This window comes from Ochlerotatus camptorhynchus, unplaced genomic scaffold (assembly GCF_037179485.1).
Source record: "Ochlerotatus camptorhynchus isolate MF236.1 unplaced genomic scaffold, CSIRO-AGI_Acam_v1.1 ptg000307l, whole genome shotgun sequence".
NCBI lineage: Eukaryota > Metazoa > Arthropoda > Insecta > Diptera > Culicidae > Ochlerotatus > Ochlerotatus camptorhynchus.
In genome coordinates, this window is record NW_027040795.1 from 1111180 (window position 1) to 1183268 (window position 72089).

General features: G+C 38.5%; 3 protein-coding genes across 3 annotated transcripts; 2 read left to right on the forward strand and 1 right to left on the reverse strand.

Moving 5' to 3' along the window:
• Positions 1-1337: 1337 nt before the first annotated feature.
• LOC135707313 (protein I'm not dead yet-like) lies at positions 1338-3423 on the forward strand. Its single transcript, XM_065229115.1, has 6 exons — positions 1338-1862; positions 1919-1986; positions 2049-2504; positions 2562-2659; positions 2723-3003; positions 3069-3423. The coding sequence occupies exons 1-6, from the start codon at positions 1347-1349 to the stop codon at positions 3384-3386; spliced, it is 1737 nt and encodes a 578-aa protein (XP_065085187.1). The 5' UTR covers positions 1338-1346; the 3' UTR covers positions 3387-3423.
• A 345-nt stretch (positions 3424-3768) lies between these two features.
• On the forward strand, positions 3769-57539 carry LOC135707277 (protein I'm not dead yet-like). Its single transcript, XM_065229072.1, has 9 exons — positions 3769-3929; positions 43064-43372; positions 43434-43947; positions 44012-44094; positions 44153-44220; positions 44289-44676; positions 44742-44839; positions 56863-57143; positions 57207-57539. Exons 2-9 carry the CDS (start codon positions 43329-43331, stop codon positions 57486-57488), a joined length of 1758 nt encoding a protein of 585 aa, XP_065085144.1. The 5' UTR covers positions 3769-3929; positions 43064-43328; the 3' UTR covers positions 57489-57539.
• Positions 57540-60021: 2482 nt separating this feature from the next.
• LOC135707314 (uncharacterized) lies at positions 60022-63662 on the reverse strand. Its single transcript, XM_065229116.1, has 3 exons — positions 61282-63662; positions 60680-61055; positions 60022-60618 (listed from the first exon to the last, which is right to left on the reverse strand). Exons 1-3 carry the CDS (start codon positions 61378-61380, stop codon positions 60137-60139), a joined length of 957 nt encoding a protein of 318 aa, XP_065085188.1. The 5' UTR covers positions 61381-63662; the 3' UTR covers positions 60022-60136.
• Positions 63663-72089: the final 8427 nt, after the last annotated feature.

The following is a 72089-nucleotide window of genomic DNA, read 5'->3' on the forward strand; positions in this document are numbered from 1 at the left end:
TCTTATAGTTATGTACCATTATTTGTGATATTGAAATATTATTGAAAGCATTCAGTGTGGCCTACAATTCAGCAAGTTGTAAATTCAGTACAGAATGTTTTCCATTATATGCTACTTTTTCTTGTTTAGAAAGCAATAGGGTTAACTACCCCATTCCCGGCCTATTAAGCACAACCCGTACCTAGTTTTTCTTAATCTAGCGCAGTTTAGCATCAAACGGAATGTTATTATTACTGATGGTTTCCTAATTTATTTACCTTTTCGTACGTACCGTAAGATTTGATAAAGAGAAACCAATCGTTGACATATTGTCAAAAGTCTAACACTGCTTCTTGACGCCAACCACGGTCTACGGATTCTAATCTCGGCCTAACGCATTGAAACGCCATTGAAACATCAATGTATTCACTTCGGCCTATCGGATGAAGATAAAAATTGATTCGGTCGAGTGTTTCTTTTGATTTTGGGAATTATGGGTGCAAACCTTCATATCACGCGTTCTCATTGACTTCGTTCGGTAGCTTATTAATTAAAGTATCGTACCAAACGCATAATTAACTTGTTAACTCTGGAATCATGGATTTATTCTTCTGTTTTTCTGCTCGATAGGCCCAAAATGAGCGAATAGGCCGAAGTAGTTCTCTACCATACTGAAAAGGCAAACAAATCCATTGCCTATCATACCGGAGGAAATCGAACCCTCACCTTCCAGTACGCTATTTTTAGTGGCAACTCTTCCGTGTTCATAGCCAGTTCCGAATTGTTTCCTGAAGTAGATTCCTTCAATCATGATTTTTATGCTTGAATAACACCTGGCATAAGAAATTCAAATTAGGGCCACACATATAAAAATGCAATCCATAATACTTCGGCAACTTCAATAGGCATCGAACTGAGATTGATTGTTACTAATGATCAGTTCTATTGTATATAATAAAACCTAGCAAGTCCGGAGTTATTTGAGATTTGGGCTAGGATTTGGGCGTAATTTCTTATGTAATCAAACACTTCAATCGTGGATTTTTCGCGAATAAAAGCTCAATCTCGTAAATCATTCCTCTACTTGATTGTGATATTAGTTTCCGAGTTTGAGCATTTATTCGCGTGAAATTGGCGATTGAAGTGTTTGTTTACAAAAGCAATTACGCCCAAATCACAAATCACTCCGGCACTGGCTCTGGCCTCAATCCAATCGGGGCACAAAATGTCATGTGAAGTAAATTCTATCATTAAATCTAGTAAGTGACTAGCAGGCGTAGGCGTTGATCGCATATGCACGTGGGAGCTCAATACCGATTGTGACAGATTGCCATTCATCTCGAAACAAACCAGATCAGTTTTGAACAATGGAAGATCCAACATCGGAAAGAATTAGCTGCAGCGGCCGCATTGGACGATTTTTCACCCTTTACTGGCGCGTGCTAGTGCTCATCATTACCCCTTGCCTGGCAGCCCTAGTGTTTCTTCTGGACACCACCCCCTCTCATCGATGCATGTTCGTTGTGTTGATCATGGCCGCGTACTGGATCTTCGAAGCACTTCCACTGCCCATAACGTCCATGCTTCCGGTGGTGCTCTTTCCACTTTTGGGCATTTTGGAAACCGATCGCACCTGCATGATGTACATGAGGGAGACGTTGCTGATGTTTATGGGTGGACTCTTTCTGGCCCTGGCGATCGAGCACTGTAATTTGCACAAACGGATTGCACTGAAAGTGATCTGCTCGATTGGCTGCAGTCAGCGAAAGTTGAATTTCGGATTGTTGACGGTGACGATGTTTGTGTCGATGTGGATCTCCAACACTGCTACGGTTGCGATGATGTGCCCGATCATGAAAGCTGTCCTGGAGGAATTGGAATCGGTATTCGGTGATGAAGTTCGTGAGTTTGTGTTTTTCATTGATTAGGATTATTTCAGCAAAGTTTATGTCAAATGTATCTCAAGCCCATATCTGACAGCAAGGAGGAAGATAAGCAAAGCCACGAGTAATTTATAATTCAGCGCAAGGAAAACCTTTTTCAAACAAATCTTATCATTCTACTAATAGGTTGCCGATTCCAAGTAGAATAACAATTTGCTACTTCACGGGAGCGGCCTATGCGGCCAGTATCGGAGGTTGTGGCACATTGCTTGGTTCGGGAACTAACCTCACCTTCAAAGGAATCTACGAGAGTCGCTTCCCGGAAGGGAATCCGATCGACTTTTTCCGATTCACAATCTACAACATACCGGGAATGCTACTGGGAACCTTCTTCGTTTGGTTTTACCTGCAGGTGGTTTACATGGGAATGTTCAGACCTACTAGCACAGCCGCCCGGGAATCATCCATCAGCAAGGAAGGACAGGCTATCGCACATGGCGTCATTATGAATCGTTACGGCGAGCTGGGACCGATAACGTCTCATGAGATAAGTGTAGCCGCACTGTTCCTCGTATCGATTGTACTGTTCTTTTCCAGACAGCCTGGCTTCACAACCGGGTGGGCCGATTTGCTACCAGAGAAGTAAGATTAATGTGGTTTCATTGATACTTTTAAATTTCATAACTGAACTTTCTTAAGGAAAATTCAAGATGCAACTCCTGCCATACTCACAGTGTTGGCCCTTTTTGTTTTCCCGGAAAATTGGAATTGGTTGAATTTCTTCAAAATCAATCCATGTAAGTATCACGGTTATTATTGAATCATATAACTTAAAATGCTTGACTGTTTATTAATTTTAGCGTCCTTACCCACGGCACCATCACCAAGCCTCATATCTTGGAAATTCATCAACGATAAGACGCCGTGGAGTTTGATTTTCCTACTTGGTGGTGGGTTTGCTCTGGCTGAAGGTGGTCGCGTTTCCGGAATGTCTGCAATGATCGGTCAGGCTCTGTCAGGGCTCAAGAATTTGCCACTGCTCCTACTGCTATTCATCGTTTGTTTGACCGTTCACGTATTGACGGAGTTTGCCTCGAACGTTGCCATTTGCAACATTGTTCTACCCGTTTTGGCAGAGATGGTAATGTTCCTATGATGTCAATCGAATAACAATACCCCATTAAACTTTTCAATCATTCGATACAGTCCCTAGCGATGGAACTTCACCCCTTGTATCTGATGCTTCCGGTAGCCTTATCGTGCAGTTATTCCTTCATGATGCCTGTTGGAACTCCTCCGTTGGCTCTCGTAGCTGGATTGAGCCACATTCGTACCAAGGATCTGATAAAGGCTGGTGTCGGTGTCAAGATTATAATGTTGCTAATTATCTGTGGTATATTCCCAATCTACGGACCCATCGTTTACCCTGAAATCAAGAGCTTCCCAGGTTGGGCTAGACCAATGATGAACACCAGCGAGTCGCCTTCCCACAATGCTTCAATTCTCAGGCTGTTGACCGAATGATTGAGTGAGCAGTGTCATGTTTTCATACAGTTGTATACACTATCAGTAGAGTAAACTATTAATTTACAAAAGATTACGTCCATGAATAGACTAGTTGGACTTGATCTAATTCCAAGTCCATTGAAGAGTGTAATACAAATATGTATCGCCCTTCTAATCGGTCCCATCCCTGATAACCAGAGAAAGTGCGACCAAGCGTATCATATCCAATAGAACCGGCTGCCTGCCTCTCCGACCGCACCTAACCAGACGGTCATAATCGTGTGTTGTTACCTAGAATACGTTAATGGCGGTAGGCCGCAGTGACGACGGTGGCGGTGGCGCGGTTACCCTTTCGCGTAATTTGAAGAATTGCTCTGACACTTATGCTCGCTTTGTTGAGTTTGCGATGAATGAGCTGGGCTGAGACCTGACTGACTGACTGACTGACTGCAGAGCGGGTTGCTGTTCGATTCTGTCGAATTAGTACCGACCGAGCGGTGGAGAAGCAAGAACGTTGAACGGGCGCGAAAACCGGATTCGGAAAGTGCAGTATCGAAAAAGGTGCTAATTTGGAAGTGATAAGTTAGCAATGAAGTGGTTAGCATTCTTAGGCACGAATATTTTGAACATTCTTTGAAATGGATTGAAATCTTTTGATCATGATTCAGAAACGAGTTGGACAGAGCTCATTCTTAGGAGTGTTCAAATCGCGGCAATTTGGCTGAAGGCAGCAAGTTTTGTTTGTGACGCTTTTATGTAAAATTGACGTGAAACACGAAAAACATTTAAAACTACCATTCCAAAGTGATAAAACAACGTGAGGATTCATTTGGATTGCAAACAGGTGCCAAAACTTACTGCAGATTGAGAGTTTGAATGGTGCACAGTTAATTGAGGCAAAGTGATCTTCGGATACATTGAATTGAATTTCAACGGATCAAACACACTTGACATCAAAATCTGTTCTTGGTTAAATATAAATACATTGCAGTAACAATTCAGAAAACTGAAAATACGAAATAGTTCACCGAGATTCAGATCTTTCCTTCAGATAAATTTCGATAAAAGAAATTATTTACCAAGCTTCGACAACAGTAATCACTGGTCTAATTGAAGAAACCTGTAACTGCCGAAATCTGCAAAACAAATTTACGAACTTAACTTTGCCGAAAATATTAAAATATCTGTTCAAACGAAAATGGACATATTAATTTGCCTAGACTACGTAAAATAACTATCAGAACGAATGCATGTCAAGTGAAAGTGGTAGTCAAGCTACAAAGTGTTAAGAATGTTGAAATAGAGGACGTTTATCAACCAAACCGGGAGAAATTTTTGCGTGCTCTGGTTTCAGTTAGTAGTGGTCTGCAGCAGTGCATCGTTGTTCAGAGAAATCCCGTTGCATGAGTTTTTTTCAGAGGAAAATTACATTCACTACGACAAGTTCTGAATATGATTGAAAGCCATTTTTAGAGCCTAATTCTTCGTAGCTTGATAAAAAAGAGAAAGTAAACTAATAAAAAAAACGGCCGTGATTAAAAAAAAAACCCCCGGCAAATGGTGAAGACTATTCATACAGTGGGGAAAATTTAGCTTTGCCGATCTCACGGTATTACCAAGATGTTTGCCGAAGGCTCGGTTGTTGGATTTTCAGCACTTTTTGTTTTGCCGCGCTCATCGAAAAAATTCATTGAAATCAGCCCATTTAAAGAAAATCGAAAAAAAAACCCACCAAGTAGTTGATTTCCTCATTGAGCCGACTCTTTCCCGATGAATTGAAATATCAAATTTTACAATGATGATTTCGAGGGATACTGCTCAACCTTTCATACAGCTGCATTTCTCCAGAGATTAATCTTGTCAATGAGCGTATCTGAATACATGGATCTTGAATCTAACCATAAATGAGTCGCGAAGGCCAAAACAATAAAATCTGTTTACTGCAGGATAAAGGCATTCAGAATTGTTTGGTTAACTGATTTGAATTAAAGTTGTTGGCAATCATAACCAGCTAATAAAAATAAATTTACATCAGCTGGATGAAAATTGACGTTTTTTGCTTGCTCTTGATTATTTAGAAATTTTATAATTTTCCATTACCTAGAAACCTTTGTAAAGTCCAAGACCTGGACAAATCTCGAAACCTCTGTCCCAGCATAAAGGTCATGTTTGTGAGTCAGCGATCTTATTTTTTTTTTGAGACCGAAGTCTACAATATTTTGAAGTGCGTGATCTAACACATTTTTCAAGTATTCAGAAATTTTCCAAAAGATATATAAAAAACATGAAAATTAGTTTTATCATTATATGACACATTCTACGTCACAGCAAAAGTATAGTAAATAGGAAATTTATTTCTTAACTCGTTATCAGCGAAAAAGGTCGATAGGTAGAAATTCGGAAGCAATTTGAGAGTTCTGTTTGTGAGGTGCTCTGTCGATGTCCATGTAGTACAAGCAAATCCTTATCCTGGACACAAGCTCTTACTCTTTAGTTAACTCTGCTGTCAGTCATTTGTGGGCGTGAAAAGGACCGATGGGTTGGAAGCTTGGAAGCCAGTTTAGAGCAATGATGTGGAAACTTGTCCTCGATGTCCTTGGACATGATAGTGGTGCGGAAATTAACATCAATAGCGGCGCCGATGGTGTAGTGGTAAGCGTGATTACCTCTCACCCCATCAGGCCTGGGTTCAATCCCAGTCGGCGCCGCCGGGATGTTCTGAGGCATAACATCTTTGATCACGCCTTCTTTCGGAAGGGAAGTAAAGCCGGTGGTCCCCGGTTCATGAGTTGATGGGTCGATAGGTAGGGTCCAGATGTGGGAGCTGCCTCTCTGGCGTCGATAAAGGGTGTCCACGATGAAATTGCCACACACAAAATTGATTCGCAAAATTCGAGTTTTCATTCGATTGCCATCAAATTTTCAGGGATTGAGAAATAACTATTAAACTTCATTTTACCATTTTACTCGTATTTTATTTACAGTTCATACGCAAATGCCCGCACCTTGGCCTTAACCCCGGCCATAAGATTCTGCACAACCTGTGAATCAACCGTTTTTTGCATGTAAACCCATACTTTCTTCAGTTCCTCGACTGTCTTCACTACCTTAGGTCGTTTAAGAAGGTGCTGCTTCATAATCGCCCAGTACTTCTCGATGGGGCGGAGCTCCGGAGTGTTGGGAGGGTTGAACATTTTCGGCACGAAATTGACCTTATTGTCCGCATACCACTTCAGCACGTCCTTGGAGTAGTGGCATGAGGCCAAATCCGGCCAGAAGATTGTTGGGACGTTGTGGGCCTTTAGGAGAGGAAGCAGCCGCTTCTGGAGGCACTCTTTTATGTACACCTGTCCGTTCATCGTGTCCTGGGTCACGAAAGGTGCACTCCGCTTCCCGCACGTGCAGATGGCTTGCCAAACCAGGAATTTCTTCGCAAATTTGGACATCTTCTGAGTGCGGACATGCTCCGGAACGCTGAACTTATCCTTGGCCGTGAAAAACAGGTTGCCGGGGATCTGTTTGAAGTCGGCCTTCACATATGTTTCGTCGTCCATGATGCAGCATTCAACTTTCGTCAGCATGTTGAGGTACAACTTCCTGGCACGGGTTTTGGCGGACTTGTTCTGCTTCTCGTCGCGATTAGGGGCCTTTTGTACCTTGAACGTTCGAAGCCCCCCAACAAACAATTTTAGCTACAGATTAGCTTAAACAGCCAAAATTTGCCTTATGCAGCTAATTTTTGCCTGTATAAGCTAAGCTGCAGCTAAAATTGTTTGTTGGGCCAGCCTTAGTTTTGGCCTTCTGGACAAAACTTCGGCTTAGGTGCAGCTTCTTAGCCACATCCCTAACGGAGGCGTTCGGATTTCGGTTGAAGGCCCCAACTACGCGGTTGTGATTTTTGGTGTTGTACGGAATACTTTTTCCTTCACTTCTGGCCTTCCGATCGGTGGTCAATCGTTCCTCGAACCACTTAATCACTCGCGACACCGTGGAATTCGCGATTCCCAACGTTTTAGCGATGGAACGATGCGAGAGATCCTTGTTCTTGTGATGAATGCGCAAGATTTTATCACGCACGAGCTATTCTTTCGACTCCATTTCCGCGAGTTTTGATCACAGGACTTTAAAACTTGCAGGATGTAAATAATGCACTATGAACTAAATCCACCCAAATTTTCATTAAATTCTACCCAACGGTTAAAAAGTTAGAGCAATTTCATAGTGTGGCAATTTCATCGTGGACACCCTTTTAGCATTGGTGCTCAGCACGGAAAACAATATCGACGGAAAACAAACCAAAGAAAAAAAAAAGAAAACACACCAATCACAGAATTTGAGAATACTGGGCGGTACCTACGTTTATGCTTTATGATACAAATTTTAAGACTCTTTTTTTGGCAAAATTTTCTTAATAGGAGGTGCTTAAAATTTGCAACAAAAGGCATAAAGATAGGTACGGTCTGGCATGCTAAGTGCTCGGAATCAATATTCAGCGACTGTGTTAGGGAAATCACTTTTCCCATCACGGAAACGCCTTGTTTTCTGATGTCAAGATTATGTATTTTTGTGCAGTAAACTTTTGGTTTATTCAATAGATAAAAAAGCGGAAATTGATTGGATGAATTTCTTTGCTAAATAATTTCCAATCGCGAGATATTCGCGATCAATCATATAAATTCAAGATATTTTTCCTTTTCCAGCGTCCTGGAGAAAACCTTACGAAGTTTTTCTAGTTATTTGACATGGTCATGTGGTATTCGGTCATTGCGAGAATTTTCATGTACCACTTCAATACTTGACGCATTTGATCACAAACGTTTGGTTGCTGGGTACATTATCAGTTTCAAATGTTACGTGAGTATTATTCATGTGTTCATTTTTAGTAAACAGGGCCCCGCTGTTGTGTCACTTTTTGTCGAGTGAGTGAACTCAAATCCATCCGTGCACTCGTCTATGAGGCATGTAACAAAAAGTGTGTTGGTGAGTTCTTTGGCTTGAATGTTCCCAAAAAGTTCAGTATTTCGCTATAAGCAAATGCAAAACAAACAAATTTATTGACAGATTTGGGTAAATTTTGACCTGTTTAATGCTACTGGAAGGTATGCTGGTCACAAATGCCGTGCATAACTGATTTTCTGCGCAAGTGATGTGTATAAACGCGAATAACCACGAGATCCAGTGATTATAGCAAAGCTTGCCATACAGAAACCATCACAGTTCAGGGCCACTACAACTTTCTACAAAAGAGTTGAGTTATGAAATTCACTTAATTTCTAAATAATATCCGAAACAAAAATCTAGAAAATTGAACAAAAATTTCGTAGTCCTACGTCAACAATGCGGTCGTGTCTTGTACACCACCCTCCAACTTTTTCATCTATCGGTCTATCGGTACAACAGGTACCTATTGCAAACTCAGATAGCCTAATCAGCACCAGAGCGGTATTACCAAACCGGGAGTGGCGGTATCGGTTTCCGGTCCGGTCGAGGGAATCTTTTAAGTTGGAATTTTTCTTGACTGCGCTAGACATGCCACACACAGGCTTCCGGAGATCTCACGCGTACACAAATGCGACAGCGAGTTGTGAGACAGGGCGTCGCATGACTCTCAAATCCATGGTTTGCTACATTAATTGTACAAAAGAGAGACCAGAACGATGCGCGCGACAAGCTACACGCTCTCAACAAATTCAAGCGTTTCAATTTTTTTTGTCTCACGCATTGCTCTCTCAATGCGACGCATGTATTCAATCACATGCGACTGTTTCATTGCAACATCTCTATGCGCTCTCTCAGGGCGCCATCGCCGTGCGCTGTTTCGCATGCCTTGACTCTCGCGTTCCCATCATATGTGATGTTGTCGGGTGACGAGAGAAGGGACTGGAAGCGTTTGTTCACAGAAGACTTGTGTGCCCTTTTCAAATGGGGTGAAGTTTTTAAATGGTTCCAGAAATATCTTCTAGTATAGATTCAAGCAGACTCAACACATGGTTCCAGAGTTATACTGGAATCACCGTAAGATCACAACTCATGAACCTAGGAAGACGCAATTGCTTGTCGAAAGGATGCTAAAGGAAGGTAAAGGAAGACTACGTGAGCGATGGATGGCAACCTTACGGTAGTTGGGATCAGGGATGGAAAATCATTTACATTCATTTCGTGCATTCATTTACATTCATTTGTCTGTAACTTTTTCCATCAGCAGAATACCGTAAAATGATGTATGAAGCTTTTGTAGCTTTTGATATTAACTACAAATTTTGTAAATAATTAAAATCTGAATCTCTTATGCATGACGAACTAGAGCTGCCAGAACATGTTATTGTTTTTCAGTGAATGCAATTTACATTCACTGAAAAACAATGGTGGGTTCTTATCGCTCTGATTCATCATGCATAAGATATACCGATTTGAGTCATTTACAAAAGATGTAGGGGAAATGTTGGCTTCGGCAATACCTTAACCTATTATCGTCATGGGGGTAAACAAAGTCCTAGAGCACTCAAATTTGGCCAATAGTTGCTCTGAAACACAATGTATCCACATGCCAAAATTGAGCTCTCAAGGACGTTGTTTACCCCCCTGACGATAATAGGTTAAGGTATTGCCGAAGCCAACTTTTCCCCTAGCTAATATCAAAACCTTCAAAAGCTTCAAACACTATTTTACGGAATTCTGTTAATGAAAAAAGTTAGAGGCATATTGTAAATGAATGCACGAAATGAATGAAAATGATTTCCCATCCCTGGTTGGGATACCGTTAGCATATTAGCACCCCAAATAATACCGGAAGATCTTTGGAACTATGTGTCCTTCTACAAGTCCTTATGCGGAAATCTTCTGAAATACACTTTTTGGAAGCCTCTGAAGCTTTCAGCCCATTTGGTGGAAAAATAAACAAGTTATTGCGCATTTGCACCAATTTAGACTCAGAATCCCTCAGAATACTTTTACTCAGACCAGTAAAAATATAAATGGCCGATTTTGAATGTAAAATAGCACTACATTTTACTTTACAATATCATATAGTCGGCGTTAAGTCAGAAGCGACTAAGTAGCAAAATAAAAACAAAAAATGAGTTAATGATATCATAAGATCAAGAATTCCCTCAGCTATATTTCACTTTTTCAGCTAGATTTGAAAAATTAGAGTAGCAAGAGAAAACGCTCAAACGATTGGTCCCATTACATAAGACACAATATTGATCAGCCAACTTTAAATTCGTTTTTCTCGAAATCAAAAAAAAAATTCACAGTTCGGTCTGACTTGACCGATCATATCAACACGCTAGTAATGATAGAACCATAGAGGTAACTCTAAGACTAGAAGGTCCCGAAATAACGTGTTCAACTTTTTGGATCAGCTCTGGTACTCTCTTCGGTCCCAAGCTAATCGATTCACCCCTCAAAACATAGGAAAATCCAATAACCCCTCACTTTATCTGTCAAACTTTCATAGCGAATCAAAACAAACATTGCGTAGTACTAGAATTTTGACTAGAATGGGGTGCGTTAATCGTTTGCTTGGGACCAATAGGCTAGTCAAGTAGTGAGCCAATTTAAAATCGTTAGTTTCGTATTGATTGTTGAGTGTACTTTGCTGCAAAAACGTTGGTGGTGGCTTCTTATTATATACACACAAGTCTACACTTAAAAATTAACCAAGTTTCACATGTTGTAAATTTGTTCTGTTATGATCAATTGAGTTGAAATTTTGACTCAAAGCTTGCTTTTCCATTGACCTTTGTCCGATCAGCTATGCACAAATTTTAATTTTATTGTCACCTTCCAGCAGGTGCTTAAAACAATTTGGTATTTCTTACACGTGAAGCTCCAAATATTTGTGTTAAACTTGGCTAGTTTGTATGAAAACGACCTTTGTCCGATCAACTTAGCACCCCAGTTGTGTACGTAGGTACGAAATGCTGGATTAAGGTTAATGTAATAAATTAAGGAAAAAGTTGTGTAATATCTGTATTACGGATTGTTGCTAAGCTTCTTGCTTCAGGAATTGTATTGATTACCTGTCAATCAACAAACTTACTACGGCAGCAACTGAATTCTTCAGATGTATTAGCGCTCACAGGATAGTTCATATCAGCCACCATGATGCTGAATTGAAACAATCAATTTGCGACGACAGATTTCTAAATAGTCCTAGTATTAGTACCGTGGACCCTCGGTGAAATTAAAAAAAGCATATGTATTAACGAGCAAATAAACCACAACTTGATTGTACATTTCGCTTACCAAAGCCACATCTCTTCCTTCGTTCGTTATGAATGGGCTATTTTTCAAGTTAATCCTTTAATCAACGAAAATTGCCGTTAGGAAAACTTTGTTGGTCATAACCATCCGACACCTCTTCTCCATGTGAGATAAGAGTGTAGTAGCTAGGTACCTTTCCATCGTTTTCAAAACAAAACAACACTTTTCCCACATAAAGAACACGAGTTGGTCTTCCAGTTGAGTTTGTTATTTCGATGTCGCATTGAAACGTCGCTTAGCGACGTCTCATTGCGAAAAGCGCATGAGCTTCGGCTCACGCGACGTCGCATGATACTCGTTCTCATGAAACGCATACATCCGGAAATGTGCTGTGCTTACAAAACAGTGCGACACACAGACATTATGAGAATGTGAGATGCGACAAAACTGAAGAGAGAGAAACAGAGTGCTACAAATCTCTTGCGCATGAGACTGCTATGACCAAGGTTGCAAAGACTCATCTCAGCTAAAATAATGTTTTTCGGAATAATAAAACCAAAAGATGGTATGATGGCATGTTTTACTTGTAACTTACAAGACGAGGTTACAAAGTATGCGTTGGAAACATAAAACCTGTAAATTTTGCTTTCTATGAGTCACAATCAGCGATTTGCTGATCGCTGAGTGAGTTTGTGAAAAATCGCTGATTGTGACTCTCATGAAGTGAAATAAACAGGTTTAATATGTCAAACACATTCTTTGCAACCTCTTCTTGTATCCTACCAATTCAAAATTTGATCATGGCATCTAATTATTTCATAATTTAGAAAAAAACATTGTTTTAGCTGATATGAGTCTTTGCAACCTTGGCTATGACTATGAGACTATTCGTATTGCGTCTCGCATACGGTAGCGCACGCACTGGAAGCCTGCCCACACAATCTATAAATTCATGCGTTGGTTGACATAGAAAACTTTCAATTAGGGTAGATATCTACTTCGGCCTAATCGCCCATTTTGGGCCTATCGAGCAGAAAACTTCAAATAAATCCATGATTTCAGAGTTAACACCTCAATTATGCGTTTGGTACGATACTTTAGTTAATAAGCTACCGAACGAAGTCAATGAGAACGCGTGGTATGAAGGTTTGCACATATTATTCCCAAAAACAAAAGAAACGCTCCGACCGAATCAATTTTTATCTTCATCGTATAGGCCGAAGTGAATTCATTGGCGTTTCAATTGCGTTTCAATGTGTTAGGCCGAGTTTAAAATCCGTAGGCCGAGTTTGGCGTCAAGAAGCAGTGTTGGACTTTTGACAATATCTCAACGATTAGTTTCTCGTTTTCAAATCTTACGGTACATACGGAAAGGTAAATATATTTGGGAGCCATCAGTAATAATAACATTCCGTTTGGTGCTAAACTGAACTAGATTAAGAAAGACTAAGTGCGGGTTATGCTTAATAGGCCGGAAATGGGGTAGTTAACCCTATTAATTATGAAAATGCATTTAGAACCCTACGTTGAGAGCAAGAAAAAACACTCGCTACAGAAGCGTCAAAATCCTAGAAGAAGAGGAACCTATGGTAAACTTACCAGTCCATATTTTTGTGAAACCAATTTGATTCGTCAGAAATTTGTTTTGGTTTAGCTTTTCCACCCATTTCCCATGTCTATCTAGATAGATCATATCACATTCAATATTGACACCCAGACTTTTTTTAACCGTTGATTACCGCAGCTCTAAATAACATCACTTTGTTCATCCAAATGTGTTATAAATCTACTCAAATACATTCAACTGTGCCATTATAAAAAGCCTATCGAATGTAATAAATCGGTTCAGTTATCTTCTGTCTGCTGCCTAAGAAGATACGTTGTAAAGTAGTCACTTCGCACCAGATCTACAGCGCACAAGTCTAATAGAAGAGAGCGTGTTAAATCCACGTCTAGTTCTTTGTATTTGCAAGGGTCAAGGTTAGCTCCAAATTTGAATGTACTTGCATTGTTTGTGTTTGGGTTTAATTCATTCCAAGTATCAAGGTATCAGGTAGTTTGTAAAACGGAGCCTAGCTTGCAATCAATGTTTCGTTCAAAGACCCAGAGGGTCAAGTGACTGTAAAATGTGAATAAGTGAACCCTTTCGAAATTTCAACCCAATCGGATGCTCGGTTCAAGAGATATGAACACAAAATAGGTATTTTGGATTTTAGCATCTACGTCAATAGTACCAAATTACGAGTCATTCCATTGTGATCAAACTGCCTGAGGAAAACAATCCACGCAGTTTTAATGAATAGTGCAAGATGTTGAGTGGAATAAACAATAGTGCCAGTTCTTGAAATATATGGAACAATGTTATCAAAAGCCGAATGTTGATGTTTTTGGATCTTCTGTGTGGACATAACCACTACGACCATTATGTTAATATATTGTGATGATGCTTTGTATCTACCTGGCTGAACATAGATCAGCACGACCAGCAGGTAGCAAGACAAGCTGAAAAATGAAGAAAGGGAAGGGATTTCGAAGAACGACTGTTTGGCAGTGCTGTGGTTGTGGGTAGTCTCGGGTAGTCGACGACTACTTAGCTGCAAACCGAGAAAGGTTTACAAAATAGGTCAAATACAGCAATCCAATTAGAGCAAAATCTCACCGCAAATGTTAAATATTAAAAATACACTGCACTCAAGTCAGTCCCCTCGAACACTTGCGCCCCCAATTAACAAGTTCGACGAAAAGTTTGAAAAAACATTAAATAAGAAAAAACTAGCGTCTGATATTCATGTTCAGGTAAATTTAAAAATCAGTAAATTTGAAATGGCAAGCGCTCCTGGTAGACAAGTTCAGAGAAAAATTATCAAAATCGTAAAATTCGAAATGTGTTGCGCCCCTGATAAAACACGTTCTGAAAAACATTTAAAAAGGATATATGTATTTGAAATGACTTGCGCCCCTGGTAAGCATGCCTAAAATGATTAAAACCGTTCAATTTAAAGAGGATAGCGCCCCAAATATAAATGTTCTGGGAAATTTTAAAAAAATGTTAGATATGGAAAACATTAAAAGAATTTAAAATATCTGCATCCCTGATATATGTAAATGTTCAGGGAATTTAATAAAAAATGCTCCTTGGGTATACATGCGCAGTTAAAAATTTATGAAAATAGTTAAATTTGAAGTGCCTTGCGTTCATGCTAAACATGATGAGAGAAACATTTAAAAACATACGTTAATGTGAAATAACTAAGGTCCCTGGTAGACAAGTTAACGGAAAAATAAAAATAAAATTAAAATATTTTGCGCTTCTGGTAAACATGATCCAGGATAAATTGAAACATAATGTTAAATTTTAAATGGCTTGCGCTCCTTTGGTTATATGATCAAGGAAACAAATGTATAATGTTAGCGCTCCTGGTAGACATGTTCAGGGGAAAAAATCTTCTTAAAAATTGATTAAAAATAAACTTTAAATTTGTAGTAGTTACTAACGTTCAGGAAGATTTTTTTTTAAATATTAAGTTTAAAATGGCTTTAACCTTTGACAAAATATTAAATTTGAAATGGCTTGCACCCCTGATAAACATTTTACGGGAATAATCAATAAAAAATGGTACAATTGAAGTGGCCTGTGCCCCTGATCGGAAAAAAGTTAAATAATACCACTAAACTGTTAAAAAGTTCATCGGATTGAGGTTAACCACTAATGGTGCAAATCCTTATTGGCGGACACAAGTTGGTGCTACTTAGATAGCAATTTTGACATGATGGTGCTTTCAAAATTCTTTCGCGGTGAGGTATGGGAGAGTAGTTTGAATTCATAAGAAAAGATCGACATCACTTCGGAAAGCACTGAATCTTAAAACTTAAGAAAATAATTGAATCACTTCATAAAAATTAGGAATCACTTCGGAAAGTACTTAATCATTTCAAAGAGCACTGAATAACTAATGAAAAGTTCGAATCACTTCAAAAAAGTTTGGACTCACTTCGGAAGTGCTAAATCACTTCAGAAATGTTTTCCAATCACTTCGGAAACTACTGAATCAATTAGGAATGTATTGTATCACTTTAGAAATGTTCGAAATCACTTCAAAAAGTCCAGAATAACTTCAGAAATGTTGACATCACTTCACAAAGTACTGAATAGCTTCAAAATATTCGAAATCATTTTGGAAAGTACTGAATCATTGCGGAAAGTTCACTTTGAAAATAATTAACTCACTTAGGAATGCACTGAATCACTTCAGAAATGTTCGGAATCACTTTGGAAAAGTTCATGATCACTTTGGAAAGTACTGAATTATTTCAGAAAGCACTGAATCACTTCGAAAAGTGTTGAACCACTTCAGAAAATTTTGGATTTACATTGGGAAGTCCTGAATTATCCCAGATAGTTTGTAATCATTTCCGCAAGAACGGAATCACTTCGAAAATAATTTAATTAGTTAGGAATGCGCTGAATCACTTCAGAAACGTTTGGAATCACTTCGGAAAGCACTGAATCATTTCCGAAAGTACTGAATCACTTCAGAAATAATTGAATCACTTTGAACAGGTTGAAATCAATTCTGAAAGTAATGAATAACTTCAGAAAAGCTTTGTAATTCTTCGGATAGTGTCGAATGACTCCCTTTCGAAAATACTTAAACTTTCCAGAAAGTTTGCAATCGCTTTCGTAAAAACTAAAAAAATCTGGAAAGAACTGATCAACTTTACAAAACTTCTTATAGTACTGTATCAATTCTCTCAAGTTTACAATCACTTCTTCAAGAGCTGAATAACTTTGTTATAACTTCAGAAAGGGTTGGAATCCCTTCAGATAATGTTTAATCACTTCAAAAAAATCGGGATCACTTTGGGGAGCACAGAATTATTCAAAAAAAAAGTTCAAAATCTTTTCTGAAAGTACTGAAACACTTAAGAAAATCCCGGAATTAGTTTGAAAAGGACTGAATTACTGCAGAAAAACTCGAGGAAAAACTTCAGAAAGTACTGAATCACTTCAAATAGCACAGACATAATTGAGCATGAGAATGATTAGTCGCTCGTGGTTGCTACTTCGTTATTACCAGATCACCTGACAGAAAAGAAAAAACAAATTGCGTTGGACTAAAGACTGGAACGCGCAAAAATTGGTCGACAAAAATATCGTTTCTTTCAGTCAAAATTCATATCACAAAAATCTTCTTATTTTTCATATGGTAGTTCAATTCATATATTTAAAGGAAAAAATATTCGTTTATTCTTTTGGTTTGCCAAATCCGAACTGCCGTGCCTTTCGCTTAAACCCTACCATTAAATTTTGCACAGTGGTCTCATCGACCTTATTCGCCGCCGAACACCAGTTAGATTTAAACTGCTGCTCGTTTTCCATGGCTTTATTATTTTTTTTTTTAGATTCAGTTTGACCAAGGCCCAATAATGTTCGATAGGGTGGAGTTCTGGGCTGCTGGGAGGGTTGTGGTGTTTGGGTACCACAACTACGTTGTTCGCATCGTACCACTCTATTGCCTTTTCCCATAGTGGCAGCTTGCCAAGTCCGGCCAGAACAGCACAGGTCTATTATGTGGCTTTAGGAATGGTAGCAGCCGCTTTTTCAGACAATCCTGGTCGTAGATCTCTTGATTGATGGTTCACGTGCATATGGCCTGCCAGACGAGATATTTTTTCGCGAACTTCGATAGTTTGATGGTTTTGAAGATTTCAGCCACCTTCCCTTTTTCTGATGCGGTATAAAACTTCTGTCCCGGAAGCTGCACATCCAGCAATTTTGCCAACTTGGCGTGTGAGAACGTCGGATTCTCTTGCTGCTTGAGCAAAATTTTGACACGATCCGATCCTCTTGCGTGGACGTCATTTTGAAAACTGGCGAGCAAACGGTGAAAACTCATCATAGCAACCATTATATATACACTCAACTTCCAAATGCAGCATTTCAGGTTTCTTTTATTCATTTTTAACAGAAATACACCAATTTGAAGTTGACCAATTTTTGCGCGTTTCAGACTTTAGCATACATCTGCAATGTTTAAAAACTGGTGATCTCATACTCGATAGGCAATTACAGCGCTGGCCGTTTCCAAATATAAGTCAATTAGACCGTCAAAAACCGAGAGATCCTCCTCACTTACACGAATTTTTCAATTGTTTTGCAACAGGATTCACTTAAGGGAGTATTCATTAATATCGCTAAGCCACGCAATTGTGACACATCGAAAAAGATCTCGATTTTGGCAACATAGAAGTACAGTCAGCTCTCCACTACACGATGTCCACTAATTTGATATCGACTTATATAACCATGATAAAAATGAGTGTCATGGCTACTACGATAGCAACTTTGCATGAGATTGTTATTCTATAACTCGATAATTATTAAACTCGAGTTGTAGAGAGTGCACTGTAGTTACGTTTACAAAAACGAGTTCTGTCTATACTGACATTACATTACATTACATTAGTAAAGTTTGGAATCCCTTTGGAAAAGTTAAGAATACCTTCAGGAAGTACTGAATAAATAACTTGAGAAAAGCTTAGAATCGCTTTGGAAAGTACTGGACCATTTCAGAAAAAAATAGCTCGTTCAGAATAACTTCAAACGTCCAAATGTCCACGTACGGGCGAGGTTTGAACAAGTTCAACGTGTACTGTACGTGTAACGTGTACATGCAGACACTGGAAATGATCGTGCGTATGCGCCAACAGGAGCAATTGGGTCATATTACGGGTGTCACTACACGGTGATAAGGAAGTAATACTCAGAATAAGAGTCGTGATTGCCGTACAAATCAAATGGGAATCACTTCACCGTGACGACAAGTGACAAGTTTTCACCGTGAAGTGACATCCGTAATAAGCCCCATTGTCTCGCTAAAGACTAATAGTTATCACTACCACTGGAACCACCGTACTGCTTTAAATTTTCTATGGCAGACGTTTCCGGCCTTCATTCAAATCAGTGTCAACATTTCAAAGGGGCGTAATTGCTTTTGTAAACATTGGCTTTAGCCGTCGATATCTCGCAAGTAAATGCTCACCCCTCCAAATTAGCAATGCTATCTGGTAGATGAAACATTCCTCTGCCTGTGTCTCTGTGGTGTCATTAACTTTCATGAGTGAGCTTTTTTCCATGAGAAATCGACGGCTAAATCCATTGTTTACAAATGTAATTACGCCCCTTTGAAATGTTGGCACTGAAATCAACACATTTAAAGAAAAAACTCGAACCGTCACTCACGAAGTGTCAAACATAACAACAGCAGGAACTGAGAAGTTGTTCACAATGGGACAGATATGCGTACATTTTTCAACTCGTCAGAGAAATTCGCAGCATAAGTGTCACAGAAAATTTTGTAACGGAAAAATTTCTTTTTATGCAAAATTTTGACAAACTTTCTATGGAATAGTTGTAGTACGTCAGTTTTTCGAAGCACAACCAAATTTTTCCGTGAAATTTCACGATAGCAGCAAAACGTCTGTTCAATCTTTAACTGCAGTTTTCTCATTTTTGTGTTTTGTAACATGGGGCAGTTAGGCTTCCACCGGCATTGTAGTGAGGCCTGAAAGTGTATTCCTGGTCTAATAGAATTCTAAGATCCACATTCCAGCACAGAATTCGATATCGTGTATTTGCAAGCAATTGATTTCCTTTTCGTTGTGGATGGAAATTACATCGTATTTGTGAATATTGAGGGTAACTACATTTGATAAATTCTTGTGGTTCAACACTTTTAACCAACACCACCCACACTGGGACACCGGAAATATTGGAATCTACCTCAAACTGCGAGTTGACAATCTTAACAACTTTTAGGTTGCCTCTCACCCCAAAAGGCCTTAGTCCCAGTCAGTGCCACCGGGATTTTCTGAGGCATAAAATCTCTGATCACGGATCAATTGATGGGCCGATAGGTGGTAGGACCAAGGTGTGGAAACTGCCTCTCCAAGTAACAGAATAGCCCACTAAATCGCATTTTTGGAATATAAGGCTAATATGTGGCTAATACAAAGCTTAACATGCCCTTTGTAAGCCGTGTATCAGCCTTATATTGCAAAAAGGCGAATTAGCGGGCTTGTTGGTTACTTGGGTCCTTGGCGCCGGCAGCATTGGTAATCAGTTCGGAAAACAAGATCGACGGAAAACAAATCATGGAAAAAAAACTGTTAGGTATGTCCTGAAGCAATTGATCAATGAATCAATGAAAATGCTGAGGTTTTGACAGAACTATGCTGTGGCTATCACAGTATTTTAAATTTGATCGTCCATATACAGTAGCGCCAAAAGCATGCTGTGGTGGGTTCAAAACTTGACCATCTAAATTGATCCTTTCATTGGAAACATCTAATCATTCAAACGTGCTGTGCAAACTAGAAAATATAGCCCACCGGAGTCCATGTTGTGGAGGCAGAGTGATATAAATTCAGTGAAGTTTGTGTTCTTTGACCTTTTGGGGTAATTGCCATGGTTAGTTGAACTCGAAGAGCTCTTTTGAGAGAACTGCATTGGCTTTATTCATCACCGATGTCTCGTAAGGGCGAATCAATCGCCAAGCCATTCTCGGACAGATCGATTTGAATGAACGGCCACGTGCACTAAGGAATGATACTGAATGAGTGTCGTTCCCCCTGTTTCGGAAGGAATTCTTTTAGATTTATTGCCAAAAGACTGCAAGAAATCCCTGAAAAAAAAATCTCAACTGTTTTTGGTGCTTAGCTTATCTTAAAGATAACTCGTCCAGCTCAAACCTTTATAGGGGTAAAAGGTGGGACCATCATCATCATTATGAAGTATGACATTTTTCCAGGATTACACAAAATTTCTTAATCCTGAAAATGATTTTGATTGTAAAAATGGGGAATTCGCCTTGCCTCTCTACCCTCTCTGGCTCCCCTGCGATTTAAATTTAAATGGAATCCATTCAATGGAAAGTTTTTAAGCAGAAAGTCTTTGAATTCACCCCTTTGAATTGTCGTCATTGGCAAGAGCCGTTTTCGTAATCCCCACACGCCGTCACTGGCGAGATGATCGAGAAGTGGAAGTTGTGTTTATGACTAGTAGTATAACTTGTACCCGGTGCTGGCACAGTCACGTGCCGAAGATGATAGGTTCCCGGACCTAGACCTCCAGGAAGTCGAAAAGGAAATCGACTGAAATATAATTAATTCACTGGTGATCCTCAAATAGCAGCATAATATTAAAAAACCGTTACCACGGATCAGATTTCCGTGACTTGGCAGGTTTTGCATAAATGTTGCGAATACAATGTGGCCGGGGACACACCTCATTTGTGCACCGATTCGATACGACACAATCGGTCGAGACCAGCTGTGGCATATTACTGGCCGGTTCATAATGCTGATTAAGCAGATGTGGTGTAAGTCGGTCAAGTTTCTGTCAGAAATTGATACGTCAATATTAATCAGCTCTGAAAAACTGTTTACATCATTCTTTTAATTTAATCATGCTGATAACCACTTTTGTGAACGACAGGCAGGAGCAGATGGTTTCCGTACAAACTGACACGCTTGGTCAAGATGAAGACGGGAAGATGATGTGCGTTGTTCGAGTATCGGGTACACTCGTGAACCCCTTCGAATCTTATTTAATTTTGGACTGAATTTTACATTTGATGAAAGAAAAAAAATAAACATTGAAGCTTATTTGAAAGAAACCATGAACTACTAGAAAGTTTTTTCGCTGAATGTCTAGAGTTCACTTTGTTGATTATTCATGATCTCTTTATCGCTGGAAATACTTGTGAATATTGGAGGTAGATAGAAGGGTGAACGAAGAGGCGGATTCCTAAGCTTTTTTACATCTATCTCGTCATGAAGCATCTGAAAATTGTTGATGGAATTTATGTCTGTTACTGTTACGAGTTCGTTTTTTTTGCTAAGCTGGTTAAGACGTTATATTTAATTATCTTAGAGATAAATCATAGGCCACGAATGGTGCTATCCTTGCGAAAAATACAATATTTTGTACTTCATATTTTTCTTTATCGCCTATATTGAATTCACCGTCTCTAGCATTCGAAATCGTTACTCTATCAGGGTAAATTTCTGCTTGCATTGAATTCCATAATCACAATAACATAATTAGACAATTTCTCTATTTGCCCCTGAGTTTTAGGTTTGGAAAATGATTCTGAATCCAGAATATTTTTTAGACAATCAAACTGATTTTAATTTTCATTTTAAGGCATTAAGTTTTAGTACAATAGCTTAATTTCAAATTTGAAATTTTGATGTCCAATTATACCAGTGATAATAGAGCAAGCATCATGAAATTACTTCATGTTTTAAAAGGTGTATAGTTCGAAGTTCCATATATGTTATGTGCTTGATACATAAATCCTTGTTTTGCTATTAGTCAGGTATTGAAATATTGCTTATCCATCATTTATTATAATAACTAAATAATTTATTAGATTTTTATTCTTACAAGAGTTTTGAGATATTCTTTTTAGTATTGTACCTTTTATGTCAGGCTCGTCAATATCATATTTAGGCAATGTTGCAAATTTTCGCCTCAATGAAAACTCAGTACCAGTATTTGAGAGATACAACTCACAATGTTCATTTTCCAACCAGGCTCTCACTACGAATAGGACAGATGCAATAACAAAAATCTCGACTACTTTTTCGAAGGGACGTATCAGTTTTTGTAAACAATGCATTTGATCGTCGATTTGGCGTAACTGGTAGTTCGCTCACGCATACTAACAAAACCATCAGATAGGGGAAATTTTCCCCTACCTGATAGTGGTGATAGTATGCGTGAGCGAGCTACCAGTTACGCCAAATCGACGATCAAATGCATTGTTTACAAAAGCTGATACGTCCCTTCGAAAAAGTAGTCGAGAAATATTCCGATTTAACTCAGCGGGAGAACAGACAAATGCTGAGAATGTGTTCATCTAACCAGACTTTCTCTCTCTCAGTCATTGAGCTAAGTCGTTCTGATTCACCATGCTTCTAACTTGAGGTCTGAGTCAGAGTGTGTTGATAGCAGCGTTGCCAGTATTCCAGATTTATCTGGATTTTCCAGATTTTTAGTCGTCTTGCCAGATACACAGACAAACCACGTATATTTCCAGATTTTTTAAATATGTTCCAGATTTTCCCAGATTTTTTAAACAGGTTGCTTTAAAAATATCACTGAAATTAATTTACCCTCTTATAAAAAATACAAAGCCAAACTTACTACTTTAATTATTAAAGGTTATCAACGTTGGACATTATTGGAATTTTAAGGTTATTCTGAAAATAGTTCACAGTTAAGTGTGCGGCGAATTCTTTGTGAAATCAAAGGAGAATTTCAAGCTACTTTGGAGTAGAATTACATGCACCTTTGTGGGTTTCGGGTTCATGTGGCGTCACCCATCATTTATGCGTATTGTGAGGGTCACGAATGAGGGTTCGATTCCCGCTCCAGCCGTTGCAAATTTTGGCAACCTGAAAATTTCCCTACTGGTCTAATGGGTGTGGTGTGTTGTCCGTTGTCTAGTGTTAAATATTCAGTCTGTGCAACCTGATTTGATGATTTTAGCAATGCCAACAAGTTATTTGCTTTATATTATTTATTTAAACAGGTAATTGATAACCATTCTAGTACTTTAAATAAACTCCAGATGATCATACCAACAATCAATACGAAACTAACGATTTTAAATTGGCTCACCACTTTAGTAGCCTATTGGTCCCAAGCAAACGATTGACGTACTCTATTCTAGTTGAAATTCTATTACTACACTATGTTTGTTTTGATTCGCTATGAAAGTTTGACAGATAACATCAGGGGTGTGTGGATTCATGCAGAACATGCAGGGGTGAGTGAAATAGCTTGGGACTGCTTGGGACCGTTGTTCTGGTACTGAGTGAGCCAAAAATAATAATGATTTTCTTCGGGACCCAGTGGTCTTAGAGTTACCTCTATGATCATGCTGACCTATTTTTACGGGAGATTGGCAAATCACTTTGATTATAATAGCATTATGTTAAAATGAGGATTTTTTGGAGCATTCCAGATTTTTCCAGATTTTATATTTTACCTGGTCCAGATTTTTCTGAAAATGACCTGGCAACGCTGGTTGATAGAGACAAATTGAATCAGAGTGAGTCTACCTGTTCGTTAAAGCAGATGTACCTGGGTACGTTGATAAAGGGGCAAGGGAAATAAAACAACTTTATAGTAAGCGTGCAAAGGGGCGACTGTTGAACCTGAAAATAGATTCAGTATAATGTCGGGGTTGCCACATTTTTGCAATAAACGCACAATACATGGATGAGAATGAGAATGTTGAAATTATTCATTTGGGTAAGTACAGAAACAATTATTTTTAAAACTGAAAAAGAAATATAAAATAATCTATTGTGATTTGCATTACAAATTATGTAACGTATGTGGGGAAAGGGTGATTTTTCGTTACTTATTATTACATAGGGGGCGGGAAATATAGGGCCAGATGGAACAAGAGTGCCACCGAAATGAAAACTATTTTTATGTAAACTTTCGGAGGTTAAAATTCCAAAATTATTCCAGATGCTCGATTTTTTTAAAACTTGTTTATTAATGTAGGAGTGGCATTCTTTCCCTATGTAATTTTGAATATCAAGAAGTGGACTTTAAACAAATCAGTTAAATAAAGTATGCATCTATTGTTTGATCTTGATGTTCGAATTAATCAATTATAACGCCTCAGCCTCAGTACAAAAATTGGAGAAAACATATTTGGGAATTTTAACATTCATAGTTTATGATGTTCAATTATTATAAATAATTTCGATTTTCGGAAAACCAACACAACAATACATAAAAAAGCAGACAGTCTTTTTTCGTACGAAATGTAAAATCCAGCCGTTTTTATTGACTATTCGCCGCAGAACATAACGAAATAAAATTTAAATAAATGATACACGAAGTCGTTGATTTTTCAATATTTTTAATACTTTGTCATACTTTTTATCATAACTCTGATTCATAGACATTTTCTTTAACAAACAATACCGCATTTAAGTCAATGGCATCAATTTCGGTTGTACTTGTTTGAGTGATGAAATTTGATGATTTTGAACATCTTTTCAATAAATATGAAATTTATGCAGAAAAACATGTATGTTTTGAAAAACTCGTCAAAGCAGTTATTGGAGTCTCACGATGAAATGCTATCAGAATTGTATTGATATCCATCACCAAAAATACATCTCATAGTGATCAATTTTACCCCGGTGATCTATTTGCCCCCAGACTACTGTAGTTATCTATGGGACAAGAGATATGGTAAATGTCCACAGTTCATACAATTTCCAATAAAAATATGCACTAAAAACATTTAACTGAGTAGAACCCCCAAAACAGTCCATGTAGTTAATGAAGAGCCCCTATTTAATTATTATTGTTTATAAATCCAAAAACAATATCTAGCCCTGATTTGCATCGTGACACATAAGGATTTTCGGTAACTATAAACTCTGCATGTGGGCAAGATTTCATAAATTAAAAACAGAGCACTTCACTTCATTTCAGCACTAAATTTAGTACATTTAATTTTATGCGACACTATTTTTTGAATTAAAACAGAAAGTGTCCATCTTTCCCTCACTGCCCTCAAGATGCATCATTAGCGCAAAACCGTCCATTTGTTGCAAACTATTTCGCCTCCCCGCAGCAAAATTTAGGTGAGCATTGCTTAGTGGGTGAAGACAGCAAAATCTGCATCAGTAAGAATAAAAACAATAAACTTCACCACTGAAACAGAACGCGGACTGCGGCAGGCAGAGAGAAAAAAAAAACTTTTTTTCTCTCTCTCTTTGTCGTGTCTCCGTATCCGTACATAATAACCAGTAAAATCTTGCTAAACTCAGTCAATCAGTGATTCAAGCCACCTGAAACTCGAGCGGCACTCACTCAGTGCCCGAGTTTCCTCGGTATCGGCTTGGATTTGTGCATTTCATAGAATGAACGGATAAAGGCGTAAACCTAAAGGGCACTCTTTCGCTCTTCTCTTGAAGCGGTAGGTGACTGATGAACAGAGACAGTTTTGGTTTGTAGTTCTCTCCCGTGGAGATTATTGTCGGTTTCAAATCGCGGCTTCGCTCATCAATCAGCAACATTGTATTTAGGTTGCCAGTCACGCTATTTTCATACCTGAATTTGGTATTTATAAGCTATTTTCTCACAGTGTTCACTCGGCTGTCGACAAAAGCAGGCCACTCTCGATGTGTGCTACGCGATCGTCTGTTTTCTCGGCAGCAACCATTGTGTGGTCCTCCTCATTGTTCTTCATCAGTAGTTCTTTCGGTCGATGCGTCGTCGACTTTGGAAAGCAACCGTTTCGTCATGAGTGTGTGAGTGCTGACCACGTTTTGCGTCCATTGCTGCAATGGACGCGCTCTGACCCTCGTTGGCGTACAACAATTTGCCATACAATGAAACTACTGGAAGCGGCTCCAGTTCTGATGAAGGAGGCTTTTTGGATAGCGGAAGATAAAGTGTTTATTGTGTTGTACCTTTTGACTATAATTTTAAGATGTATTGTATAGTGACCAAGAATCCTCGGCTCTGTAAAGTTAATTCGGTTGAGCCTTATCAAATAAATTAATAAACAAAAAAAAGCTATTTTCTCCTGCTCGGGTAATGTTTCTTTAAATGTATCTTCTGGTGTAATTACCGGTGGGCACCAAATCGTCTAGCTCAAACCTTTGTAGGGGCAAGAGGTTGGACCATCATCTTCTCGAAGAGGGCTACGGCAAGCTAATAGACTTTCCATGCCTGCTGTGGAACGATCTTCAAAAAGTGCTTTGCGATGATGCTGGAAACTAGAGAGAGACCGCTCCTCTCTTATCCTAGACCCTCTCTAGTGGAAACAGTCGTCATACTGAGTAAAGGCCGGCGCACAATAGATACGTTTGCGGGTTTTTTGACAGATAATGCATGGGCTAACTGTCAAAAAACCCGAAAACGTATCTATTGTGCGCCGGCCTTAACAATGAACAGTTCTCTGCATTTTCTGGACAACTTTGACTATCCCCTTCACTGAACCAAAACATCATCCTTTGATCGAATTATTATTGCTTCACCCAAGCCCTATTACTTTTTAGTTCATCATCTGTTGAAACTACATTTATCATCCTAATCTAGGATGATTTTATTTCGATTTTTGAGAGCATAGATGGACGTAAATCAAATGAAAATAATAGGTTAACTAAATACTATTCATATTTATATAAAGTGATAGTTATAGCATTGTCTGTTGAAATAAGGTATTATTTTAAGTATTAAAATGCTTTATTTTAACATACTTAATAATTATAAATACACCCAACTGCACAGCAAAAAAAATAATTTTGATATCACGTCAAAGTGGATGCACTACAATCATGTCGAAAATATGGTGTAATATTACTTGCTAAAAAGGACAAAATTATCATTAATACAATGCATGAACTGACATTACGCTGCTTTTACTGCATTTGTTTATTTATGTGGTCATAAAAATTACATGAAATTTTCGACATGATTGTAGTGCATCCACTTTGATGTGATATCAAAATTATTTTTTTGCTGTGTGGGAGATGTAAGATTCGCTTAAAATTATGTGAGATTCATCATCAGAGGATGCTAGTTGAGACCGCATGAACCGAGGATGCGATGTACCTAAACAGCAAAAAAATAATTTTAATATCACATCAAAGTGGATGCACTTCATCGTGTCGAAAATATTGTGTAATTTTACTTGCGAAAAAAGGCAAAATTATCATTAATACAGTGTTTGAACTGACATTACGTTGCTTTTACTGCATTTGTTTGTTTGTGTTGCCATAAAAATTACATGAGATTTTCGACCTGACTGAAGTGAATCCTCTTGGATGTAATATTTAAATTTATTTTTTGCTGTGTAGCTGCGGTCCAATGCAAGAAAATTGGAGACCGAAAAATGTGGAATGTTGCGGTTATCAGACCTGTGCTTTCTCCTGCTCTCTCCATGCTTCTGAAATCGGATAGTCTAAAAGCAAACACGAAGCACTCATTTCCTCTCATACTCGACTTCGTATGCTTTTTCTGCTGGAGAGATTCGAGGCCAGTGTGTGTGTCGTTCTACAATGTTATAAATAAAAAGCTTACTGGTATAGTCAAAAACGTAGATAGAACACGAAATAAAAAATAAAATAAAAAAAAACTATTACATCGCCTGCAAGGTCAACTTCTAGCATGTTCATTAACAGGAGATGATAGGAAAAGGAACTAACATTCATTGTAATAAATTTTTGGTTTGCGTGTAGAGTCGATCAAACGCTGTTCACGATCGCCTTCGATCCAGTTGCGCTCTTCGCTCCGCTCCCGCAGGCCGTGGTTCCCGTCGTTATCGTTGATCTTGATTACCGAGCACCGATCCCGTCTGCAGTGAAGGAAACTCTAGGAAACTGTCCATGACACCCTCCCGCGTCCGAACGGCCTCGTTGTAGAGTAATTTTCGTTGCTACCGTTTCTGCATCTCCTGCCGGGAACGTTCCTCGGCTTCCAGAGTTCGGTTTTTTTTACGAAATTGGTTCAGAAAACTTCTTTCTGTGCACAATTATGTGACGAACAACTACCTACACTGCACTGTGGTGTAATTATCTTAAATTGAAACCATATTAACTAATTTGATATAAACCGAAGTATGAACTAATCTAAAACATATCCATCGTTGAACAGCCTACAGAAACTCAAAATTCAATTTGAAAAATTAAAGTCGCTGTCGACTTTTTGCATTTTCAATAACATTTTTCATACACCAACAGTTCATTAGGAAAAAGAATGATTTTCGCTATGGAGCTTCGATTATACATTTATGTCTCAGATTTGAGACTATTTGGTTTGGTACATTCCGGAAAAAATCTTTAATTCATACAAGTTTCATGTCCATTATCCTCTACTCTAAAAATGATTTTCACTTTATGCTAGAATCGTTTTCACTTGTCGCTGGTTTCATTCGAAAACAAGAAATTGGCACTTTTTAACGCATCGTATGACGAATCATTCGATATATGGCAGGTATTTTCTAACAGTGTTGGTGGCTTGACTCGTTAAAGAACAGTTGTAAATACTTTGACAGATCGATATCCAGGTATCACATTTTTTTTCCTTGATTTGTTTTCCGGGCTGAGCACCAATGCTACCGACGCCAGAGAGGCAGCACTCACACCTGGACCCTACCTATCGACCCATCAACTTATGAACCAAAGACCAACGGTTTTACTTCCCTTCCGAAGGAAGGCGTGATCAGAGATGTTATGCCTCAGACTATTCCGGCGGCACCGACTGGGATTGAAGCCAGCCCTGCTGGGGTGAGAGGTAATCACGCTTACCACTACACTACTTGCGCGGCGCCGCTAGGTATAACACTTTAAATCCCAAAAAAGTTTCAACTTTTGAGAGTCAAGTTCAATGTTATGTGCCTCAAGCATACCAAAATAAGGTATCTTATCTAATTAAGATATTCATATTGACTAACCTTTATAGACTGTTCCAGAAAGTATAAGCACACTTTCAAAATAACAAAAAAGTCATGTTTTTTTTTAGTTTTAATAATTTTATTTGGAAAATCATATATGTATTTGTATTTCAAATGATATTTTATTCTTGTTTAATCAACATATTTAATCATAGCCAAGACTCCTAACTTTTCCTCGAACATGACCCATTAGCTTCTGCACAGTGGTACTTCCCACCATTTTGACCACTTTTGGCCAATCTTTTTTGAATTTTTGGATGTCGTCCGCTGGTTTTATTAATTTTCGAAGCTTTGCTTTGGTTAAAGCCCAAAAAGTCTCGATTGGTCGTGCCTCCGGGCAGTTCGGCGAATTCATGTCTTTCGTCACGAAACATACATTTTGACTTTTGTACCATTCTAAAGTGTCCTTAACGTATTTCTGAGTGTTCTTCGTCTCCGTTGTGATGTACGGACTGGATGTTTTTCCACACTCGCATATTGCCTGCCAAACCATAACCTTCTTACCGAATTTTTCGGTAAAAATTGCCTTCTCCGTTTCGGGGATGTCCTTGCCTTCGCTTACAGTATAAAATTGTGGTCCGGGAAGCGTTTTGTAATCTAGTTTCACGTACGTTTCGTCGTCCATTATTATACACCCAGAATTTCGTCACAATAACGAATCGTAGAGCTTGCGGGCCCGTGGTTTCACGGACGCGGCCTGTTTTGGGTTCCTTTTGGGTTTTTTTCTGCTTCCGGTATGTTTTTAGCCCAAGTCTTTCTTTGGCACGCATGACGTTACTCGACGAGGTCCCTAGTTTTTTCGCAACATCCCGAACGGAAGTCGCTGGTTTTCGTTTGTAGGCATCCCTGATCTTTTTATCGATATCCGGACTTACAGAACCGGATTTCCGGCCACTCTTCGGCGCATCTTCAAACGTACACTGTTCTCTATATTTTTTAATCGCAGTTCGTACCGCTCCGACGCAGTTCGTACCGCACCTTCTTCCTAGACCAATTTTCTCAAGGAGAGTCCGCTCACAGTGCACCATTTGTGCACGATACTTTTTCGTTGTTCCGGAGTAAGACCACGCATTTTGACAGGAAACACAAAACTGAGCACTTTTTTGATGCTATGTCATTCAGAAATGAGCAAACAAAAGGACGCAGCCAAAACATGTTGAAATATTTCATTATATTCAAAGTGACCGTTAAAATAAGGTGTGCTTATACTTTCTGGAACAGTCTATAGTTATCTGTTCTTGCTAGGGGAAGTTAAGTCAAATAAAGTTTACCACTATACGAAGTCGATTATCTATAAAACGCTAGTTAGACTAGAAGTTCTATACGCCCATGGAACCACGATTATGCTCGTGGAGCACCATTTTTGCGTTTGCAAACGGAAGGTGTGCAGATGAAAGACAAAACGTGCATCGATGTAACTCATGCCACTCGAAAATTTGTTTTTCAGTATTATGAAATGATTAGATGCTATGATGGTATTTTGCATTTGTAAGTTACAAGAAGAGGCTGTTATGCATGTGCTTAATACATAAAACTTGTCAATTTAAGTTTCAGAGAGCCGCACCCAAGTAACCAACAAGTAAAGCTGATGCACGACTAATATCAAGTTTGGAAACCCAATATTAACCGTATATCGCAAAAAGGGCAGGTTTGGTTATTGCTTGGGCAATCAGCGATTTTATAATCGTCTCTCTGAATGCTAAATTTACAGTATATGTCAAATACATACTTTCAACGGCTTCTTGTAACTTACAAAACATAAAAACGTCATAATTTCGAAATACATTTTTGGGGGCTAATTAAGTTTTAGCCCAGCTGCTGCTGGGAGAACTACCCAACGTCCAAAACGCAAAAATTGAGCGACTAAAATGGGCTGGGCACGTCGCACAGTGGGGTTCTAGCTGGCCAAAAATATTTAACCACTCTAACTTGTCACATACATCTTATTATTCAAGGACAATAAAATTGTTTGGTCAAAAAAGGGTGGAGTCATGTTTTGGAGGAGGGGAGGGTCATGTAATAATTATGTTTTTTTTTTGAAAACTTATAAGTCGTTAAGTATTGTTCGGATTTATTTAGTTACCGGCAAAGGATGAAATGTTGGAAACTAATAATACTTTAAATAAAAAATATAAAAATACACTTACACTTGCAGTTAATAAAAAAGCACGAAAGACCAAACTTTGTTTACAAACTTGCCGAATTAGACATGTTGTAACTTTGTTCTGTTATGATCAATTGAGCTGAAATTTTGACACGGAACCACAAATATGCTGAATTTTCCATGAACAAAAGGCCAAACTTATTGAAATTCCTGGAGAAAATGGCGATATGGTTATAAATGTTTAAAATAATAGCGTTTTTGATATTCGAAATATTTCAAGATCCTTATATTAAATTATTTTTCGTATACGCAAAATTCACCATAGTTTGGCTCTGCATAAAAATATTAGCTTAATATAATAATAAAAAAAAACAAAATTACATAAAATTTGGTAAGTTTAGATGAAAATCCGCCTATGATGTTATTTTTTTGGCTGCAGGTGTAAAAATTTATAAGAAAATAAAATATTGAAGATTTTTTTTTAAGTTTTACAATAAGTCATTGTAAAATAAGTTCAGCTAAAAAAGAACAAGATATTTAAAATTTGATTTGGGATTTAAGGTGAAAGTCGATGGAATCCACATATGGCCGCTATTTTGTTTATTTTGCCTTGCCACTTCGAATTTTTGGCGGCACAGATCTCAGAAACTAAAAGGATTTCGTGTGCCAAATTATAATCACTCTTTCGCTGAACTGCAGCATACATGTCATAACAATTTCATGCACGGAAACTTTATAGTTTCTGAGATTTGAGGCGCCAAAAAATTCAAAGTGGTAAGGCAAAATAAACAAAATAGTGGCTATTTTTGGATTCCATCAACTTTCACCTTAGGAAAAGAATTATATTACACCGAGTATTACACAGCAACAAAATATTTAACAATTCAAAAACAAAAACAAAACAACAAGTAAAAAACAAATGAAATTAAAAACAAAAAATACCTCATTCCGCATGTGAAAATACATTTCTTGTTCATTAGAAACGTCTATTTCATGTTTCTTCCATCTCTTATTTTCCAGCCGATCTTCGTTTTCTTGCATGAAGTCCTCTGAGAGTAACATTTGCAATATTTCTGTCATCAAAACCCTTGACTTTTTTCGCGGGATTTTTATTAAGCCTAAAAGAATATTTATTTACTTTCACGTATGGAGGCGAACCAGCCCAAGGCTGAAAGCCTCCTTAATAAAGCTAAATAATAATAATAATACTTTCACGTATCATCAGAACTAAGCAGCAGTCTATTCAGTACATCCATGTTGTATAGCTTCTTCTGACAACTGCCCTATTGGTAGCAGTGCATGTTCTATAACTGTGGATTAAAATTTTACGCAGAATCGGAGTCATCGGATACCATGTATACAGTCGAACGTATGTCTCCGCTGTTTCTTGAGTAAATGTTTCAAACTTTTCCGTATAAGTTTTAAACTCACTAGCTAGTGTCTCCAATATAACTTTAAGCTGGTAGACCAAATTAAAATCAAACATGTTAGTTGAGCAGCGGTTTCCGGATCAGCAAAGAATCTTATACTAGTGTTGCCATTCGAATTCCCAAAGCCTGGTTTTGGAAAATCCACAAGGAGTCCCAATTTCTTTCTGAAATTTTCTTGAACGTGTGTTTTTTTTTTTCTTTGACGATTTGCTTTTCATTGCCAGTTAACCGCCATTTTTTGATCGGCAACTTGTGAGAAAGATGTAAAATTGTCTCGAAAATACGAATCCTGGCTGGAAAAATGGATAATCCGAATTTAAGAGAATCTGTGTTAATTTCCTCCAAGATTATTGAATTCCTTTGAACTTGCACCACATACATAACATTTCATCGTTGATGTCGTTTCAGCTGCTGCATTACACACTTTCCCATCAACCATAGTGAGCATAAAAGTATGTCTAATAGTGAACTGCTTGCCATTTAATATAACTTTTGTTGACCGTAGCGAATTAATTGCATTTTTAATATATCTGATCTCTTCATTAATTAGCTCAGATGATTCCTTGATAAACTTAATGTGGATTGGGCAACAGTAGCGAGGTGAAGATGGAGTTGGGTTTTGCCAAACTATGTTTGCATTGGATCCACAAACTATTCTCAACTGTGGAACACGCTCGTATCAGAATCCATATCCACACGCACCTGATGGAATTATGAAACAAGAAAAATATACCTGAAAGGCAACACCCCCCCCCTTCCCGCTCCCAAAACAAGGCCTTGACCACCGTATAATGAATAAAAATGTCAATAACTGCATTTGTGTACTTTTTTTGATAAATTCACCTATATGGACACGCCATCTTCATTTTCAAATTTCTCGAAAGATCGCGAATAATCGCAGCAGATTTTTTGCTATAATCTTCTATACATATGTACATATAATGCCTCATATACGGCTTTACAGGATATTACAGGATAATTCAACTTTTTTATCACGATACATTTATTTTATAGTTCAAATAGCACTTGAAGACAAGATTTTCATAAACTGCTTCTACGAAGTCAAAACTATGTGAAATCAGCTGATGTCATGTGGAATACATATTGCAATACTTGCTTGATCACTATCCATTATTGCAAATTAATGTGATTATCCCAACAATAAGTAGAGACACGAAAACAATGGCACTACGGAACGATTTATTCTAACAAACCAACACGATTCAACAACAGGCAAGTTTGAACTGATGCCACAACGCGGTCAGTTTAGAAAAAAAAAATAATGAGTACAGGGCAATGTTACCCTATCTCTGAAGTATACAATGCATGCATTCATAATCTGTTTTGGCTTATTTTGAGAAATCGAATTTTGGCCAGCTTGCGTAGAACAAATACCCCTCCGTGCGTCGTTAGAATGTCAGATGATAGCCAGTGACAATGGTTCGACGCATCAGAACGGCGGACTGACGGCATGCAGCCATGTATCAACTAAGTATTACACGCTATGTCTGAAGGCACTTTTTTTTTTTGCAAATTCATGTACCTCAGTTTTTTCATCACAGGATTTAGAATGGATCTTAACAATCGAATCAGTGATGGTTTTAATATATTTCATCTTGGGTTTTTTGAGAAAAAGTATTTTGAACTATACTTAGTCGTTTATGAAGGCGTATATGGACCATTGACGATACAAAACTGTTACGGATCGAAATAAATACAACTGAATATGATTGTTGGAGATTAAGGTAGTCAAAATACTTCGTTTCAAAGGTACAGTATTTCCTCTTGGGTACCGTAAGATGTCGTAACTTTGTCGTGAACTCATAATGTTTTATTTGATAAAATAATTTACAATGGAGAGAATAAACTAAATTTACTATAATTATCAGTTCCATCTGTTTCATCCATTCTTATCAATGCTTACATAAATATCTAAAGAGAATGACAAAAAAAAAACTTGGAGCTGCCAAGATAAGGAGATTACTTCAAATGAGCACTACTATACGATATCACCACTTTCTATCAAGGTTTGGTCGTATCTGAAATTATTTTCCACTGCTTTATAGATACTCCATGTTTGGGAAAAATCATTATGAACAGCTTCGTTTGATTTTTCCGTGAACCAGGCTAAGACTTTTCCTGTACTCTTGCAAAAATCCATAATGTGATATTTTACAATATTGAATTTTGGGGCTACCGGAAGGTTTCGGTAGACCAACTTTCACAAAAAAGACCTATCCACTCATCCATGAATTCATCACCGAAACAATCCTAGCATCCATATTATCCAAAACCATTCATTAGCTGATGATCAAAATTGCATCCTTCCAAAACTACACGTTTGTCAAGCACCTACAATGGCGACCAGCGAATCCAAATTGCGCATGATGAGTCGCATTTGCAGCAGCCACAGAATTTGAAGCGTTATTGGGATCATTATTGGCCGCGTTGTCTTTCGTCATAGCTGATTTGAGACAGGGCTGGATAGTTTGACGGTCGATATGTCTCATACGTTTAGGCAATTTTAGCTTATGTAACATAACAAAAATATAGTGTAAAGTTATGTACATACTGACCTTATTAACACCCGGATTAAGATCTTTCTTAAAGCTGAGTAAATCTTCGTGAGAGTTTTTTTTTTACCATATTTACATCTCTTTGATGGACTTTCAGTAGGCCGATTTGACAGCACATCCCGCCCCTGCTGCCACCCTGCTCATGCCGTTGATAGCATTTCATAAAGGAAGTGTAAAAGAGAAAGAGATATTGCAACAAATTCTCTCTATCATACCTGTTTTCTAAGACATGGATGAGTGGGAGTTGATCCACCAACGACCCGATGAGACAGCTTATAGAAATTAAATACATTCAAATTCATATCCCTGTCCATTTGGTTTTTCCTAGATTTCGTTGAACTTCGATGAAATTCTTCAATTTTTTCTGATGTTCTTAGACCTTTTTTTAAGTTCTCAGAACGTCTCTGAGTCTTGTGAGTCGTAGAACTTATCAGAAGGACATTGAACTCCCCTGAAGCTCACAAAACGTCCCTGAAGTTGGCAGAATTTTCCTGAAGTTTATAGAGCTTCTCTTAAGATCGAAGCACATCTTGAAAGTTTGAAGAATTTTTCTGAACTGAGATCAATGAACTTCTCTGAAGGTTGTTAAACTTCTCTGATTCTTTTGAGGAACGTCTTTAACTTTTCTAAAATTCACTACAGTTCCCTATAGTTCACAGAATTTCCTAGAAAGTCACTGAGCCTTCCTGAAAGTTTCCATAGACAAAATATGGGAACTGCAATAAAGCTCAAGCAATTCTGTAGTAATTAAAAGTGAAGGCTACCTAAACTCACTAGGCAAGAGCAGCTAATATCATGTGAGTTTCGTTCCTGTATTATCGGCATTATCTGTTAACCGATTTTCAAACAACTTCGTCATGGGTTCCAAAAATCCAAACTAATTTTCTATCCCTCATGGTTGTAAATGCCACATTCGTCACCAGCTGAGTACGGGACACAAACATTTCAGATACCTACTAACTCCTTTATTGAGCTTTGATAAAAATCTTTCAACGAACGTCGCTACTAAAGTGGCGCGATTTTTTTTTTGACTGAATCGCTTTTTGAAGCACAGCAAGGGAACTCTCTATTTTCTTCGAGAGATTCAAAAAACACTCGAAACAGGCAGAAAATCAATGCCTACTGTGATTACGTGGCTGTCTTGGACTGTCCTGCTCGTTTATTTCTCTTTTACTCTTATGAGGGAAGAGACATTAAACAAGAAGTTGTTCTAGCAACAAATATTAATTGATTTTGCGCAAAGTCGACATAATCAATACGCATCTTGCTTGAGAGTCAAAGAGAACTCTTTAATGCCATTTGAATTAATTCAACCAACTTTTGAACCTGATTTAACTGCATGTGTTCAATTAGCAATAGTTTTGTATCGTCATTAGTCCAATATACGCCTGCGTTATCGGCGTTGTAAACTTCAAAACACCTTTTCTCCAAAAACTCAAGATGAAATATTTTCAAACCATCACAGAGTTGATTGTTAGGATCAATACTAACATCCTGTGAAGAAAAAACTAAGGTACATAAATGTTGCAAAAAAAGTGCCTTCAGACATAACGTGTATTACTTCACACCATCAAATCCGATAGATGTCCATAATAAATTCCTCTTCAAACATGGATTCCTGCTATAACAACACCATCTTGTTTAGAAAATATTATCCTTTGTGATAGTGGTATTAGTTTGCGTGGGAGTGCTAAGAGTTTCGACAAATGGACAATTGAATGTTTTTTTTCACAAAAGCAGACACGTGCTTTTGCGAAAGTAATCGAGATTTTGATCTTATAAGTAACAGCGGTATTATGTAGAAACAAATATTTTTAAATTTTCACCCAAATTGATTCCTGACCTGAAGATAATCCCTCTGATTGGTTTTGCTCAGCCTTTATTTGCTTTTTCTCTCCTTTCTATGTGCCCGTGAATTGATTATCATAGATGCTGTAGTGGTGTGAGTGTTCACTACCTGAAACATAGCTGCTAGGCTTCGTTTTCATTAGGTCTGATTAAGTCAAATATGTGTAACATGTAATACCGAAAAAAAACTGAAAATTAAAAAATAAGCGATCTCTATCTTACTGTAAATTTCAACCTTCTTCATTTTTTTAAGATTATCCTGTTTACCATCCAATATTGAGACCATCATTACATTTCTATTCAATTTGCCAATATTAACGACCAACCCCACCAGAACTCCCCTTTCCGCACAGAATATAATCATGCACCTAACCACCAAGTCCAATCGTTGATTGATTCAAAACCTCACTTTGTACACTTTGGATACATACGACTTATCCAAAAATTATTCCAGAACTCAGTCTTCAGGTATTTTTTTTTGATTTTGCATCCCTTTTGCTACCTTTTTCATATCAGCTAATGACCTTGACCAGTGCATCCAGAACTATACATTTGTTTTCTATTGTAGGTTCATTTACTTCCATTTTTTTTCTTGAAAAACAAAATAAGAGTGTTTTTCAACATTTATTATTCTGAATTTATAAATTGAACACAGTTTAGGCAGCTTTAAAAGCAATAAATGCATTTGTTTTAACACAATTTGGTTCAATTAAACTGGACAACACTGGATGCAATGAAAGATGATTCGTACACACACCTTCATTATGCGGTGTGTAACAAATGCGGTGAGGCATTCCATCAAATCTGTGAAAATGCAGAAAAATGTGTTAACTGTGGTGATTCTCATGGAGCATTCTTCAAAGGGTGCCCAGCATTCAAGAAAGAAGTAGCTATCACCAAAGTGAAAGTAGACAGAAATATTAACTTTTGGGAAGCTAGAAAAATAGTGGAAAGCGAAAATAAAATCACGTATTCAGATTCCATTAAAAGTGCATTAACCCAACAATTTGATGAGAAGATCAAACAATTAAATGAAGAAAAGAAATCCTACGCGGAAACACTAAGGTTAGATCTGCAGAAACAGTTCGAACAAAAAATGAAGGAGATGGAAAATAAGCTCGTGGAAATGCAAAACCAGTTTTAACAGGCTGTTAATGCCTACAGAGAAGAAAAATAAAAAAGAAAAACGGCAGAAAAGGAGCTCGAAATTCTCAAAGAGAATTATTCCAAACTGGAGAACACACTGAAACTCTACGGATACAAACCATCAGGAAAACACACCAGGAGCCAAGGCAATCCCATCAAATCTCCCCCAAGGAAAAAGAAAGGTAACGATAAGATGAAAAAATGTGAAACGGTTGAGTACGTTAACTCAGAATCGGATGTCAGCTCTCAAGAGGGTGGCGATGATGAGATGCAACCCTAAACCCAATAATCGTCGTCAAAACAACTAGAATGGATCCAACAGCAAACCGAAAATCAACCGATATTATTCAATGGAATTGTAATGGCGTCAGAAAACAAGACGCAGAATTACGGATATTGATTAATGAGTACAAGCCATCTCTAATCAGTCTACAAGAAACAAGAACAAACAGGTCAAACGAACACTCAATTCCTGGTTACGATACCTTATTCTGCCACCGTCCTTCAGGACAAGGTGGAGTTGCTATTGCAATCAAACATGGAATAAAATACTCAAGAATTCAACTTAACACAAGTCTTGAAGCAATAGCTATAAAAATCAACCTACCTCGAAAAATGACTCTCTGCAGCATATATGTGTCACCAAATCAGATAGTTAACAAAAAAGAACTTGACAACATAATTAACCTTATCCCCAAGCCATCAATTATATCGGGAGACTTCAACGCTCACCATAGTCTATGGGGATCAAATAGAGATGATTGCAGAGGAAAAATGATCGCCAAAATAATACAGGAACAAGAGCTTATGCTACTGAATGACGGCAGCTCAACTTTCATACAGCTTGAGCTTGATTGACCACCCACGGTTGCTACTCTGTTACTGCCAGATCAGCTGTAATTACACAGAGAACCAATAGACGATGCTTGGGACTAGCAATCATCCTCAATGTGTAAAAACTGGTGATCTTAAATTAGGCAATACCAGCGCCAGCCGCGCCCGAACACAGGTCAAGAAAGGAGTGGGAAGGATTGTGTTGACATGAAACTCGCTTTGATGGAAGCCAAGAACACCTCTGCACTTCCACGAGGAATCACTGGGATGTTGGATAAGAGGGTTGGGTTTGCAGCAGGGTTCGTTTTGGTAAACGATAAGCTGAATTGATGTCCTAACGATCATATAACGCGAAGGAGCTTGGGACTAAACCCACGGTCTTCTGCTCAGTAAGCAAAAACGTTTGCCACTAGGCAGACGAGCACCTTTTTAATCACCGAGTTGCTATTATTACCATGTAGTCATATTAACAAATAAAACGATTGACGAATCTTGAATGTGGATGGGCCTGAGATTAGACTCATGATGTTCTGTTCAGTAAGCAAAAACGGTTGCTCTAAGGCCACTGAGCCCCTCATATCACATAATACCGTTGCTCAAATTTGTGTATCCATTCAAACCCGGAACCAACGACAACAACGAGTTTCGCAAAATACACGATACACAAGCGATTTTACCATAAATCTCTTTGATATGTAAGGACCTGGGACCGCGTTTTTCTGCTCAGTAAGCAGGCCACTGTAACCGACGATCTTTCAAATCCGAAAACTAAAAACTACGAAAAAGTACTTAGGCCATCATTAAGTTCCACTTTCACGCGACGTTCAATGACATTTCTCCAGGATTACATCTAATCCACCTGAAATGACTAACGGATGGAAGACTTTGACTACCCAGCCATGCAATAGTCTCATTCTGTGCCTTATGGCAACTTGATGATTCTATTGCGCTCATCTTTTGGCACCACCCAGGGGAGACTTAGTCCTGTACCCAATGCTTAACTTATCTCCATTCCACTCAGCTACTCGCAATTTCTTGTGATATAGTGGGCGGAATATTATTATATGAGACAATTCAATGCAGACGTCTTTCCAAATTTGGCAGATAGACAGATAATCGATGAGTTACCACGATAGTTGCCATTCAACAACTCGACAACGTCCCATCGTCAACGCCTGCTATGAGAATTTCCCATTGCAGACACCAACGAAATGACGTCATCGAGCTATCGATCAACTACCCTGGTTATCGCCTGGTACCTTATAGCACGATGCTAGGAGGCGAACCGGAAGAATCGATGAGCTACCTCTCCCCCGACGGCAGCCCAACTTTCATACATTCGACAAACGCATCGACATGTATTGACCTTACTCTATGCTCAGCTGAAATTTCTAACATAATTAACTGGTCAATCCACGAGGACCAACACGGTAGTGACCACTTTCCAATTCTAATTGGTACCACCATATCTTCCAAAAGATCAAGACCAGCCAGGTGGAAAATGCACGAAGCAAACTGGAACATATTTGAAGCTAAGCTTGAAGAATCAATCAAATCACATCAATCATACACAATAGAAGAACGAACAGACGCAATTAAATCTGCAGCTTCATCAGCAATACCAAAAACATCTACTGAAGTCCGCCAAAAAACCGTTCCATGGTGGAACCAAAACATAGCAGAAACAATCAAACTTAGACGAAAAACACTTAGGTAAAAACAAAAATGTCACCCCGACGATCCTTCTTACCCAGATATACTAAACGAATTTCAAAAGGCCAGAAACAATGCAAGGAAAATCATTGAAGAAGAAAAACGGAAATCATGGGAACAATGTGCATCCTCAATAAATAAAGACACACCAATAAAAGACATCTGGAATAAAATTCGCGCCATATCAAAAAAAAAAAAAGTTCATCATTGGCCAGGACCTGGGCGATCGAAACAGATAAAGGCCCAAACGCAATGTGGACGGAAGCGGAACGGAAACGGAAAGTTTGACAGTTGTCACAAATGACATCAAGATGCCTAACCGAAGTCGATTTGGTTCCAACAAGTTTTCAATCCGACAACTTGGCTCACTCAGATCGGGCTTTTCCGCTGCCGTTGCCGTTCCGCTTCCGCTGTCATTGTAATTGGGCCTTAACGGTCCCATCACCAACCCCACCGACATTGCAAATCATCTAGCAATTCAACTACAGTACAACCATACATTCAGCACTCATACAATGGGAAACGCAGACAGCAAAGATACCACCCAAAACGGTGACCAGGACGTCACCATAATCGAGAATCAAGAAGTCCACACGGGATACCTAGAAGACCACAACTGGAAGCTCTTGCTTTTCCTCGTCATAGTGTCAATCCAGCTAATCATCGGTATCATCAACATACTAAGGAAACAATGGAAGCACTGCAAAGCAAAGCTGCCAAATCTGTAGCAGTCCTCAACGTTTAATTAAGGAAGACCCGACCATGACCAGATCCAAGAAGGCAACCGGAAATAGGTTAAGAAGTGATAAAGTCAAATACTAAATTTTAAGCTTTAAACTGTAATTTATCAAAAACGACCCGAATGACCAAATGGATAAAAGGTCGCTAATAAAGAACAACAACAACAACAACAACAACCTGTGTGTTGTTATTTTTTTAGATTGAGCTTTGATTCACGAGAAATCGTCAAATGAAGTGTTTGTTTACAAAAGCAATTACGCCCTAATCTCGAAGCTCTCCGGAAATGTTGTAAATGTTTGACATTATATGATCCAACTCTGAGATCAGAGTTGGCGATGGTGGACAGAACTTATTCGATGATAACGAGATTATCTTACGAGCATTGAATTAGGTTGACGAGTATTGATATGTTCACAAAATTTACTTGGAGAAGGTATAAAAATAATGATTCACAGGTTTAACCTTTGTCCAATCTCAAAATTAGAACAACACATCAGTTATTGATCCCAAAGTTGATTTATATGCCAAATATTAGACTGATAAACTGAGATTAGACATAGCCTAATTGCTTCAATTATAAAACGTAGAGGCTCCACAATTTATCTCAGGCTACTACTGCTGCCAGGAATCCCGTTGTGCAAGTTTATTATTGATATTTCTGTTGATAAACAAAAAGTGATAAACTGACACGAGTGGGTTGTAAAGATTATTCAGCTGTAACCTTTTACATACCACACTAGGACAACAACCGACGAATGCATATTAGCAACGCTCAGCTAGGGTTTTATCACCGTTGCACGTAGCACGTGTTCAACGGATAATTAATTGCCTCGGACATCAGCTGGTGGTCGGCACGGATGTTTTGTTTTCTATCTCGAAATGCACCTTCAGTGCATTCTGATTGTACTTCATAGACACAATTCCCCATATAGTGGACTGTCGAATTTACTGCTTCACAACATCCCATGTCGTCATTTAACAACATTATTTTTAGTCCGGTATCACCGGTGACGACAATCGACCGTCATTAACCGTTAACCCAGAACGCATTACCATTATCACGGTTGCGCGATGGTAGAGTTCGCGGATTGGCCAAACGAGCATTATTAATTCCTCTCATGCGCCGTGAATGATAGATTCAAGGTTGGCATTATTTTAATTCAGCATTTAATTGGTACAATGCCCGGACGCCGGAAGTGAATATGTAATCCCGGTAGGGCGTGATGTCCTTGGATGTATGGGAAAATAAACCTGATGAGTTGCGTTGTAGATTGTAGTTTCGTGTCAGACGTTGTTTTGACACGGTGGAAGCAACAACTCCATTACGTCACAGAAATGGGTAATTGAGGTAATATAACAGATTACTAACCGTTACGTAGAGCAAATATGTGAACTAGAAGGTGCAATGTTTTCGACCGTTAAAAGTCGAAAACATGCTTGTTTGCATGGGATGTTTTCAGTTGTCCAACTGTCTGTCGAACAAATCAAAATAAGAATACCTCAATGTGAAATCCCCACAATCACGTTTGGTTCAGTGGTCGAGAATTGCCCACTCAACTTATCTGCGTTATTCCGTTCATTGTGATTTCAGCGCGTCCCGACGATTAACGATTCTAAACAACGCGCAATCTGATCAAGGATAACTCTATAGTTGAAGCACAACAACCTTCCGAGGTGGAAGACCTGCACCGTCCAGCTTGTCGGGAACTGTACATTGCGTAAAACCGGCAACAAACGACACAATACACTGACAAGTTTGATGGCTTTTGTGGAAGAAGGAGAACATAGTCAATCCTAGCTCGCAACATTCTAGCTTAAGACGTTGATCGAAGCGGATTTCATTTGATACAGTCAATATGACTGCGGAAATCATGCACGGAGTGAAGAAGGATGACGACATGTGAGTGATTTATAATTAAATGGTCCTATCATTGAGCGTAACAGTTTCAAATTTCCTTCAGAAAACCGGAAGATGACTCCCATATGCAATGCGGTTCCCGAATGTCGCGGTTTGTCCAAGTGTACTGGAAAACATTGTTTGTACTGTTTGTTCCAACGATAGCTGCTTTGTTGTTTCTTGTTGAGAACACACCAGCCTACCGATGTCTCTACGTGGTGATAGTGATGGCCTTGCTTTGGGTAACGGAAGCTCTCCCTCTGCCCATCACTTCCATGATTCCTATTGTAGTGTTTCCTTTGATGGGAATTCTCAGCACCTCCGAGACCTGTATGGTTTATATGATGGAACCTGTTATAATGTTCATTGGTGGAATTTCTCTCGCTCTGGCAATTGAGTACTGCAATCTACATAAAAGATTAGCGCTTACAGTGATTGCCGTGATTGGATGCAGCCAGCGGAGGTTACATTTAGGATTGACTATTGTTACCATGTTCCTGTCGATGTGGATTTCCAACACGGCTGCCGTGGCCATGATGTGTCCGATCGTACTGGCCGTACTGCAAGAGCTAGAATCTGTGAGTGTAGCTCTATATTTTATTCTGTGTTTGTCTAATCTGAAATTTAACGTTACTCGTGCAGCAAGGACTCTGTAAAATGTATGAAGCTTCTGATAGTATCGAAGATGCTGATGGTGCTGCACTGAATGACACATCCAAAGAAGAGTATGATCAGCAATCATTTAGGTTTGTTAAAGTTGAATAATATAATGTTTTCTTTCAGACGGAAAAAGCCATCAAACATTACATTGTGCTATTTCTTAGGGACGGCCTACGCTTCCAACATTGGAGGTAATTTGAATGAAAAGCTTAGCATCTTCAACCACTAAACTTAATCTCTATTCTAATTATGCGTACAGGATGTGGCACCATCGTTGGATCCGGAACGAATCTAACCTTCAAGGGTCTGTATGAAGGTCGGTTTCCCAATGCACCGGGAATCGATTTTCCCACCTTCATGTTCTTCAACGTGCCGCTTATGTTGATAAATGTGGCCCTCGTGTGGATCTATCAGCAGTGGTACTTTATGGGAATGTTCAGACCGAACAGCCAACAAGCGAAGCAGTCCGAAATTGGCAATGAAGGAGCAGTCGTGGCCAAGCGAGTGATAGAAAGTCGCCTCAAGGAGATGGGACCAATGACGTCGCATGAGAAAAGTGTCGCTGCCTTGTTTGTACTGTCGATCGTGCTATTCTTCACCCGCAAACCAGGATTCGTAAGCGGATGGTCAGATCTCTTCCCGGGAGTGTGAGTAGCTCTGCTGACTAACGTAAAGTTTTTGAGTTTTTGATTGAATATGATTTGTCATGCAGGGCAATTAAGGATGGAACGCCGGCAATACTGATTGTCATATTGCTATTTATAGTGCCGGCTGATTGGCGGTGGTTGAATTTCTTCAAGAAGAACCCAGGTTAGTAAATCAAGAAAGACGATGCGACTAGAAACAGAGATTACACCTACATGACGGAGCGTAAACAGACTGTCTGATAAGTGTTATATTAAAAAATGAGCGGTTCCACGCCAAATGACGAATCGATCAGACTCGACCTTCTCCGATTTGCATGAATTTGTGCAAATTTTGATTTGCACAATTTTTTTTTAAAGTTTGACAGATTTTAATAAAAAATCTTAGCACGAAAACGTCACTTCTAATTGAAATTACTACCTATAATCGCAAATCAGTCACCTATGAAATTTCGCCAATTTTGAGATAACAACGCTATCCACTATCAATTGGCATCTATTATCATATTAAACGATAAAAGTACGGTTTTTGATGATGAATAATGTGAAAATATCATCAAGTTGATTTGTTTCATCGAGCAAAATAATCCCATATCAGTCCCATGTTGAAATTCAATCTTCCATAACTCAAGTTAAAGTCATGCTTTTCGAATTACCATATTTTTTTGCTGATATAACAAAATATGCCAGCTTCATTTCAACTGTTTATAACTTGAAAAAAAATAAGAATAAATTCACAATGATTTTTCATATTTTTACATGGGAATTGCACTTCGTAACTTTGACGGCCATTTTTTCAATGCCTACTTTTTTCCATATGGGACTGCTATGTGATTATCGGCTGATTACGTCTGAAGCAAAGTTGTTGGAAAAACTTACGTTGGTCTAGGAAAAATATACACTTCTAAATTTTTATTTAGTTATTTCGACTATACAATTTTAAATAAGTGAACAATAATGTTTAATATTTTCGATTTTATGCAAAGGAAAAGCTTTTTAAAAGTTTTTGTTAGTGAACTTTTGATTGTATTTACGTGTAGTAAGCAATATTTGATTACTTTGACTATATGTTTTTAGTATTACTTCTACGTGAAGTCAACGATTTACATAGTTGAAGATGCTAATTTCAAATAACAGACTGTAGTGGTAATTTTTATACGATAGATGGAGTTAGCATAGAGTTGATAGTTCCGTTAGAGTACGGCAGTGTGAAGATTGTATACATATAGATATTAGACAAGCGAGCTAGGACAACTTTTAAGGAAGGTACAAATCGGTTTTTTCATCTCTCTTTACCAAACTCCTCCTTTGGAGAGGGATGGTGAGGGGTGTCCCCCCCCCGCCACCACTGGCAAAAAGAGATGAAAACCGACCCGATCATGTACCAACTGTGTGTTTGAAACAGTTCTACCGATTTTTTACCGCACTTCAGTTGTTATTTGAAGGAAGGCATCCAGTCGTAGGTTTAGAAATTGCAACTATTGTTTACCCCTACCACGATATGTGCTCCTGTCATCGTCAAACAAATCATCGTCAATCCCCTTATTACAGGGCAGGGCCTGACGATTTAAATCTAATTTAATTTTGATCAGTGAACGGGCACCCTATGGTACATTTTCTCACCATGAACCTATCATTTCCAGCCTATCTGAACTATTTAATAAATGGAAGCCATAACATGGGTTACGCTCCCCCTAAGCGGGCCCTCCGCATCCTGTCTCTGTCTTATCTCAAATACAAAATGCCAATGGTATGAATGTATCTATATATATTAGTCAGGCTTCAGAATCGTCGTATTTTACCCATTGAGTGTTGATTAGTCACAATGAAACATTGTGACAGAAGTTGAGGTTACTAGTGTATTAAATAATCTAGGTCCTATTTAGGATTATATCTGAAAAATCCAAATCTGGCCAACGCCCACCCTAAACCTAAACCTGTTCTAATCCACCTGAAATGACTAACGAATGGAAGACTTTGACTACCCAATCATGCAATAGTCTCATTCCGTGCCTTATGGCAACTTGATGATTATATTGCGCTCATCTTCTTGCACCACCCAGGGGAGACTTGGTCCTGTACCCAATGCTTAACTTATCTCCTTTCCACTCAGCTACTCGCAATTTCTTGTGAAATAGTGGGCGGAATATTATTATATGAGACAATTCAATGCAGACGTCTTTCCAAATTTGGCAGATCGACAGAACTCACCGATTACCACGATAGTTGCTATTCAACAACTCGACAACGTCCCATCGTCAACGTCTTCTATGAGAATTTCCCATTACAGACGCCAACGAAATGACGTCAGCGAGCTATCGATTAACTACCCTGGTTATCACCTGGTACCTTATAGCACGATTCTAGGAGGCGAACCGGAAGAATCGATGAGCTACCTCTCCCTACCTCTCCCCCTATTAGGGGCACATTAACTCTATATTGATATGCTGAGTACGTTCAAGTTGAAATTTGTATTCACCATGATTTTCGTTTGATTCCCGACGCGTTGGCCGATCACTTGTGGTTGCACGGTTTGTAAGGTTGCAAATGTGTGACATCGCGATCGCCATCGAGCATGCAGGTTTGGCACTCGATCGTGTGCGTGCTAAATTTATGTTTTGTACTTTTTCAGTCACGTGTGATCCGTGGCCTCCCTTAGCTCAGTCGGTAAAGGCGCAGCTACAATGCTGCAGATGGTTGGGTTGATTCCTGGTCCGGTCTAGGATTTTTTTTGGATTGGAAATTTTCTCGACTTCCCTGGACATAGAGTATGATTGTACTTGCAACACAATTATACGATTGTAAAAGGCATCGAAAGCTTTCAATTAATAACTGTGGAAGTGCATTTAGCGACTAAGTTTGAGAGTACACAATAAGCTAATATGCGATAAGCAACAAGCTTGAAATGCAAAGAAGAAGATGAATTGTGATCTATGTGCTTTACTTCAATTGCATTAAGGTTTATTTTGAAGTTTAATAATAATGTTTTATTGTATACGTGCGTGCAATCTGTCAGACAGATGTGGAATACAAGAACGTTATTTTCGCTACTATATGACTTTTGGTCGACCCAGCTTCAAACACATGTTTTAGTCTTGCTGGGAAAAAATATTACGATCTATCCAGGCCCTTATTGTAGAAAATCGTAACAGTTTGAATTCGCACGTTACGGTACGGGAAAAGTAATAATTGTATTTAATTTTGACGTATGTTTGATCTGGTTTGAAAAGCATTTCGGGGACGTCATTTTATTTGAATACCTTTTTACTCGGGATTGATATATCATTGGTCGTAGCTTGTCGTGATGATGCATGATGATGATGATGATGATCCCACCGCTTAACCCTACAAATGTTTAAGCTAAACCATTTATCTTTAAGATAATTAAGTTAAGTATAACATCTTAACCAGAACAGCAAACAAAAACAAATTCTCTCACAACGATATAAATGTGAAAAAGCTTAGGCGTTCACTTCTTTGTTCAACCTTTTGTCCACCTCAAGTATTCACAAGTATTCCCGGCGATCACCAGTTCATGATTAATCAACAAAGCATTCTAATGCACTAGCAAACCCCGCAATCTGATGCTATCGTAATTTTCAACAATGTCAGGAATGCTCACGAACCCCCGACATTCAGCCAGAAAACTTACTACTAAGTCAAGGCATCTTCCAAGAACCATGAAATCGTTTTTGTTTACTGAGCAGGAGATCGTGCCTCTTTGCCTCTTTGTTGATCTATTGACGAAAACGATTACTGATATAATTCGGGTGGAACGGTACGGAAAAACATTTGTTTTGCAAGTATAGTGTTAGTTTCCCTAATGTTGGCTCAAATGTTCTTTTTTTTTTCTTTATTTAAGAGGTTTTTAGTCTAAAGACTGGTTCGCCTCTGACCGACTCTCAAATTTTCTTAATATTGGGCCCATACATAAATTTCGCAGGAAAGTTTTTGTTTTCCCCATTTTTCAACAGCAATCACAAATATCCATTTGTATTGTTCAGAATCTAATGTCAGATGATTCAATGTTTTAAGAAAAATGAAGACCATGAGATTTTTACCGATGGGTTAAATATTTAGATCCATAGGCCAACATTAGATCCATTTCCTCTATGACGTACGCTAGATGTGGTATGGGAAACATTGTAAACGGTTTTCAGAGACATAATTTCATCCAGGCTTGAAAAATCGTCGTTTATTACGACAGCTTATTATGATGTCAGGGGCACGGTAGCCTTAGAGCGGCCGTTGCTGCTTACAGAACAGAAGACCGTGGGTTAGATCCCAAGCCCTTTACATCACTAAGTTGATAGACTTTGTTTGCTTAAGCCATGCTTTAAAAGATCGCGTCACTTTCCATTTGAAATGTGTTGAATCGATTCAACAAAGTTTAGAATCACTTCGGACAGTACTTAATCTCTTTAGAAATGTTCGGAGTCACTTCGGAAAGTATTGAAAAACTTCGGAAATGATTGGAATTATCACAGAATTTTCTGAAGAACTTGAAATTACTTCCGTAAGTACTGATTAACTTTGCATTGAAATGAATCACTTAAGAAAGGTTTGGAATCACTTCAGAAAGTTCTTAATCACTTCAGAAAAGTAGGGAATCACTTCGGAAAGCCCTAAATTACTTAAGAAATTTTACAGTCCGCATCGTGATCTCTTGGCGTGCGGATCTATTTTATTTTTGCTGAAGGAAGTGTTACTACTACTTTAAAAGATCGCGTCACTTTCCATATCTATTCGGTCTCTAGTAGCAACGGGTGTCGAAATAACAATCCTTCAAAAGTAACAATTTTGGTTTTATGAAGGTTTTGTAGACCATGATTTAGACTTATAGAATGCTATAAAATCTATATAAAACTGAAAATGTTACTACCGTAAGGACGTTGTCGGCGCGGTCATTGACATTAAAAGTAATGATTTACCGGATTTTTCACACTAAGAATGGGTTGCTAATCCCATGCCCCATCTACATTGGTTCATCGTGTGAATTCTGCTAGATCCGCTTTGCTAGATTTTCGGTTGTTTGTGGAAATTTCTGAAATCTTGCACCAATGCTACCGACGCCAGGGAGGCACTCCCACACCTTGACCCTACCTATCGACCCATCAACTCATGAACTGGGGACCAACGGCTTTACTTGCCTTCCGAAGGAAGACGTGATTAGAGTTGTTATGCCTCAGAACATCCCGGCAGCGCCGACTGGGATTGAACCCAAGCCTGCTGGGGTGAGAGGCAATCACGCTTACCACTACACCACCAGCGCACCTAAGTCTCGAAAACTTATTTGTGTAATTTTGAGCATGATTGACTTAATATGTTTGAAGTATGAGCAACTTTAGTAGATCGGCTCTTTTAGGCATATCCTTTTTCAAACATGAATTCATTGAAGTACACACACGTAGAATAGTTCACAGATTTTGATGAAATGTTACCGAAATCTCAACAGCTAAACAGTTCGGTGATTTTTCAATGCACCGAACAATCTGCGAAGTATGTATGTATGTATGTATGTATGTAAGGTAGCCACCATCCCTTCGAAGATCTTGTCTTGTATGCAGCTCCACTTAATAGCAAGATCAATTTGAGCTACCGATCTGAATTCACAATATCGCTGTATGAAGGGCCAAAAACGGTGGGGTGGACCCGTAAGCAGAGGCACTTACGCGAAATCCACGGGAATTTAAGAATCTCCTTCCAACGATACGATCCAACAAATCGAATAACGCAATTCGCAATACTTAATAAGCTTCCTACAGGATGGTTTGTTAAGAAGGGCGCGTCAATCTCCATGAAACTGTTGGAGTAGAATTCACACCATCACAATCGAATCGGTAGGATAAAGAAAATGATAGTGTTTATTCCCTCCTAGACTCCGGTTGTCATACCACTCCAATCGTCCAGTTCCAGGTCAAATGATACCCTGATGCTCCCTCCCAATCCAGTATTTATTTATATATATAGTAAATATATGTAATGGAGAAATGAAATATATCAGAACATTAAAATACGTAATAATGAAAATACATTTATATGGATACAAAAAACTGGTATTCCGCAATGAAAATAATAATTATTTTACATACAATATGATGCAGCTCTATGTCTCCTCAGCTCCAAATAAGGAAGATGTAACCCTGAAATTTCCAGGTTATATTATGCAAATAAATATTTTTAGCTAGAATGATACTTGATATGTTTGTGTTGTGTTATGTTGTGGGAGAGCTTGGGATTAAACCCATGATGTTCTGCTGATTAAGCAAAACCGATCCCTCTAAGGTTATCGAGCATCTCAAAACCAAAACATTAGACGGCAAAACATGATTAAGCCCTCACCTGGTATGTAATGAACAACAGAAATACGCGATAATTCATATATTTTCAGCACATGATGCAATATCACAGCTGTTGATAAAAGGAACGGATCCCATCTTATTTAAGACCTGGATGACCTGAAATGTGTGTAACCGGGTTAATACTTATTTAAATGTAATGTAATATTGAAAATGCGTTATAATGCCATGTAACAAGATACAATAAACACAAGATTTTTACGAAACAGATAATGAACGATTCAGATTTCTTTTCAAGCTGGCACTATGCTTCCCTGGAGCCACTCATAATAGCTAACATTAAGAATTAAGTATTATAAAATGTAATTTACAATAATATTAAATGATGTAAAGTCAATAATGAAAGATATGTAGTACTATAAACACTATACATATACGATAACCAATAGCTAGCTTAGCTTAGATTGACTGCACATATCAATGGTTGCTACTCCGTGATTGATCAGAATCAGTGAAATTGTACAATGAATCAACTGAATGGGGCTGGGAGTGACCGTCCATTCTCATTGTACAAGTTTCAGTGACTCCATATGTTGTAGATCAATAACGGCGCCGGCCACGTCCTTGCAATCAGGTGGGAGTAGGGAAGGAATATTAGAGTGACATTTGTTGTTTGTGGGCCGTGTTTACCTATGCACCCAAACAAAAGACACAGAAAAGGAGATTTTGTTAGTAAGTTGGGTTCGTTGGATCAGGATTCACCTTGATAAGTGATGCGACCATGGTTTTAAATGAATCAGTGTTATCATGCATTATACTTGGATTTTCCCGAAGCCAAAACCAAATGGTGTATCAATGGGCCTTATTACGGGTGTCACTACACGGTGATAAGCAAGTGATACTCAGAATAAGAGCCGTGATTACCGTACAAATCAAATGGGAATCACTTCACCGTGACGACAAGTGACAACTTTTCACCGTGATGCGACCGATGCGACACCCTTATAAGCCCCATTATAATATAAATCTGAAGACGTTCCATCATCGAAATGCTAAAAATAAACTTAGAACATGAGCATGAGCAAAATTGATCGCCCGCGACTGCCAACACCAAAGAGCTGAAAACCAATTTAAACAAATCAAATCAGACAAAACCAGGGTGAAAGCTGTAAGAGTGAATCATTACAGTATAAATCTAATGATGTTCCGTCATCAAAGAGCTGGAAGAAACTTAAATAATTTAAATCAATAGATCCAGTCTGAATGAAGGCTGCAAAAAGAGAATAATTATACAGCAATGACCCCATTTTGTCAGCTAGCAAAGTATGTGTACCTTAAACATTCATCTTGAAGGAGGAAGGTATGAAATTACAATTATGTGGAATTATTGAAAAATAACAGTCTGATGCGCGGATAGATTGACAGGATCGGGTCATAACTGTAATGTGAATATTAGGAAGATTTATCATCATCAAACTATTCTTGAATTGGCCTGGAAAAATGCTTGTGAATAATTGTTATACAGATAAATTAAATTGATAAACTAAATGGTTCAAACAACAACTCCAGTCTGTAAAAAGCTGAAAATAGGGAATCTTTACAATGTCGATCCCCCACGGTCTTCTACTCAGTAAGCAAAAGCGGCAGCCACCAGGCTAGTCGAGCTGCTCAATTTAAATATTGAAACCTTATTTTGTGAAGTTCTTAAGAATACCGATTGAAACACAATGTAAACAAATAAAAGTTAAGAGTCTCATCCGAATCAAATGATTCCAAACGATACGCATTCATAGAAATTAAGTTTAAATAGACAAAAGTAGAAAAAAGGAACAATCTCACCAAATCAGTCCAACTGAATCCCTTGCAAGCAGCTGCTTGGTGTAGTAGCTCCGATCATAGACCCGCCCAACGGGGATCAATCCTCTGGTCGAATGTAGTCGATTGCTCCATGACGCGAACACGAAGCGACCGCTCACAAAATCATACAACGCGTAAACAAACTGAAATCAAAAACTATCACACGCGACGCCACAAATTTCTGTACCGGGAACACAAACGAAGAAAAAAAACAAACAACGCAGATAGCGACGCAAACATGATGCAACACGTTTTCTTTTTCGATTCCAAAACTTCTCGGAAAGCGAGAAAACCACCAATCACACACATATAACCGTCCGGGAGGCAGAGTGCCAGCGCTAATCTGGCAAAATCAGCGAACGCACGCACAAAACAGAAACAAACTTATACACAACCGTATCCGAACAGGTTCGAAGCTGAACTGCCCTGTAGTGGATTTCAAATATCTGTTTAAATTAAACAAATTAATTATAGATAAAGAAACACTAGAAAAGGTATTAAACAAACGTGAATATAAACGATTCGGAACGCACTTGCACCGAACAATCTGCGAAGTTTCAAAAAAGATATCTGTCAAAATTACAGAAAAGTTCTGTGATTTTTCCCAATTTTCCTGTAATTTTTCACAGATATGCTGTGATTTCTGCTTGGAATCACTGGAATATGAACTTAATTTGAACTGAACAATTTGGAATCACTTGAATATTAAGTGAACAAGACTTGAAAAGTTAGGTGTTTTTTGAAAAAAATTACCAGTCATAAGTATGGAATCGCTTGGGAAAGTATTTAATCTCTTTAGAAATGTTCCGAGCCACTTCGGAAAGTACTGAACAACTTCTGAAAATATTGGAATTATTGCAGAACTTTCTGAAGATCTTGAAATCACTTCCGCAAGTACTGATTCACTTCGAATAGAAACTAATCAATTAATAAAAGTTTTGAATAACTTCAAAATGTTCTTAATCACTTCAGAAAAGTTGGTTGTTATCACTAAAGAGTTTGTTATCACTTCCGCAAGTACTGCATCACTTTGGAAAGGGCCAATTCATTAAAGAAGAGTTTGGAAATACTTCAGAAAGAACTGAATAACTTCAGAAAAGGTTGGAATCATTTCAGAAGGTACTGAATTACTTCATAAAATTTTGTAATTACTCCGGAAAGCACTTAATCAATTTATAAAAGTTTGAAATCATTTCTACAAGTATTGAATCATTTCTGCAAGTACTGAATCTTTTCAAAAATAGAAAAGTTTGGAATAATTTCAGAATGTCTTGAATCTCTTCAGAAAAAAAAAAAATCAGAAACTCTTCGAAAAGTACACCCAACCGGTATATGTAAGATTCGCTTACAATTATGTGGGATTCATCATCAGAGGATGTAGGTGGAGACCGCATGGAGACCACATGCGATATACCTAGCTGCGGTCCAATGCAAGAAATGTCGAAAAAAAAATAGAAAACAGATTGCCGACTGGACTCGAAGAACCACGAACGTTGCGATTATCAGACCTGTGCTTTCTGCACTGCTCTCTCCATGCTTCTAAATAAGGATAGCCTAAAAGCAAACAAGAAGCGCTCATTTCCTCTCACACTCGACTTCGTATGCTTTTTCTGCTGGAGAGATTCGAGGCAAGGGTGTGCGTCGTTGTACCATGTTATACATAGAAATCAAGGCAAATGCTTGCTTGTGTAGGTGAAAGCACAGACAGAACACGAAATAAAAAAGGCAAAAAACCATTACATCGCCTGCAAGGTCAACTTCTAACATTCGTTGCGATGTTCATGAACAGAGGATGATAGGAAATGGAACTAAAATTCATTGTAATAGATTTTTGGTTTGCGTGTACTGAATGGCTCCATACAAGCTTGGAATCACTTAAAAAAGTACTGAATCACTTCAGAAAAGTTCGGAATCACTTCGTAAAGCACTGAATGGCTTTAGAAGTTATGGAATCACTTTTAATCATTCAAAAAAAGTGTGTTATCACTTCCGGAAATACTGAATCATTTCTTGAAAATGAAATTGAATAATTTCTGGAAAGTTCGGAATCACTCCAGTAAAGTCCGGAGCTGCTCCGGGAAGTACTGATTCAATTAATAAAATATTGAAATTACTTCCACAAGAACTGAATCATTCCGAAAAATTCCAAATCACTTTAGAAAAGTTTTAATCATTTCTGAAAGTTCGTAATCAATTATACATTCACACAAGCACCACGTAGCGACGATTGGTTTTCTATACTACTTTAATGGTCAAAACTCGAACTTCCGAGGTGATCGGGATCACGAGATAAAACAAATCCAAAAATGCTTTATTTTTCATGCACACTAGCGCCATGTAGCGACTGAATTCCTAACTAAACTGTCTCTCTTTCAGACGCCCTTGGTCTTCTGAAAATCTTTGATTGAATCATAACCTTTGCAAATAATTTGGATTTCGTGATATTGCATCATAGATGTAACTTTCTTTTAGGTAATGAAAAACTTTTCAAGTTGATGTAATATTCAAATGAGTGTTGTAATACTTTTCTGATCGATTCCATAAAAAACTGGTAGCGTACTTGCAACAATCCTTTATAGTTTAAGTTTATTTTAACACGCATTTAAATTGAATAAACTAAATCTGTTTACGACTCCTCACATTTGCGAATTTGTTAATACAAGTGTTGATATAAATGTTCATCAATATTTCGTACTCAATGATTCATAATCAGTAATCAATTAAGTCTGGCTCATAGAATCCTTCCACTTAAATATTTGTCACTCATTTTAATTTATCTTGATCAGTTGGTGTCACAATTAAAACAAATATCGCGAGGAACCAATTTTCCAAATAGCAATTTTGGTTTTATCACAGCCTTGTTGTCCACGATTTGGACTTATAGAATGCTTCAAAACCTTGATAAATTTAGCAATACTACTGGGGTTTATTCAACATGCCAATAATTAGTTTGTAGAACTTATCTTCTTCTGGTTTCCAGTTTTGGCTTACTAAAATCAAATTAAACGACATTATAGTCACAGTGTATTGAAAAAACACTTGGTTTGAAAATTCACTAAGCGTAAACATGACAGAAAACAGTTCAATGCAGATCTAAACCCATTACCAATAAATTATTGCAACAGGTAACAGCTTAATTGGGGTCTCAGTCAAGGGAACAGTCAAGCCGAATACCGAGCCAGAGAGACCCCAACGGATATCTGAATATCTCCGGAATCATGTAATGAACCGCAATTTTCTTGACAGATTCAAGCAAAAGATTTCCGACCAATGATCAATGCTAAAAAAATGAGATCTTTTGAAATTTTCAATTCATACAAATAAGGTAAGGTGGAGCTTGATTTATTTATATTAATGTTTGCCAACATTAACATGAATATTGTAGCCCCAATGCTGGTTTGAAAAAGTAAACCATCACTAGGGTTGCATTGAACCTGTTGATATTGACAAGCACACAAATTATTAAATGAAATAGCTGATCCATATAGCCCTGTGACCTATCTTGCCCCACCTTACCCTGTAGACGTTAGATAAAGATGACGTCTAAATGCGACGTGAAAATAACATTATAAAATTTAATTCATTTTAATTAATTTTTGAAAAATTAGGCGTGAGTCAAAATGACCTAGTCCCGGAACAAACTTGGATCAATGCCCCTAGTGATCAATTCTAGATAGAGTTGTAATTAGGTCATAACAGCATGACTCCTCTAGATGATTTCCAGGAATTCAAGGCACGCCCACGCAAACAGACATAACCGTCGAGTAGGGGAAGTCTAAGAGTGTTCCTAAAACGCGTGATTACGATGTATCTGTTCAATATGGAAATTTTAATACTTTAACCATCAATTTTTGGGACACCCTGAATTACGAGATCTTTTGGAACCCTTATCTCCAACCATGTCTTAGAACCTCTGAAAGTTCTTCAAACAACAGCATTCTCAAAACTATGCAAACTTTTAAAACTCGAAAAAAAGAACATGAGTTCTTTTCAAAATGTTCATGATAATCGAATTTATTGTCTTTTCCAACAGGTGCCCTCCCTAAAGAACCAACCTCGGCGCTCATCACGTGGAAGTACCTGAACCAGAAGGTACACTGGAGCCTCATATTCCTTCTCGGGGGTGGATTCGCCCTAGCCGAAGGTGGAAAGGTTTCCGGTATGTCAGCTCTCTTAGGAAAGTCGCTGTCCGGTCTGCAGAGTCTTCCACCCTTGGCATTGCTGCTCGTTGTTTGTCTGGCAGCCCAAGCATTCACCGAATTCACATCAAATGTTGCTATTTGCAATATTTTAATTCCGGTCTTAGCCGAAATGGTTAGTGCAATCTATTTCCCCGTTCTTAATTTCAAATAATCTGATACATTTTTCTGTCAACAGGCAATCGTAATCAAAACTCATCCACTGTACCTGATGCTTCCGGCGGCGATGTCTTGCAGTTTTGCTTTCCATATGCCAGTAGGAACTCCCCCGAATGCCATCGTAGCCGGAGTTGGACGCATTGCCACCAAAGATATGGCATTGGCCGGGATCGGGCCAACACTTATCACCTTGGTAGTAATGTGGCTTGGGTTCCCTACGTGGGGATCTGTCGTGTACCCGGAGATCAATACCTTCCCGAGCTGGGCTGTGCAGGATGCAGTCAACGCTTCCGTTCATTGATGTGGATACAAGTGCAACTATGTTTAAGTTGTTATCAAGAAGATTATTTTGTTATAAATAATAATGTTTACCAGTTTACAATATAAATTTACTTCGTTTGATATTGCGCGATCGATGACAGCCCTTAAGCGAACCCCACACGTATCATTATATTTACTTGAAGGGGAATTATTGACAATAATATTGATGATGTGAACACAAAAATATTGTCAATATCGATGTATTGACGTCAATATAAATGTATTGACAATACGAATATTGACAATAAAAGCAATCGTGTAGGGTCCACCTTAAACACGCTCGTCATAACGTTTGTTTCGATCAGCCTATTGGATAGGAAAGTTAATATGGATTCTAGAATTTCTATATGAAACCAAAATTTATTAATGTTCTTGAACTGAATGTTGAGATAATTGATTGATTATCGTATTATTGCGCAGTATACTATGAAAATGTAGCTTTCCGGTGAGTTTTTGCCAGTTTTCAAGAAAGGCGTTTTCATAAAAAAACCAAAAAACTGCATACGCTGATATTTCCCAAAGACTTTACAAAGTAATACAATCAAGCGCAATCATAATGCAAACATTTTACTGTTCTTCATATTTCCCAAATTTGCTTTCGAGTGTTATGTTTTGTTCATTAATTTATTTGATAAGGCTCAACCGAATTAACTTTACAGATCCGAGGATTCTTGTTCGCTATACAAAACATCTTAAAGCTATAGTCAAAAGGTACAACACAATAAACACTTTATCGTCCGATATCCAAAAAGCCGCTCCAAGCGGTGTCATAGTATGGCAGTATCGCCAACGGGGGGCAGAGCGCTTCCATTGCAGCAATGCTGGACGCAAACGTAGTCAGCACTCACACACTCGTCACTAAACGGTTGCTTTCCAACGCATCCAATAACGCATCGACCGAAAGAACTGCTGATGAAGAACAATGAGGAGGACCACACAATATGGTTGCTGCCGAGTAAACAGACGATCGCGTAACACACATCGAGAGTGACCTGCTTCTGTCGACAGTCGAGTCTTCACTACTTTCGAGTGTTATAACGTCGTGACCATCCTCTCCCGCTTTGGTCACCTTTATCCCTCAACTAACACATATTAGCCCTCACATCTCATCTCTATTCCTTGGATAGACCAGGTTGATTGGCTACCACTTTCACCTTCCATGCGCACCTAACAGAGTTGTTGTTTTCATTCTGACAGTTATTTTACGTATTCTCGGCAAAACGAATGATTGGAATGTCTTCGTTTTGACAGATATTTTAAGTATTCTCGGCAAAGTAAAATGAGAATACCGTGATGTTCGATAAATTTTGTTGCTGATTTCGACAGTTTAAGATTTTTCCAATTAGATCAGTGATAAAGCTTGTTAAATGATTGTTTTCCCGAAATTTTGCTCAAACCAGATTCGAATGTCGGTAACTGTTCGGGGCTGTTCATTAACTACGTAGACAGTTTTTTGGTATCTTGACCCCCGTCCCCCTGCGTAGACAATTGCGCATTCAAAAAAAAAATTATATGGGCCTTGGATGATTGCCAGTCTACGTAGTTTATGAACATCCCCTTATATGTAGAACGAAACATCGACAAATTTTCAGTTTACTGTTGTTGATACTGATTGTTGATTTCACCGAGGACAGATTTTGATTTTAAGTGTCTACTCTGTTAGCGGCGAATGATTCATCGAGTACTCGAATCTTATCGGTGATTGACCACGGCTAAAGGTACTTAATTTGCACTTGGCTGTGTTTGCTACCATTCCATTCGTTTGATAGCACAATGTCAGTAGCTCGATTTAGGTTTGAAGTGTGACTTAATCTCACGGCAAAGTTTTAAATCTGCATATAACAGATTACAGGAGCTTAGGAGGTCACCCCGAGCAAAGTTTGCTAACATATTGATAACACGTTTTGTTACCTGGTTATCAATCCATTGATAACTAGGTTTGATTTCAGTTTGGTTGAGTAAACAGGCAACAAAACATAATTGATAACTAAAATTTGATCCATAGATAACATTGAAAAAACTGATTGTGCTATCATAATAAACAGCTTGATAACTAATCCTGTAACGTAAATTTATTATAATAATAACTCATTAAGCTATGAACCAGATATCATTGCTGAACATTGATAACAGGTATAAGATAACAAAATGAGTTATCATGCTGTTTTTTTAGCCATAATTTATACATAATAATTTCGACCTATTTTAAATTTCAGTTTATTGGAATAACATTTGATTGTTAGTTTTCATTACTTTATTGGTCTTTCAAAGATGTCTTTACAAAAAACAAATCTAACTCGAATGATACATTCAGATCTTCAAAAAATTAAGTAACAAATGGAAAAATGCTACGACTTTTTCAATTTGATTTGACGCTGCTCTGTGATAAAACTGATTGTAACAAGCTAAAATTGTTCCCATAAAAATAAAAAACAAAATAAAAATAAACCATGAAATGCCTCTCCATGTGCTTATCGCGAAGCATTGGCAATCACTCGTGTCATCAGACGTCCTGCATTTTTGTAGCATGTATTTGCAGTAGCAGAGTCATCACGAAGAAAAATGCGACGATCGTAAAGGCGTCCTGTAAGATTTAAATCAAATTAGTTACAACAATCTAAACATGCATCATGTATTCATACTTTTTATCCATCGCACTTTTACTGGGTCCAACGGCACTTTTGCAGTTTCTCCTTCAGTTTCGTCACCCGTTGCTTCACCATCACCTGTATCATGTGTATTTTCAACTGGACAAACTGCATCCTTCTTCTTTGGGCGACCGGATGGATTGTTCGATCGACGGCCTGTCACCGAACGTCCAACAAAACCATCCGGGAAAAGCTGCATCATCAGAAACTTCACAAACAAATAATCCTTGTCGCCTGCTTCGTGAGACAACCGCTGTAGCGTTTCACAATCTAGGAATCCTTCCTCTTCCTTGAATGGCTTCTCAGGTGTTGGCAGAAGTTTCGAAGTCAAAGAATCCAGCAGCTTTGCGTTCTGGGCTTCCAGTTGTGCATTTCTCAACAGCAAAGCATCCTTCTCCTTCTGCAGGGACTCCGATAATTTCTTATAGTTCTCAACCTCATCCAACTTCCCACACGAGCATTCTACAACATAAAAAACACCAAAAATATACTATCTTCTTTGATTCAACAAAAAACATCATACCTGATTGAGTATTCACAATAACAACTTCTGGCGACGATCCACAAGCTCCATTTCCCTTATCGTAGAGTTGCTCAACGTGTACGATTTGAATTGAGTTTTCAGGAATACCGTTGTTTGATGCACATGGGACAGTTTCCCACTCCTGGAGCAGTTGCTCAATAGATTTTTTGCGGCTGTATGTGCGTGTGGCCTGCGGGGGTGGTGCCGACGACGTCGGTTCAACCATGTCAATCTCTTCTGCACCGACGTTACTCTCAAAATTGTATTCTGGAACCATTATCATTTCTGAGCTTGATGGCTCCCACTGCAGGTCAATTGGTTTCTCACTTTTTGCATTCTTTCCTTTTCGTTGTGCTGGGTTTTCCAACAGTTCTTGCTGCAATGAAAATAATATAGGTTATGTAATTGGATTCGGTTGAACGACCAAATGTCAGTAGCATTTTTTCAAATTGTGCCTGAAAACTCGGCAAGTATCAGTTTAATCAATGCAGTGGATTTATTTGATACATTTATCAATGGGAAAAATGGCAACATGTAAATCAAACAGCTTTTTACTTGATTTGATGATATCAGATGCGCTAATCATGTGAGGTTATAATTACCTTCAATTCTGGAAGTGACTGCACAACAAAACTAAGATTTTTGTTCGCGGCCTGCTTAAGCACGCGTTTTTTGGCAACATTCAACCGTTTACGACCCATTTTATGTATACCAACGATTCACACCCGAGTTTTTTAAACAACGCACAGCAAATAAAACAACAAAAATTTCGCGACGACAGCACCAACAACTCACAAGTTCCCGACGGAAAGCGAACAGACAATGACATTTGATAACCAAGAATCATTCATCAATGAGGTATAGGGATAGCAGATAGCCAAATATCTATGTATTAGTGAACCGAAAAATTTGAAACGCGCGCAGTGACGTCACTGTTTGCATGGGCAACATATACGGAGTGTTACTCACACTATTTTAACTACTGTTTCGCCTGTTTTATCCAGTTTATTGAGTTACGGTTGAATTTTTCATCAGGGCCTAAGACACTTTAACACATTCACATATTGAGATATTTCAAAAACACCAATAATCTATTAAACTTATGAGGAGTCACAGACATTTACACTGACTTCTTCTGCCAATTTATCGTGCATCTATTTTTTAATGTTAGCAATCATTTTCCATGCATGGGAAATTTATTAAGAAACATTGTTAGGCCCTTATGAAAAATTCATGCCATTTTTACAAGACAATTTGTATTATATTTCAATGTGTGTTATTCTAGTTGGTCATTTTTGTGTTCAATAGTCCGATAAGCTAGATTCCCACAACAATGGACAATCGGCGTAATAAACGACATTATTTTATGTCCACTAAGCTTCAGAACAAGAAATATTTACAGAAGGTTATTGCATTAAGCAAAGCTTGAAATATAAATAAGTTTGTTTTTTTTTTATTTCAGAGAAATAAACCAAAAACAGAATTTATATTACAACATGAGTTCAGTAATGGCGTACAATCAGAAACAGTGCATTCCAACGATTCTGCTCATATAGGTCTTGATTCGGCAAATGAAATTTATCATTGTGATCGTGAAAACAGTGCCTTGAGATTCAATGCAGACGATAACTCAAATTCTATTGATTCAGAATCTTCAGAGACATTGAGTGTGCAGAATGTTCTTGACGACAACAAAGAAGACTGTTCAGAAAGTTTTTCTGAGTCAGGTTCAGAGTCATCTGATGTTTTCAATGATTTAAATCAGAACTACAATTCCGACGAGCATCGCTCAGGTGAAAATCAATCGGAATGCTTTAACAGTAAGGTAGGGTCATAGCTGTAGAGTTACGAAAAACTTTAATTTACTGCACGTTTATTTATTTATAGGCGTTTTTTGACGGAAGCAACAATATTAAATTTGATTCTGTTCTCACAATAGGAGAAGCACGTTTCATGATTCTAAATTATTATATTAAGCATCACCTAACGCAAACAGCTTTGGTAGATCTGCTTAAAATGATAAACCTGATGGCAGGCTATAAAATATTCCCGGAGTGCTTTGAAGCATTTAACGCCTCTTTTCCTTACCCGTACGAATATTCCAGAGTATATTATTGTACTGAATGCCAACAAGGAATTGGAAAATCGGTACCAGCCAAAGATGCTGTCTGTTCAATTCCCGAGTGTGAAAGTAATAAGTTTGATTTCTTTATTACCATTCCAATTGAGCAACAATTGAGAGAAACTATGATCAAATATCGCAAAGAAATATCAGATTACGAAAAACTTGTTGAAAAGGAAGGCATAAGCGATATCAATCAAGGCAAAGTAGTGAAGGAGATCCATAAAAAAATCAAAGGAAAGACAATAACTTTGTCAGTGAACACAGATGGTGCAGCAGCATACCGCTGGAGTATCAACAAGCCATGTTACCCCATCTTTGTCGTCATTAACAATTTACCACCTCGTATTCGCTTCGATAAGAACAACTTATTATTGGCCGCCATCTGGTTGAATAAGGGTGAACCGAATATTCCACTTTTCTTCCAAGAGTTTTGTGAAGAAATGACGAAACTGAGCAACTCGTTCACTATTGAGTCTGATGTATACCATGTGTTAGTCATACAGAACTGCTTGGATTCCGTTGCAAGACCAAAACTTCAAAACTCTACCCAATTCAATGGAAAATTTGGTTGTTCTGTTTGCTATCATGAGGGTAAACTTGTAAATGGTAACCAAATTCGATACCCATTTAAGGCATGTGATAACAGGAACCATTGTGAGACTCGTAGTCTTATGATAGAGGCACATCATACTGGGAAGCCTGTTAAAGGAATCAAGGGGCTGTCGGTATTTCTGTCAATCCCACATTTCGACATTGTGAATGGTAGTATACTGATTTAGTAGCTATGAGTAAGTTAATTTATTTTTGAACTTTAAGGTTTCTCACCGGATTATATGCATTCTGTTCTACTCGGCGTTGTCAAACATTTATGGGAATTGTTTACAGCCTCATCAAATCACACTAAGCCTTATTACATTGGTAAGAAGATGTATGAAGTTGAAAGAAGAATGCTGACCATCAGAACACCAAGCTTATTTTCTCGGTACCCGGGAAAAATCGAGGATATGAAAAAAAATAAGGCAAGTGATTGGGAGAACATGCTTTTCCATTATTTTTACCCATGTGTTGTTGGAATCCTGCCGAAGAAATATCTGGATCACTTCATGGTACTTTCATCATGTATTTTTCAACTACTTGATACGCATTTGACGGAAAAAACCATTGACTTTGTTGATAAGCAACTGAAAGATTTCGTTCGTAAGTTCCAAAAGTTATATGGAGAAGAGCATATGTATTTTAACATCCATCTGTTAATCCACTTATCTGACAGTGCCAAGAATTTCGGGGCATTGTGGAACTCGTCACTCTATCCATATGAAAATGGAAATGGGATGATTTTGGGGTTCAGAACCGGAAACAATCGACCAGTCGTTCAAATTGCAAGTAAGTTTATGTTAAATCGCATTTGCCAGACCGCATCTTTTTTGAAAAATGATTTGATCAGTAAGTGGCATTCTCAACTATGGAGCTCCAAACCGATACACCGCTTAAAATTTGACCGTGCATTAATTTTTGATCTACCCGATTCGTTACACATTGACGAAGGACTTTCAGAGCAAGAATTCACCCGCTATGAAAAATTCACCTACGATGGTGTTCAATATTGTACCAGAGAAAGATGTAAAACGCTAGGCTACAACGATTCCTTTATACAAATTGGAGCTGGTTTCTACCATGTTGAACATGCGTTAGTTGATAGAAACGATAGAATTTATATAATTGGCAGGAAATTGATCACAACTGAAATTTATAACAACATGTACTCCTATAAAAATAGCTCTGAGTATTATCTAAAAGAAGTTCAACATCACATTCGACCTTGTGTTAGTGTGTCAGTTTTAAATGGAAATACCAATGTAAATTACATTTCAGCTTGCAAGCCAAATACGCAAATAAATTAAGTATGTGGCAATTACCTTTATAATCAAAATATACAAAATAAATAAAATGTCAAGGGTGACTTTTCTTCATGATAACAACAGATAACAAAACAAGTTATCGCTCAAAACGATTAGTTGATAACAGAGAAAAACAACATTAATTCTAGTTAACAAAATGAGTTATTGTGATGTTATGCGCTTGTTATTAAACTTTGCTCGGGACACACGTCGCTTATGAACAAAATGAATATGAGAGGTCCCAGGTGACTCCCTTGAGGAGCACCTGATGCTATACTGAATGTATCGGATATAGCATCATGAACGTTTACGTAGGCCTTCCTGGATGATAAGTAAGATTCCAATCAGTGAACGATCCATGGAGGTAGACCAAGACGGCTCAACTTCATAACAAGCAAGATTGTGGGGAACTTTATCAAAAGCCTTAAAGAAGTCAATATACAGTGCATAACTTTTTGAACGCTTTTTGATGCTACCAATCACAGTGTTAGTGTAGGTCATCAAATTGGTAATTGTAGAGCGTTTCTTCTTAAATCTATCGTGGAACTCAGAGATTATAGATTGGTCAGCTGAGAAAAACTTTTCATGCAGAAGACTAACCAGAACATTCACCAACTACCCTAACTAACTTGAAGATTGAAGTAATTGACGCAAGCTTCCAGCTGTCAGGGAAAACGCCTACTAGAAGTGACCGGTTTAAGATAGACATTACGGGACCGGCCACCGATGCTGCACAATTCTTGATGAATGAAGGTGGAATACGATCCGGACATGCGGAAGTGAAGCCTGATCGACTTCGTAGACGGTTCGGAAGAAGTCAGCGATAAGGTTTGCAGAAGTAGCAGCATCGAAGGAGCTTTGTCTGGAATAGCTGAACCTTTCCGAGAGTTTATAAAAGTCCAGAAAGATGATGGATTTTCCTTGAATCTATTCTACATGTACTCTCGAAAGCGAACTTCATGTAAACCATCTAACTTGGCTTCTGCTTACTGTACGGCAGACCTTTTTGCAGCAGCCTTTGAGCGAAAGTAACGTTTTCGAGCCTTCCGCAGACGATTACGCATATTACGTTAGTGGAAATTTACAGAGAGCATAAGAGTCTTAGTCGGAACGGTATCTTGAATTATGTCAAATAAGCGTCATTCCGCGCCAAGTGTCCGAGGCAAGTGAAATTGACCTCTACCGATTTGAACAAACTCTTTGGCTTGTAACAGCGCTCTGAGTGGTCATTTTCAGAAGCATTTGACATATATCTGTTGACAACAGCGTTGCCAGTATTCCAGATTTATCTGGATTTACCAGATTTTTAGTCGTCTTGCCAGATACACAGCTAGACCACGTACATTTCCAGATTTTTTAAATATGTTCCAGATTTTCCCAAATTTTTTAAACATGTTGCTTTAAAAATATCACTGGACATTATTGGAATTTTAGCATAATTCTGAAAATAGTTCACAGTGAAGTGTAAGGTGAATTCCTTGTAAAATCAAACGAGAATTTAAAGCTAATTCTGAGTAGAGTTCCATCCATCTTTGTGGGCTTGGTGGTCGTGCGACTTCACCCGTCGTTTAGGCGTATTGTAAGTGCCACGAAGTGAGCTGGCCTACTGGGTGTGGTGTGTTGTCCGTTGTCTACTGTTAAATATTCACTAATTCATAAACATTCTAATACTTTAAATAAATTCCAGATGATCATACTGACCGATTTTTACGGGAGATTGGTATATCACTTTGATTTCAATAGCATTATGTTAAAAACTGGATTTTTAAGGCATTCCAGATTTTTCCAGATTTTATATTTTAACTGGCCCAGATTTTCCTGAAAATGACCTGGCAACGCTGGTTGACAACAACAATAACAGTGTATTTTTTTCAGTTCATAAAACGCTATTGTTTTTGGGAAACAGTCACCATGCAAGACGAGCGTAGAAAAAAAATCGTGCGCAGTCACCTGGAAAATCCATCGTGGTCCGCGTCCAAGCTGGCTAAAGTGTTGGCGCGTGCTCGAAACATATAGGGAAACCTTGACGACGAATTGGAAGCCTCATAGTAAACGCTGGAGTGGAACTACCAACCGTCAGTTTCATCGAAAGGTCGTGAGGGCCATCAGAAACAACACAGGTAGGTCCGATCGCGATTTGAGTAAAAAGTATTATGCCGCCCGTAGTACTGTGTAGCGAATTCACTACTGCGAAGGCTTACAGGCATACCGCGCCAGTAAGCAACAAAGTCGACCACTCAAGCCGTAGCCAAATCGTAGCTATATAGAACCCGTGTTTGAAAGCTGTATGATAACAAAACCGAATGCCTTCAGAAGTGAATTCTGTCCTTCATCCAGTCCAGTCCGGTGACATTTTGGTACTACAGGCGGGAAGTTCAACAATGGTACAATCACAACGGAATCCAGTTTATTCCAAAAACTCTCAATCCGCCCAATTGTGCCCAGTTCAGGCCCATTGAAAAATACTATGAAATATTATGAAGAGAAAACTGAAATCTAAGGGAGCATCCCAACTAACAATTTTAGCTAATTTTTAACTGTATAAGCTAGTCTACAGCTAAAATTGTATGTTGGGATTTGATGTTTTTCGTGATTTTCATGACAGCGCTACTTTCATTTATCTATCTAATAGCGAATTAGTTTATTATCGAGGTTAACACCAGTTCCAACTCCGTTTGGAACCGAACTTTTTGTCAGTGTGAACCTCAACCTGAGCTACGTTTTAAAAACAAACGAGCAAACTGACGTTTGTCAGAAAACAAGCAGACCCAATCTTGATACCCGATCCAGGTTGGAACTGAATAATAAACGAATTCGCTATAAATAAAATTGTTCAGAGAGTGGTTTTCTCACCTAATGACACAACTCGGCACCCATAGAAAAAATGATAAAAATATCTCCCATATAAATGTGAGTCAGTCTAATATAACAAGACCATACTGAAGACGGTTGGGTTCGATTTAAGAATTTTTCGAGTTAAAGCAATTCTTGGATTCCCTGGGCATATAGGGTTAATGACGGCTTCGGCAATACTTTATTATATTATCGTCAGGGGGTAAACAACATCCTTGAGGGCTCAATTTTGGCATGTGGATACATTGTGTTTCAGAGCATCTATTGGTCAAGTATGAGTGCTCTAGGTTTTTGTTTATTCGCTGACGATAATAGGTTAAGGTATTGCCGAAGCCGAAATTTCCTCTAGTATTATCGAGTGCCTGCCACATAATTATACAAATGCAAAAATGGTACAGGCGTAGAAAGCTTTCAATTTACAACTGTGTAAGTGTTCTAAGAACACTCAGTCTCCGCTGGTGGAAAGTCTCAGTAGGAACGTAATGAAGCCAAAGATGAAGAAGGGTTTGGGACATTATCTGAACTTTTGTTACACTATAGACAATTCTAACTGATGAAGCGGCGCCGGTGGTGTAGTGGTAAGCGTGATTACCTTCCAACCCAGCAGGCCTGGGTTCAATCCCAGTCGGCGCCGCCGGGATTTTCTGAGGCAAACAATCTCTGATCACGCCTTCCTTCGGAAGGGAAGTAAAGCCGTTGGTCCCCGATCTATGAGTTGACGGGTCCATAGGGAGGAGGGTCCAGGTGTGGAAGCTGCCTCCCTAGTGTCGGTAGCATTGATACAGAAAATAAATCAAGGGAAAAAAAAGATTTCTGATGACTAATCATAAATCTGATGTTGCTAAAACTATAACTATAACTATATTAAACTATATCACATAGTGGAAATGGCTCTTATGTTGGCCTATGGATCTAAGATAGTACTAATGTAAATTTTTGGTCGCTTTTGAAAATTGAGTCGATTGCTGAATTTATATATGGGCCCAAATCAGGGGCATTTAGGCCGACTTTACATCCATTTCCCCTATGTAAGTAGTATCAAATCGAGATATGAAAAGACGAAGTTGATAGACCGTCCCTAACAGCTCTTATCAGTGTTTCACACTATTAGCTAATAACACATTTGTTGATTGTCATTGATTGATCCAATTAGAGGTGCCTTATTGAAGCTTACGGCGCCGGTTTAGTGAAAGGCAATCATTTTAAATAGCTGAGATTTTTGGTACTGGGATAATCCATCTCATGAACAAATATTTACCGATGCCTTTCGGATCTCGGCGGCCATCTGAAAAGAAGATTCAAGAATTCCCAAAGTAAAGAGCTGATCGTTTTGTTTGAAAAGATATGTCATATTTCGGTGTTGTTTGTTTCAAAGTTGTTCTAATTGTTTTCACAGTACTCGTAAAATTTGTGAAACTTATGACTGCATCTTTGACATGAGATCAGCATCCATGAATCAAATGATTTTATACGTCTCTCATCTTTTTGAAGTTTCTGCATCTTCTTTCCAGAAGCAACCAGAGGGGAAAGCATGCAACTTCAATTGGTGAATCAAACTTAGCCCCCATTGTGAGCTTACAAATAAGTGAAATGATAATGGTTTCAATATTGTGTGCCACGAGATATGGGAGAGAAATCCTGAAGTGAGCCTATCCACGCCAGATAACGAACAAAACACATTTCTGACATAACCCTTTACGATTTCCACGGAAGTTTGTAAATTTTTCACTATGCCAATGTAATTTTTCAAATTTGAGCAGGTAAAGTCTGGAACGCGCAAAAATTGGTCAACTTCAAATTGGAGTATTTCTGTTAAAAATGCATAAAAAAAAATCTGAAATGTTGTATTTGGAAGTTGAGTATATATACAATGGTTTCTATGATGAGTTTTCACCGTTTGCTCTTCAGTTTTCAAAATGACGTCCAAGCTAGAGGAGCAGCGTGTCAAAATTTTGCTCGCGCAGCAAAAGAATCCGACGTTCTAACACGCCAAGTAGGCAAAATCAGGGGCGCCGGTGGTGTAGTGGTAAGTGTGATTACCTCTCACCCCAGCAGGCTTGGGTTCAATCCCAGTCGGTCGCCGCCGGGATGTTCAGAGGCATAACATCTCTGACACGCCTTCCTTCGGAAGGGAAGTAAAGCTGTTGGTCCCCGGCTCATGAGTTGATGGGTCGATAGGTAGGGTCCAGGTGTGGGAGCTGCCTTCTTGGCGTCGGTAGCATTGGTGCTCTGCACGGAAAACAAGATCAACGGAAAACAAATCAAAGAAAAAAAAAAGTAGATTGTTAATTGCTGGATGTGGCCAAATCAACCGTGACAAACGTTTTAAATGTCAGTGTTCACTCGGCTGTCGACAAAAGCAGGCCACTCTCGATGTGTGCTACGCGATCGTCTGTTTACTCGGCAGCAACCATTGTGTGGTCCTCCTCATTGTTCTTCATCAGCAGTTCTTTCGGTCGATGCGTCGTCGACTTTGGAAAGCAACCGTTTCGTGATGAGTGTGTGAGTGCTGACCACGTTTTGCGTCCATTGCTGCAATGGACGCGCTCTGACCCTCGTTGGCGTACAACAATTTGCCATACAATGAAACTACTGGAAGCGGCTCCAGTTCTGATGGAGGAGGCTTTTTGGATAGCGGAAGATAAAGTGTTTATTGTGTTGTACCTTTTGACTATAGCTTTAAGATGTATTGTATAGTGACCATGAACCCTCGGCTCTGTTAAGTTAATTCGGTTGAGCCTTATCAAATAAATTAATAAACAAAAAAAAAAAAAAAAACGTTTTAAATGTATTCGGGATGCGTCTGTCGACCGCCAGGAAGCCTGGAAGCGGCGGAAATCGTAATCCGGACGTGGCAGCGACGACGAAGAAGGTGGCGGTGAAATATAAGCGGAATCCTAACCTCTCCATCCGGGACGTCGCTGGCAAACTCAATATCTCCGATACTACTGTGCAGCGGGCCAAGAAACGAGCCAGACTGTCAACGTTTAAAAAGGTGAAGGTGGCAAACCGAGATTACAAACAAAATACGTCGGCAAAGCAGCGGTCCCGAAAGCTATATACGAATCTGCTAAAGTTCGTTTGTCTCGTCATGTACGACGAAACTTATTTGAAGGCGAATTTCAAGCAGCTTCCGGGACAGGAGTTTTATACCGCATCAGGAAAAGGGAAGGTGGCCTGTTTAAATCTAACAGGCGTTCGGCGGCGAATAAGGTCGATGAGACCACGGTGCAAAATTTAATGGAATGGGTTAAGCGGAAGGCATGGAAGTTTAGATTTGGCAAACCAAAAGAATAAACGAACATTTTTTCCTTTATATATACGAATTGAACTACAAAAAAAAATAAGAAGATTTTTGCGATATAAATTTTGACTGAAAGAAACGATTTTTTTGTCGACCAATTTTCGTGCGTTCCCGTCTTTATTTTGCCTTTTTAACTGGTGCATATTTTTTTCATAATGGCGTATTCGATCTTTTTCAATAAATTAAAGCATGCCAACGTCTCGTCTAATCGAATGATATCTGTGACAAATTTGGATGAAAATAAATGGTCTTTCCAGGAAAAATAGTGAAATAATCCACCTATGGAGATCTCTAACCTTTCTTAGGCAAAAGTGCTCATATGATGTAAGGTGACAGATGAAATCTCATGTGAATGCGATACCTTAACATGATGAATTTGATCCTAGTCAGAATCTGGTCTATTCTGACATATTTTAGATATGCTAAGTGATTTTTCGTGAATCCATCAAATTAAATTTTTTAAATAATTATAAAGTGAAGCGGAATTGTAAAAAATGTTTAGTGGAATTTGAAGTTGATTGCGTGACTGTGATAAAATAACAAACAAACAATGCTCATTAACACTCCTAACACGATGTCTAGAGGAGCATTGTCATTTTCGCTGTACTTTCTCAATTCCATTCAGACGACAAGATGGTCAGTATCATTATCTTAGTCATCGTGGTTTTATACGGGCATAGGATAACTCAACACCATGGAGGTGCGGCTGAATAAGAAATGCTGTATCACGTCAGCTTCACCTAAGGTAGCAGCCCCACCAACATAATGTAGGTATCGCGACCCTGGTAAGGTAGCATACCGAAACCTCACCTTTACTCAGAGAAACGGATAAATAGAAAACAACGAACGACATTTTTGGCAACCGACCCGGCAACGAAATAAGGACAATGAATAGAAACTCAGTTCTTGGAATGTCAGAACCTTAAATGAACCTGGACGAATGGGCCTTTTGGCTCGTGAATTGCAAAAAGTGAATGAGAGCGTAGCTGCTATTTAGGAAGTACGGTGGCCTAGATCTGGAGAACGTGAATTCCGGGCGGTGGATCCCATTGCCAACACTTCCTTCAAATCATATCTATCACAGCGGTGGCGATAGGGCAGAACATGCATCATGCATCTGTGTATTACGGATACGGGGCAAATTCTTCAACTGCAGCCTGATCAACATCTATGCACTAACTAACGGTAAATCCGATGACGCGAAGGCACGTTTTATGACAGTCTCGATAA

Excerpts from the sequence above, each read along its gene's own strand:
- LOC135707313 (XM_065229115.1), top strand. The coding sequence starts at position 1,347 with ATGGAAGATCCAACATCGGAAAGAATTAGCTGCAGCGGCCGCATTGGA. Across the intron at positions 1,863-1,918 it reads TCCTGGAGGAATTGGAATCG|CAAAGTTTATGTCAAATGTA; the intron begins GTATTCGGTGAT and ends GGATTATTTCAG. Across the intron at positions 1,987-2,048 it reads GAAGATAAGCAAAGCCACGA|GTTGCCGATTCCAAGTAGAA; the intron begins GTAATTTATAAT and ends TTCTACTAATAG.
- LOC135707277 (XM_065229072.1), top strand. The coding sequence starts at position 43,329 with ATGACTGCGGAAATCATGCACGGAGTGAAGAAGGATGACGACAT. Across the intron at positions 43,373-43,433 it reads GTGAAGAAGGATGACGACAT|AAAACCGGAAGATGACTCCC; the intron begins GTGAGTGATTTA and ends AATTTCCTTCAG. Across the intron at positions 44,840-56,862 it reads TTTCTTCAAGAAGAACCCAG|GTGCCCTCCCTAAAGAACCA; the intron begins GTTAGTAAATCA and ends CTTTTCCAACAG.
- LOC135707314 (XM_065229116.1), bottom strand. The coding sequence starts at position 61,380 with ATGGGTCGTAAACGGTTGAATGTTGCCAAAAAACGCGTGCTTAAGCAG. Across the intron at positions 61,056-61,281 it reads AGTCACTTCCAGAATTGAAG|CAAGAACTGTTGGAAAACCC; the intron begins GTAATTATAACC and ends TTTTCATTGCAG. Across the intron at positions 60,619-60,679 it reads TATTGTGAATACTCAATCAG|AATGCTCGTGTGGGAAGTTG; the intron begins GTATGATGTTTT and ends TTTATGTTGTAG.